We start from the raw sequence: 70,642 nt of genomic DNA on the forward strand, positions 1-70,642 counted from the left end.
CTCCCATTGTTGCTAGGAGGGGCACCAGTTCCTCAGTGGCTTTTGGCAGGAGGCTTAGTTCTTTGCTATGTGGATTTCTGCCTAGGCCTCATTGAATATCCTCTGGCATCAGCCAGCTTCTAGAGAGAGAAGGAGAATGAGGGTGCTTTCTATGACTTGGTCTCTGAAATTTGTAGCATCACTTCTGCCACGTATTTTATTCTGTGGAAATGAGTCACTAAGTACAGTACACTCTCAAGGATGGGGAATTAGGCTCCACCTTTTAAAGGAAGGAGTATCCAAGAACTTAGGAAAAACATTGTAAACCAGCACAAACACACCAGGCCCCCTTGATCTCCCCATCTGCTTGTACATGTGAAATCAACCTCTGGGCCTCTCCCTGTGCTATTCCTCGACAGAATGTTCCATATGCTTCCATTTGATGTCTTTCAGTGAGTATTAGCCTGGGTTCCTGTGTCCCTTCTCATGATCCCAAATATACTTACCTGCCTCCAGGCCCCAGATGACGAACATGGCCATTCTGGAGTGCTCTCAGAAGATGTGGTGTGTTTGAAGGCCAAGCAGGAATCGATAGCCATCCAGCTTCAGTCTGTGGTGACTCAGTTCAAAGGTGAATCTTTAGATCCCCACAGATTTGGAGAACAAGGTAAGGATTTTGAGGGGTCCACTCGGTGTTTCTGGTGGCTCTGCAGATAATAATAGTTAAGGCTGTGGATTCCGGGGTCAGTTTGCCTGGGTTAGAACTTTCTACTTCTCTGTAGCTCTGACAACAGGCCGGTCAGGTAAACTTCCCTGTCCTTCAGTTTATGTGACTGTAGGATGGACGTAATCACAGTTCCTTAATCTTAGAGTTGTGTGGACATTTAGTAAGTTAATACAGGTAAAACAGGTAGATCAGTGCCTGCTTGCACACCTTTCTGGCCCCTCACCCTCCAGCCGTGTTAGCAGGGCTGCTCACCCTGCTCTGGTCTCAGTATCCTCATTGATCCCTGTTGTACTTCCCACCGCCCTTTTTGCATTCTGAGAACATGTGTGTTTTGATAGGGACTTCCTGTGCCCATCTTGGTACTCTTTTATAAAGGGAGAAGGATGACATTATCTGGTGCATTTATATCCCAGGTGGTGAAACTGTACCGGAAAGCCAGGAGTCAGGATTGAAGGAAGAAGTCTTGAAAGAAATGGAACATTTTGGAAATGGCAGACTCCAAAGAGATGCTCCTCTAGATTCTAAGTACGGAGAAATTTGTAAGCAGGAGAGCAGAGTAGAAGAGTGGAGGGGACAGGCCACTGGAGAGAGACGACACAGGTGCAGTGAGTGTGGGAAAGGCTTTACTCAGAGTTCGGTCCTCATTCAGCACCAGAGAACCCACACGGGGGAGAAGCCATATGAGTGTGAGGAGTGTGGGAAAGCCTTCAGCCAGAGATCAGGCCTGATGGAACACCAGCGGAGCCACACTGGAGAGAAGCCCTATCAGTGTAAGGAGTGCGGGAAGGCCTTCAGTGCCAGCAATGGTCTCATTAGACACAGGAGAATCCACACCGGGGAGAAGCCCTATGAGTGTGAGGCATGTGGGAAAGCCTTCCGCCTGAGCTCATACCTCGTTCAGCATCAGAGGATACACACTGGGGAGAAACGCTACCGGTGTCACGAGTGTGGGAAGGCCTTCAGTCAGAACGCAGGGCTTTTCCAGCACCTGCGCATCCACACAGGGGAGAAGCCCTATCCGTGTAGCCAGTGCGGGAAGCGCTTTAGCAGGCGAACACTCCTCATCAAGCACCAGAGAAGCCACACCGGGGAGAGGCCGTATGAGTGTGAGGAGTGTGGGAAGGCCTTCAGTCACCACTGCAACCTTATGAGGCATTTTAGAATCCATACTGTTGCCAAACTAGACTCATTCCACGAACTCCCAGACCCTTAAATCGGGCCATCTTGGATAGTAAGATTTTTAAGTGGCTTATTTTGTTTTTACCAAGTGTATTCTGCTCTGGAATGCATAGCTTTGTCTGCAGACTGGGTGCTGGTGTCTTCTGGGTGAATGGCTGTTGGCACAGGTTACCTGGCAGCGTCTTCCTTCTCTGTCCCTTGGTTCATTTCTGATCATTTCCCTAAAAAGAGACCAAAAGTTACCTGGAAATAAGTTGGTATGGAGGGCTGTTCTTGAGTAACACTGAATGCCAAGCAACTCAAAAAGACTAGCATCTGTGTATACTTTTTTTTTTTTTTTTAATTTTTATTCATGAGAGGCAGGGGAGGGGAGGGGAGGGCAGAGACATAGGCAGAGGGAGAAGCAGGCACCATGCAGGGAGTCTGATGTTGGACTCAATCCTGGGACTCAGTATCACGCCCTGAGCTGAAGGCAGACGCTTAGAGGCTGAGCCGCCCAGGCATCCCTTTGTGTATACTTTTTAAAGATGGGCAGACTAAAAGGATATTTAGATGTGAAGGTTCCCCCCATCCCCGTAAAAGTACATTTTAAACACACTGAAGGTTTTGGGAATAAGAATCCTTGCCATTCGCATATGCAGTCGTCACCATAGTCTGGGGAAAGAGGTAGATGATCTCCTTGGTGCTTTCATCAGAACGAGCAGCGTGCTCACCAACTATGCTGCATGACACTTGCAGTCACGGCATTTAGGGGCCCCATGCCTTTGATACCTACATGCAGGTTGATACCATATTTAAAGTCTCCATTTTGTTATCAGTAATAAGGGGTGCTTGAAAGTGTACACACTATACTCTTCCTGTCAGCATCACTGCCCTGCCCCTGCCCTTTGGAGGTTAGTCGGGTGCCTTAGCAGACAGCATCACCGAAGCTCTGTAAAGAGGACCCACAGCCCTCAGGCCGCCTGCTCTTAGCTGGGGAGACCAGCTTGCCCAGGCCACTTACTGTCAGAGTAACACACCAGCTCTGGCACCAGATGTCTGGGCTCCAATCCTGCCCATCTGGTTGGGAGCCTTGTGATCTTGGGTAACTTAGTCGAATGACCTGATGCTATGGTCTCCCCATCTGTAATAAGGGGTGATTAATGTGCCCTTCTAACAGGGCACACAGGATTAAATTAATGCAAACTTTAAAACACTTAAGACAGCTCTCAAAAAATGTGCATTAGGATTTATAAAAGAAATAATATTGTCTAATGAGTGCAGGTGGAGTTTTAAGTATGGTGGAACTAAGGATATTAAATGCCTCTGCTGGTATTCTCATTATACTTTTCCCAAAGGTCAAAATCAGAAGCTGAACTTCCAAAGAGAGGAAATAAAAGTTCAGCTTAAAAGTATGCTGTACTAAATCTTTGTCTTTGAAGTTTATAAAAAGCTAAGGATGTGTGTATATATATTTGGTTTTCCTTAGAACTTGGGGACCATAGCAAAAGAAAAACTCTTTAAAATTCCTGGACTGTTTTATCTGTGAATAGAACAATTAGTTAAAATCTGATTATCTGGAACAATGCTAACCAATTTTTAGAGTATCTACAAATCACCTGGGATCTTCTTAAAATACAGACTAAAAAATTCAGAATGGAAGCTAGAATCAGCATTTTCAGCAAGCTTCCTGTGCTGCTGCTGCTGCTGCTGCTGCTGCTGCTGCTGGTTCCCAGAGCACACTCACTGCCGCCACCAGCCCTGAATACTGGTGTGGTCCTTCAGATACGCGAAGGGTGCCAAGCAGATCTGCTCTCCTTCCCATGCCTCTTTCCCCTGTAGCCTCCATGGACAGCAGTGTGTAACTCCTGAACTGGGCTCCCCGCAGGCAATTGCAGCCTGATCTTCACCCGGCGGTGTTTGCCTAGAGGAGGCTGCTCCTCATCCTTCCTCCATACACACCCTAAGAGAGAGGGCAGAGCAGCTGTCCAGTGCTTGTGAGCATGCTGTAGACCTGCCGGTCCTCACCCTTGGCCCTCTCATGGGCTTTCTGGGCATTCGGGACACAAGAGCCAGGTCTCCACTGAGATGTCCTTACCTGTGGTGCTACCACATGCCACCCTGAACTTTCCCAGTTCTCAGCCCCTTCCCTTCTCAGATACTCACAACAGCAAAGGAAAGCTTACAGGGGAGAGCAGCCACAAGAGGCCAGGGGGTAAAGGAGAAAAGGAGAGGCCTCCCAATGGGTGTGTGGGGAGATAGAGGAGAAAGGCCTGAAAGGGCAAGCCTGCTGCAAGGGGAAAATTGAAGGGGGAATTTGGGAATGTTTTGTTTATTTCAGATCCTGTTTCAATGACCTGGTCCAAATGGTGCCCAGTGGCCTAGGGAGACACTGGGCCCTGGGGTCGCAACCCAGCCATCCCAAGGATGTCACCAAAGGCTCTGGGTCTCATCACAACAAAGAATTCAAGCACAGATGCAGCACAGTGGATGAGTGACACAAGGAGGTTTTTTTTTGTTTTGTTTTGTGTGTGTGTGTGTTTTTTAAGATTTTATTTATTTGTGCAAGTGGGGAGAGGGAGAAGCAGGCTCCCAAGCAGGGAGCCCACATGACAGGGCTTGATCACAAGACCCTGAGATTAGGACCCTAGCTGAGGGCACACACTTAACTACCCAGGCACCCAAACAGGAAAGTTTATTAAAGCCAAAGCACACTTGAGATGTGAGAGCAGGGCAGTTCAAGAGAGTGCTGCATTCCTGGGGTTTGGCTTTCTACCTTTTATTAATAGCTCTTAACAAGGGGATGGGATATTCATTGTTTGAGATGGGAATTTCTTAGTAGCAAAATTTTGTGCTTTTTCCTTATTTTACCAGGGGTTCCTGTCATGGCACTGCCATCTGGGGCTGTCTGGTGTGTGTCCGGCTCCTTGTGGAGTGTTGCCAGGAAGGCCTGGACCTTCCCCATGGCTGGCCACAGCCTCCTTGCTGGCCTCTGGGCATCCCGTTTGAGCCCCTCACTAACTGCCTACTCGACAGGTTCACTAATATTTGTGTAGAAAACATTAAAGACTCAATTTCCAAATAATCCCCCCCTTTTTTAAAAACTAATCGTAAGATAACATAATTTCTGAATCTATTAGTTATTTTCCAGTTAAAAATGGCCTTTTTGGTACAAAGATACCAAAAACTACAGCAGCAAACCAGTCAGATGAAGTGGGATCCTTGGGTGGCTCAGCATTTTAGTGCCTGCCTTCGGTCCAGGGCATAATACTGGAGACCCGGGATCGAGTCCCACGTCGGGCTCCCAGCATGGAGCCTGCTTCTCCCTCTGCCTGTGTCTCTGCCTCTCTCTCTCTCTCTGTGATAAATAAATAAATAAAATCTTAAAAAAAAAAAATCAGATGAAGTCCGGAGTGTCTGTGAGTGTTGGTTCCACCCAAAAGTTGGGGGCTTTACTGACAACCAAATGGCTTCCGGGTTTGTGATGGCTTAGTTTTACAACTGGCTTTTGCTAATGGTACACACAAGAAATATTCAGACACGTCAAAAGAGCTCCAGTTGGGCCATCTGGCTCAGGTTGTCCTTATATTTTCTCATTAGTAACTACTTGCAAGTAGAAGCTAACATGTATTGTTCATATACATATATTCCTGTTGGAGTTCTCTGGTTGGTGGTGGGTTTTCCAGGGGTCTTGAAACATGGTTCCCTGGTCCTTTTAGTTTCAGTTGTATTTGTAGATGAAGGTTGGGAAAAGATCCAAGGATATTAAATGTGGACGGAGAGGGTGCTGCATGTGTCACTTCTGTTCTGTGTCTTTGGTTTCTCCTAGCAAAGTCTAAGACCACTGATGGTGCTCAGAGCACTGGATGACCAGTCCTTAGGTGTGCATCCCTGGACAAGCCAATCATTAGCCACTTTAGGAGACAGGAAATTCCTATGGGAGCTCCACATCTTAAGAACTATCCTCATACACGTCTGGTGGGAGCAAGTGCCCCTTCTCTTTGGAGCTGAATGATTCGGTCTCATTTTTCTAACCAGAAAACTTGATTCAAGCCTTCTATTATGTCTATTAATTTAATGCCAAATCAAGCAATCCATAAGCTCCCCTCTGGGTTATTCCCACCTGGAGAACATTATCAGTAACCCTCAACAGCTCAAGTAGAATCAGATCTGTCCACTCATATTGAGGTCTGGCAATTGGGAGAATTCAGCAGGTACACCTGTGAAGGGCTGAGGAGTTGGGGCTCCTGCTGGCACTAAGCGCCTGTTTCCAGAGGACCCACCCAGGTGTTTTTAGGCAAGTTGCTCTGAGATCCTACAGTGATGAGAAAAAATGTTGATGCAAAATGAACAAACCTTTTAGAATTTTTTTTTTTTTAAGGAAGAGTTTTTTTTAATTCAAGCCCAAGTTAGGACAGCTACCAAGGATACAGTCTTCACAGAGAGTAGTCTGGTAAGGGAACATTTGGTGTCGGGCTGTATACATTTATTACATGAAGTTACGAACTATCAGACAAGGCATTTCAGAAGGTTGTAGGGCTTATGTTACTTTTCCAGTATCTGCAGGGCTGTAGGACTCATGACCTTTTGGTTCAGAAGACTCCTTTTTGGTTATTTTCATTAGGAAGCACATGCACAAAGTGTGCTGGGGTCGAAACGAGTCTCGTGAGGTTTTTCAGTCATTCTAACTTTGGTGAAGGTCCTGAGAGCCCAGGAGCAGGGCGAACACAGGAAAACTTGAAGATTTCCTTCATCCCGGGAGGTGAAGGGGTCCGAAATCTCGGAGGAGGGTGCGCCCTCCCCCCGGAAGTAATCAGCCTGGGCAAAGGCCCAAAGGATGGGGTGAAAATGGCTTTCCGCTGGGTTTGTGGCATGACCCTTACGGTCGCCCTAAAAGAGGAAGAGCGGGCATTTACCACTGCGTCTGGGTGGACTCCTGTGTCCTGGGAGGTGCCTGGGGATAGTGTCGGCCTCCTGCTCCGGAGCTGCTGGGTGGGGGTGGGGGTGCTGGGAAGCTCCTGCGCTCCTGGTGTCTGCGCCACGGTGGAAAGGCCGAAGGCGGGCGAGCGAGCGGGGCACCCGGCTCACCAAAGGAAGCTCGTTCGCAGGGGAGGTGAGGAGTGGGGTGCGGTCGGGACCTGGAAGGCAAGAGCCAGGCTCGTCTCCAACACAAGTCGCGGGGTGGGGGCGGGGGCGGCGGGTCCTTAGCCGTCAAGGGGCCGCCAGCGGGGAGGCCAAAGCGCCCAAACAGCCTTCGCCTAGAGACGCGGACGTGCTCCAGCTGCGCCGGGAGAGGGTCGGCTCGCTCGCTGACGCGCCCGGCGTCCCAGGGTGCCCTCGGCCAGGTGGATGCCAGGTGGATGCGGGCCTGGGTTCCGAAGTGACCGCGCGGAGCTGGGGTCGGGTGGGGTGGGCGTGTGGGACCCGGGAAATTTAACAAAAACCCCTACCCCTGGACAAGCAGAGCAGGACTGACTCCATTTAGTGCTGCCCCCGCCACCCCCCCCAGGACCCCCACTTGACCTGCTTATGGCTTAAGGCGCTGCCCCGCCCTAGTCGGGCACACTAGTCGGAACACACCCTAGTCGGAAATCGGCCGCTAACAACGTGCCCTGCTTCGCGCCCGCCGAAACCGCGCGCGATTCTGGCCACAGGGACAGGCCCGCTCCAGGGGATCCTATGGGGTAAGGGGTGATTCCGCGGCCGCCTGCGTGTGGACCGACGCGACTGTGCAACTTTCTGCGGGTCCCACGGGCCACTGGCCCCTGTGAAGCTGCGACGCCTCTTAGTCTCGGGGCCAAGTCCCTGCTCCGCTGTGTCGGGGCCCTTGGACCCAAGCTCCAGCTCGTGTGTTTGCGTCGGTGCCGGCTCCTCGGCGGTTTCTCGGATTCGCGACCTTGGGCACAACACAGGAACCCCGGGAAGGGGAGCACCCGCACCTCGGGCGTGGTCACGCCACCACTGCAGCGGGGGGCCCTGAGCCCATTTCCAGGAGAGGAGGGGGGCTTCCTGAGGCGGCCGGCCGCGCCCTGTAGCACGGGCGTTGAGGTCGTGCCCAGCGTCGGTGGAGGCTTGGGGGCTGGGGGGCGGTCCTGGACGGGATTGGGATCCCCCCTCCACCCCCGCGGCCGTTACTCTGAAGCCCAACCGGGCACGCTGTTTGTCCTGTGGCTGGCCGGCGGCGCGCAGCATCCTAACGCTCTGGCAGGTGCTTTGGCAGGTGCACCTCATTATGGTGCTTCTCCATGAAGGAGTTGTCGCTCCACTGTGTTCTTCGCTGTGCCCGAGCCCTTGACTTCCGTGGAGTCCCAGGGGTTTATTTTGTTTCCCCTGCCTCCAGCGGTACCCAGAGATACTTTGCTACGGGCGTCAGAGACATGAAGGCTTGCGCTCTCCTCCAGGATTTTAGGTCCTTCATTTATTTGGGTTTTATTTTTGCCTGTGGTCAACAAGGTAGTCAGGATTCATTCTTTTACGTGTGCCGTCCAGTTTTCCCAACACCATTTGTGAAGAGACCTTTTCCCACTAGATAGTCTTGCCTCCTTTGTCAAACTTCAACTGACCATGTAATTGTGAGTTTATTTTCTGGGATCTCGATTCCTGTTCTAGTGACTTGTGTATTTTTGTGCCAGTACCATACTATTTTAATTACTACAGTTATGAAGTATAGTTTGAAATCTGAGATTGTGACCTCCAGGTTTGTTCTTTTTCAAGATTGCTTTAGCTATTCAGGAACTTCTGTGCTTCCACACAAATTTCAGGACCATTTGTTCTAGTTCTGTGAAAAATACTGTTGGTGTTTTCACAGCGGTTGCATTATTTTTTTCTTAAGACTGTATTTGAGGGAGAGAGTGAGGTGGGAGAAGGAGCAAAGGGAGAGGGAGAAGCAGGCTCCTGGTTGAGCAGGGAGCCTGGTGTCAGAAAGTCAGAAAGCTGGGATCATGTCCTGAGCAAAGGCGGGCCCTTAACCGATTGAGCCACCCAGGCACCCCAATAGGAATTACATTAAATCGGTACGTCGTATTCATTTTAAAAGTAATTGTTCTCCCATTCCACCAGCATGGAATGTTTGGTTGTGTCATCATCAGTTTCTTTCACCAGCGTTTTATAGTTTTCACAGTATAGGTCTCACACCTCCTTGATTGTTACTAGGTATGTATTTTTGATTCAGTTGTATGTAAATGGGACAGTTTTCTTAATTTCTCTTTGCTACTTCATTATAGAAATACAGCGGTTTCTGTGTATTGATTTTTACTTTCTTGTATAGACTTTACTGAATTATCAGTTCTCATGGTTTTCTGGTTTCTCCTGGTGTCTTTAGAGTTTTCTCTATGTAGTGTCATATCATCTGCAAATACTGCAAGTTTCCTTCTTCCTTACTAGTTTCAGTGCTTTTATTTCGTTTTCTGTTCTGATTGCTGAGGCTAGGATTTCTAGTATTATGTTGAATAAAAGTGGTGAGAGTGGACATCATTGTCTTGTTCGTGATCTGAGGAGAAAAGCTTGTTTTTTGCTACTGAGTGTGATGTTGCCTGTGGATTTTTCATATTAGGCCTTAATTATGTTGAGATATGTTCCTTCTAGATCTATTTTGCAAAGGGTTTTTATCATGAATGGGTGTTGTACTTTGTCAGATGCTTTTTCTGCATCTACTGAAATTATCATATGGCTTTTATCCTTTCTCATTGATATGCGAGATCACATTGTTTTGTGAATATTGAACCACCTTGCATCCAGGGAATTAATCCACTTGATAGTAGTTATGATTTTTTTGATATACTATTTCAGTTTGCTAATATTTCATTGAGGATTTTCCATCTGTATTCATCACAACCTATTTATCCTACACAAAGGGAGCTTACTAGGACTTCCCTCTCCTACTGAGTTCCCATGAGATATGGCCCAAGATCTTGTGAGATTTGGGCTGAAATCTTCTGAGATTTGCCCCAAGATTAAGTGAGATCTGGCAATGGAAAGAGATGGCTTGTTTTTGGGGGTGTGAATCACAGACTGCCCTGAAGTCGACAGCCTGGGAGAGCACTCAGGCAGCCTGCCTGTGTTCTCAAATGCGCCAGCTCTCATGCACGTTGTTCTATCCTACACCTACTGCCCTCCAGTTTCTGTCACCTACTTTAGTGTGGCTAAGGGGCCACAAGGCCCATTCGTCCCTATTTCTGTGCTGTAGCCTGCAGTTTTGTTTTTGTTTTTGTTTTTTGTGGTGTCTTTATCTGGTTTTGGTATCACAGAATGATTGGCAAGTTTTCCTTGAGAAAAATAGGTATTAACTCTTCTTTAAATGTTTCATAGAATTCCCCTGAATCCATCTGGTCTCAGACTTTGTTGGGAGATTTTTGATTACTGATTCAATTTTTTTGCTGGTTATAGGTCTGTTCAGGTTTTCTATTTCTTCCTGATTCAGTTTTGGTAGTTAATGTGTTTCTAGGAATTTACCTATTTCTTCTAGGCTGTTCAGTTTGTTAGCATACAGGTTTTTCTCCCTGGGCTTTATGTCAGCTTCACCCTACTGCTGACTTTTCCTTTCTTCTGCTGATGCCACTGTTACCCGATTTGCTGCCTATTTCCTCAGTTTTCTTTATTCTTAGCTGCTTCTGCCAACTCCCACAGTCCCAACAAGATACACCTTTCATTTCAGTATTCAGAGGCACTACTTTACTTCCAAATTCTCCTTTATAGTACTCTCCTTCAGCATCCCTGCCTGGCCCTTCCCTCCTACACACTATCTGATTCAGTTTTATACCAATGCTGAGGTCTTTAGCCTCCTATCACCTCAGGGTTTTTTTTTTAGATCATCCTTATGTCATGGACTCTGCCTCAATTTTTAACTGTAGATTCAGCCACCATTCTATGGTTACTATGACAGTGCATGCATTTAAAAAAAAATCTCCACAAAAAAATTAGAGGCACAATTTCATTCTATGTACAAATTAATCAATTCAACGAATGACTTCCCACATCTTACACCAAAAATTAGTCATAGAAAAAGGTAGCACTCAAGTTCAACATTGTAATTTAAAAAAAATTTTTTTTAGTTCCTTGTTATAATAGTCTTTGAAACTCTTTTTTTTTAAATTTTTTATTTATTCATGATAGTCACAGAGAGAGAGAGAGAGAGAGAGAGAGAGAGGCAGAGAGAGAAGCAGGCTCCATGCACTGGGAGCCCGACGTGGGATTCGATCCCGGGTCTCCAGGATCGCACCCTGGGCCAAAGGCAGGTGCCAAACCACTGCGCCACCCAGGGATCCCCAGTCTTTGAAACTCTATATAGATGTTTGACTTTTGAAAATATAAATTACTTAATAATTTCATCACATACACCAGGTTTGCTTTGGAAGGGTAAAGTCTGATTTGTACCTGTAATTTGTCTTAATATTGGCACCATGTTCATTATATCTGCCTTAATCTGATGGATTAGCATTGTGCTCCAAGTAGAAATGTGCAACATATTTCCGAAAATCCAGGAGGTCTAGAGAAGTACCTGGGTTACAGGTTCTGTGTAGCTGCCATGCATTGTTCATGGCTACATCAATTATGTAGCTCACCAAAACTGAGTACCATTTCTTGTTTCTTACTCTTACCCTGTATTTGGAAATGATTTGATCCATTTTAGATACACCTTCCCTGCATTCACCATACAATTTCACTATAGATGGTTGAGCTATCTGATGGATCTCTTCCTCATCAGAACAGCTTAGCTCACTGGCTGGTTCTATGCCCACAGCATTGGAGCACAGACTGATAATGCCATCACCATGCCAGCGACACAGAATTACCTCCTCATTTTCTTCGACTCGGAAATCGAAATACCCCTTCTTCATTTTTCGCATATGTTCTACATTCATGAGGGGACATTTTTCAGTCCTGTTTTCACGAATTGTTCCTGTGGCCCTCACTCCTTTCTTCTTCAAGGCTGATACCAATTTGATGCTTGTAAAGAAGCTATCAAAACACAGGTGATAGGGATATTGGCCTCTCTCTAAAAGAACATCAGCAAAATGCATCACTAGATTTCCACCTAAACCAAGATCAAGATCCTTATCCACCGTCACCATTGATTCTTCTTGATAGGGCTCAAACCACACCAGATAACCCTGTGTGGTTGTGCCACACCAAATTTTATAGCCAATTCTAATAGGTTTCCCATTCAGGAATTGGTCACTATCAAAACATTCACACATTGTCTTATCAAAATAATAGTATTCTTCCAGGGGAGCATACAGGAGGAAATTTCTATTCATTTGCTTTATGAGAGGCCTCAATTTTGTAAACTTATCTTTTTGATCTAGGTGGCTATTATCTGCAAAATGTAGGTATGAGAAAATCAATTCAAATCTGTCCCTTCTAATTGCATCTCTAACCAGGTTCTGGTCAGCATCAGAGATTTCCCAATACATTCCCCTTCTGGGACGCCTCACAAATCCACTCAAAAGCAAGATACCAAACACACACCTTACTTCCTGAACTGTGACTTCCAAGTTTACATTTTTCTGAGATGCATAATTATTGGTTTCATTGACAATCAAGTTGAATACTTCATCATCAAAAAACAATTCAAAGAGTTCTACTGGGTTCAGCTTCTCATTCTTGAGATTCAAAAGTCCAGAATCTAGTGCTAACCAGCTTGGGAAGTTAGGTTTAATGTCTCTTTTGGTCCAATTCTTCTCTGGCACATTTGACAGCCTTAGCTTTTTTTGAGCATGGTAGGCCTCAAGCTTATTATCTTCTTCCACATCTGAGTCACCAGAAAATGCAAGGCCTTGGAGCAGTTCACTCACTCGAGCTTTGTCCTTTTTTCTCCCTTTTCGCATCATGTCTCCTGCAGCATATTCCAAGGAGGAGATGTGCATTTGGGCCCACAAGTCACCCGGGTGACGGTCCTTCAGGGTGTTCAAATGTGGAACTGTCTTGTCGGTGTGGACAGAAGTACAACAAGGTGGCTGGGGCACACAATCTCTAGGAATGAAAAACAACAACATACTATAAAAATCCTCAGTCTTACTACAACATGAATCTGATGACACCTAAGTATTCTTGGGTGAGATTAACCACTTCTCACTCCTAGGACTTTGGCCAGACCTAACACTTCTGGCCTCTCCCTACCTTGGTCTCACTGGTCAAGACCGTGAGTTGTTAGCCTGAAAGAAAGAACTGGGCATCTTAGTACAGTGCCTCCCTCCTCTTCAGGAGCAAGTGGCAGATATCCCATGTACCTTTTGGCCCCAGGTTCTATTGGGCAGGCCTGTGCAAGGGGAGGTCTGTTCTCTTTCTGCTCTAGAGCTCCTTTTCTAGCTGAGCTTCCATCAGTAATGAAGCCAAGGTTTCCACAATCATCTGTTTTACTCCTGTATCTCCATCGATTGGTTCTAAACTTGGACAAGGAAGAGGGTTGTTATTGACTGAGCTCCCTCACACCTCTCTCAGAATTTCTGAACATGGAAAGATTTAGCCTCTCCTAGCTCTACAATGATCTGGAGGACAAACTGCTCTGGGAAGAAACTTAAGAGAAACTCAAACTTCCTGCTGTTGAACTGATTTTTATGGTGTTTACAAGGAAGGAAGATAAAGTTACCAAAGTGAAAAGTATTATACACAAGCTTCTCTCTTAACATGAGAAATTTGCATTTCACTTACTAAAGTCTCACTGGTAAATAGCCTAGTTGCAGAAGACATAAGGGGGAAAAAGCAGTGAAAAGAGTATGCTACAATTTATAGTACATGCATTTACTTATTTGCTTAAAGCATTTATAATCCTGGGTGCCTCCAGTGTGTGCATACAGCCCATTCAACAATTCCCTAACGTTCTCAACTGCAGGGACCCTGCTCTGATGCCACCATCATGCTGAATCTTTTCAGTCTAGCCTGCTCATGCCTCTGCTCTCCCATCGCACAGACTCCTCCCTTCCCTCCTGCTTCCACTGCCCTTCCTACTCCATTAACCGACCCCAAAACCCATCACCTGCCAGGATCATCAACCACCTGCCCCATTGTCCTTCTGTAGCATCATACTAGCCAAACTTCAGTACCTGGTAGAGCCCGTGGTTGGGTCTTCTCCAGTCCTCATGCCAGAGTGAGCGGCGCCACAGTACCCACACTACCGGGGAGACCGACACTGCTAAAAGTGCTGGTCTCCAAGATGCAGCTGGTCACTCACCCTGCCCAGGAGTCCTCCTTCCCCCTCACCTTTCCTCCCAGTTCCCCACATTTCACATCTTCATCATTCTTCTAAAAGCTTCGATCCCACAACTTCTTTTCCTACTCCAAAGAGAACCTAGAATTTCTCAGGCAGCAACGTGCTTGTTGAAAACAGTCTGCCTTCGATGGCTCCTATGATTCCTCTCCCAGTTCATCTCCAATCCTCTCCAGGCACTGGCATATTCACTTCTCTGCCCCTCTCCTTTCCACCTCCTCTGTCCAACAAACTCCCACCTCATCTCCCTGAGTCTTGTTTTAGGTGTCACCTCCTTCACAGGTACTTCTTTCTGCTGCACTGCAGCACCATCCCCTCTGCTGTGCCCTCATGGCACCTACTGAGGGTGGGGTCGTGGTAGCCATGGGATTCTGCATAAGAGAGAAAAAATACTTCCTAAATAGGTGGATGACAGGAAAAAAAGTATGAAAACTGGAACTTAAAAAAATGTGCCTGGAAGTCTTTTCAACAAAACCCTCTCTTGGTCTCTTATCAGTTCATCACTGATTCTCCAAACCTGACTCTTGATCCATACTTCTGTCTAGTTCATCTTGGCCAATGACACTCTGAGAAAGTTTCCCTAATTATCTTCTCAGTGAGGGTGGCAGACTCAGTGACTTTCCTGCCAACACTCCTTGCTCTCCCTTTTAGCCAGTGAGAAGCCCAGTTCTACTGGTGGCAGCAGTGTGTCCAGATAAAGGCCATGAATTGGTCTAAGCCAGTCCCAAAATCCCATTCCCCTTTCTAGATACTCTGTTCCCCTAGCCTCTCTTATAGCCAGAGTTGTTCCTATGAGTCGGTTTCAGCCAGTGAGAAAGAGGGAAGACTGCTGAGGCTTTCTGGGAAGACATCTGTTTTCTTGGTGCCAGGAACCAACACTGGTAGAGGTACCCTTCTACCCCCTTTCTGCTGTAACAGATTTAGTACTTGGAGTTGAAGGGATCATCCTGTGGTCATGGGTTGATAAACAAGTCCTGGTTCCTTGAATGAGAAAACTGAATAATGACAAATCCTGGTGAGTATGAACCTTTTAAAACTGATCTGCGAGTACAGATGGTGCATTCTTTTCAGAAGCCAATTTAGCAGTACTGAGTTAAATTTAGTAAAAACACACCCTAAGGCCCAGCAGTTCTGTTTGTAGGTATTAGTCCCAAAGAAATTTTCCCACAAGGGGTAGGTAGAGACTGCTCACAGTAGCAGTGTTCCTGCTGATGGGAGACCCAGAGGCAACAGCGTGACCACCTTTGGGGAAGCTGATGGGCAGGCCATGAGAGATGAGCCCGCAGATATGATGTAGCAGCTCTGAGTAAAGGGATAAATGTTTACTCAGAAATACAGATAGGCCTTGAAACATTATACTGATAAGAATATTCAAAATACTATTTAAATAACTTAAAGCACTCACATAAAGCAAAAGTGCATATTTTACACAAACAGATATTGATAGTGGATACACATCATGGCCCAAAATGGTGGGAAGAAAGGGGAGTGAGTGGGGGAAAAGGAGGTAAAGAAACTGTGGGGCAGCTCTGGTGGCCCAGCGGTTTAGCGCCACCTTCAGCCCAGGCCGTGATCCTGGAGATCGGGGATGGAGTCCCATGTCGCATGGAGCCTGCTTCTCCCTCTGCCTGTGTCTCTGCCTCTCTATCTGTGTCTGTCAGGAATAAATAAATCTTAAAAAAAAAAAAAAAAAAGGAAAGAAAGAAAAAGAAAAGAAAAGAAAAGAAAAAAAGAAACTGTGTGGCAAGGCTGTGGCGGGGTGAAGACGGAGTCAGATTTTTGGTCACTAAGGTTAAATGTGCCTGACAGGCACACCACCAGATTCCTATTTTGCAGTTACAATTACGTCACAAAATATTTCCTTTGGCTCAGACCTCCGGGGCTTTGAGACATTTCCATTTTCACAAAGAATTTAGCCCTAATTCCCTGCCCTAAACATATGTCCCCTCTGCTACCCTGCATTGTCAAGCTAATTATTTTATACTGTTTCCTTTCTCACCTCCAAAGACTTAAGGGACTCACCCAAACCCACCCTCTGCCTGTAAGCAGGTTCCTCCCATTATGCTTTAGGAGGATCTGTGCTACATATCCATTCATTCATTCTCACAACCAACACTCAGTAAGTACCTATTACTATCTTTAATTTCTGTCTCATCAGCTACTTTCCTTTCTTGTTCAGGATTTTCCTATGCTATTTCTTTCTTGTTGCCATGACAGCCCTCACTCTCATCTAAATTCTCTGCCTTGGGGGCAGCCCGGGTGGCTCAGCGGTTTAGCACCCCCTTCAGCCCAAGGTTTAATCCTGGAGACCCGGGATTGAGTCCCACATCGGGCTCCCTGCATGGAGCCTGCTTCTCCCTCTGCCTGTGTCTCTGCCTCTCGTTCTCTCTCTGTGTCTCTCATGAATACATAAATAAATAAAATATTTAAAAAATAAATAAATAAAAATAAATTCTCTGCCTTTTCTGGTTTCTCTTATCTGTAGCTCCACAAAGATATAAGGATGCTCAGGGAAGGGTGACCAGGCAGGGTAAACAGAGTCAGAATAGGATTCTTGGAAGCAGCTGTACACCAACTGAAAGTTTTGTGCAATGAGGATATTAGTAGGTCACCAAGGCATGGGGCCTCCTATGATTACAGAATTGAGATCAGCACTCTTACTACATTATTCCAGAGAAGCAGCTTTGGTCCACCTGGTTTCTCTGGTTCCATTCCAATTTGTTCTTACAGCTGCAGGATTTAGTGATCAAAAATTCTTTCAGTTTCTGGTTGTTCTGGAAGCTTTTTTATCTCTCCTATTTTGAACAAGATCCTAGCTGGATAAAGTATTCTTGGCTGGATATTTTTTTCATTTAGGAACTTGAATATATCATGCCAGTCCTTTCTGGCCTGCCAGGTATCTGGATAGGTCTGCTGCTAGTCTAATGTTTCTACCCTTTTAGGTTACAGACCTCTTGTCCCAAGTTGCCTTCAGGATTTTCTCTCTGTTTCTGGGATTTGTAAGTTTCACTATTATATGTCAGGGTGTTGACCTATTTTTATTGGTTTTGAGGGAGGGGTTCTCTTTGCCTCTTGGACTTGGATGCCTGTTTTCTTCCACCAGATTACAGGAGTTCTCTGCTTTAATTTGCTCTATAAGGTATACCTTCTGCCCCCCTCCTTTCCTTTTCTTCTGGGATCCCAATTATTCTAATATTGTTTTGCTTTACAGTACCACTTACCTTTCGAATTCTCCCCCCGCTGATCAAGTAGTTGTTTATCTCTCTTTTTCTCAGCTTCTTTATTCTCCATCATTTTGTCTTCTATATCACTAATTCTCTCTTCTGCCTCATTTGTCCTAGCAGTTAGAGCCTCCATTTTTTATTGCATCTCATTAAAAGCCTTTTTTATTTCAACTTGATTAGATTTTAGTTCTTTTATTTCTACAGAAAGGGATTCTCTAGTGTCTTCTATGCTTGTTTCAAGCCCACCTAGTATCTTTATAATCATTATTCTGAACTCTAGTTCTGACATTTTACTTATATCTATACTGATTAGGTCCCTCACAGTCAGTACTACTTCCTATCCTCTCTCTTTTTTTAAAGACTTTATTTATCCATTCATGAGAGACACAGAGAGAGAGGCAGACACACAGGCAGAGGGAGAAGCTGGCTCCACACAGGGAGCCCGATGTGGGACTCGATCCCAGGACCCCAGGATCACACCCTAAGCCAAAGGCAGATGCCCAACTACTGAGCACCCAGGTGTCCCGTTCTCTTTTTTGAGTGAGTTTTTGTTTTGTCATGCTACCCAGAAGAATAGATGGACAAGGGAACAAAATACTAAAATGTCAACAACCACCCCAGAGAAATATACACTAATCAGAAGAGACCCAAAACCAAAGAGAGAGAGAGAGATAGAGAGAGAGACTGACTATAATTAAAAGGTGAACAGACCAATACACTGGATCCTGTATTTTGACCCGTTTGTTAGAAAACTTAGTCCCAAAACTGTAACAAAAGAAAAACTTAGTGTATTTCAATTTTTTTGTGGATAAAAGGATAGAAAGGATAGAATGTATCTAAAAGGATAGAATGTAACTGCAAAAATGAAAATTAAGTTTTTTAAAAAAAGGACTACAAACAGAAAGGTGAACAGAACACACCAATACACTATATCCTGAGTGTATTTTGGTCTATTACTAAAAACTACATCTCAAAATTGTATGGAAAGAAAAATACATATATATGCAAAAACTAAATATATTGAATAGACAGAATGTAACTGTAGAGATGAAAATTTTTAAAAAGGCTTTAACAGAAAAAAAAGTATGATCAGACAAGTGAGGAGAACAGAGCCATACACTAGATTCTGGGTGTATTTTGCTCTGTTAGAAGAAACTGCATCCCAAAGTTGTAAAAAAAAAAAAAAAAAAAGATAGACATATATAGAAGATAAAATTAAATATAATGAAAGAGTAGAATATAACAGTAAAAATGAAAATTAAAAAAGATTTAGAAAAAAGTTGATAAAATAAGAATTTGGTTGAAAAAGAAAGAGAAAAAAATTAATATTAAAAAAAACTAAAGAATCACGGGGGGAGGCGGAGGGACCCAAACCATGATTTCTATATGCTATGTTCCCCTAGCACTGGAGTTTTGCAGTTCTCAATGCTTGGTAGTCTTGGACTTAGCTGCATGATCTTACTGATCTTCTGGGAGAGGGGCCTTTTGTGTTGATTGTCAAGTGTCTTTGTCCTGGGGCAGAGCTGCACCACCCTCACCAGGGGGCTAGGCTAAGTAACTTCCAGATTGCTCAATGTGGCTTTTGCTCCCTGAAGGCTTTCCATGCCACTCTAGAAGATGAGAGTGAAAATGGTAGCCTCCCAATTTCCAGCCTCAGAGCTGAAAGCTCAGGGCCCTACTCCTCAGTGCACCCTCAGGGAAAAGCAGTCAATCACTCTGTCTCCCTGGTCTCTGTCCACATTCTGTGCTCACCCAGCCTGTGACTGAATGTCTTTATCTCAGACACGAGACCCCCGTTTCAAGTCCCCTAACCCTGCAGACTCTTGTGGCCCACTCCCACACCACTCCTCCCTGAGGAGAAGGGGGGGTCTCAGGTTCTGCCGCTCGCTGGGGCCCTGATTGGAGAGCAGTCGCGCCGACTGTGCCCCAGTTCATGGTTTATGGCCACCCTGAGCTGGGAGCCCACTCCCAGACCTGCTGATTGCAGCCAGCTTCCCCTCTTCTAAATCCTGGGAATTCTGTCACACTCAGGCACCCCCAAGCTTCCTGTGGCCCTGAGGATCCTGAGACCACACTGCCCACCTAGGATTCTGCCCTGTTTTATCACCTGAGTGCCTTTCATCCCTTCACATTCCCTGAACTCTTCACCTAAGCAGACTTCTAAAAGTTCTTATTTTGTGCTGCACTGCTCTGTCACTTTCTGGTAGCTGGAGGCTGGAGGCTCCCACCTTCCGTGGTCTAGCTTCCCATATATCACCTCGGATTCACTTCTCTGCATACCTTGCGGAAAGTGGTTGCTTTTCCATTTGTAGAGTTGCAGCTATTTTTTCAGATCTCTGGTTGAGTTTGCCGGTGTTCAGAACGATTTGATAGCTGTCTAACTGAATTCCTGGGATCAGATGAAACTAAGGTCTCCTACTCCTCTGCCATCTTGGACTCCTCCCAGCTGCAAGATTTGATTACATACAAGCATGGACACTCACCTGCTGGGTATTCCTGAGACGTCAGCACTGTGCTGCAGTTCTTCAGAAGTTTCTTGCTTTGCATTAAATAATGCATATTTAGTTACAACTTCTTCAGCTAAAATGATACAATAATTTAAATGTCATTTGTTGCCTGAATTGAGAAAGAAGAAAAAAAATCTCCAGAGTAGGGAGGGAATAGGATTTTTTTCAGTGAGCTCTATGCCCAATATGGGGCTCAAATTGACAAGATTCCGAGATCGAGTTGTATGCTCTACTGACTGAGCCAGCCAGGTGATTTAATAGGGGAATAGGATTTTCAAATTAAAATAATCATCAGGTGTCCCAGGAGTGCTGTCACAACAGTCCTACAAAATGTGGTATAGTATGGGAAGATAATAAAGGTCAGTGAGATGGGGAGAAGGTCTAACAAGGCAAAGCACATTTAACGAAAATTATACATGGATAATAATTTTCTCAGAGCATGGATAATAATTTTCTCATCTGAGATAAAGAAGTGTGTGGGTCTTCCAGACATGAAGAGATGTCTGAACATGACAATTACATGGAAATTTTACAGGGAAGAAGATGGGAAGCAAAGGAGTGGTGAGGGGTTCAGGGAATATGGAGGGATGATCAGAGAAGATAACAAGAATCACTAAGCTGAGTGATCTGTGACCAGGAGGGATGCGAAAAGGTAAGGGCTGAGAGAAGTCAGCAGGCAGAGGGCAGAGAAGGGGAGGGAGGGCGATGGTGGATAGGGAATGTTGCCTCACAAGGGCCACATCAGAGTTGATGATGGGAAAAGGTGCTCATACACATGGGACCTGCCAGAGGCCATCCTCACCCACTGGACTGGTGTTTGTAACCTTCTCTTGAGCTGAGTTTCCACAGGGGCTCCTGTGAGCCAGACTCCAAGGCGGCCGTTCCTCTGTGACAAGGGCCTGGATGGCTTCTTCCTCCATCTTCAATGATATCTGAAAAGGCAAAAAGAGGCTCTTAGTCTTCACTGTGGTAAGGATAGGGGCTCCGGTTGAAGGGTATGGACTACCCCACCTTCAGTAAAGCAGTGGTACCAGCCCTTTGGCATGGCCTTGCTCTGTCTAGAGGTCTTTGGGAGGATCATCCTCACCGTTCTCCTGGCTGGTGGTGGTTGGCAAGGATCAGTGTTCTCTGGCTTATAGATGTGTCACTTCAATCTCTCCCTCTGCCTTCACACAGCCTTCTCATAAGACACCACTTACCAGATCTGGGGCCCACGCAGATCCAGGATAATCTCACCTTCATTACATCTACAGAGTTTCTTTCAAAATAAGATTGCATTCACAGGTACCTGGAATGTTAGGGCCTCAATATATCTTTCAGGGGGACACAGTTCAAACCACATCATCAACTATATTGTTCTAAAAACACGTACAGGTAACTTTTATTCTCTGTACAACTATTTTCATAAAGATAAAATATTTGTGAAAAATAGAAAGCACTAGGTCTGACAGAATTAAGAACAAATTAGAAGCCAGAAAAAAACACCAAGTAATGAGAGGACTCCACAAGGACCATGTTTTGAGGAAAACTGATTTAGAAACACAGGACTTAATGGAAGATTCAATTATTTTTTAACTAAATGACTAGGAAAATGACTAAACCACTGAGAAATTGAGGGGGAAAACAAAATCCATTTGTGGTGATGTCAAGTTTTGCCCTGAATACACAGAATTAACATTACCATCATAAATGTCAGGTCTGTGCAAGAACACTAAGAATATAAAGCAAGAATCCGGGAGGTCAGGCTCGGGAGACAAAGCAGAGGCCCTCAAAGAGAAAACATGAGGCACTAAGCCTCAAATGAGTGGAGGTACTTTCTGAAAAGAAGGGTCTAACTGCCCCTTCCCTGTCCTACTTAAGATGTGGATGTGCCTCTTAAGCTTGGCCCACAATGAGGCAACAGCACGTCATCCACACGAGCGCCTTGCATGAGGCATCCTTGATCTGACACCTGTTACAAGGTGAAGGTAGAAGGGCAGAGGTGCCTAAAAAGCTCCCACAGGTGAGAAGGGCAAGGAGGAGGTGGCCAGAAGGAGGGCTGCTACCTGCCACATTCCCATGAGCTGGGCACCTTGCTCTCCTGGGACCCAGCTGAGTCCTTGCCTCTAGCTGGTCCCTAGGGGAGCAGGCCTTGTGGGGGCACAGCCTGCATAACCTCTGATGTATATGAAACAGGCATGCCTCTGACTGACATGGGACACCACAACTGTCCCCATTCTGTCAGGAATCCTACAGTTCTAAAACTTTAGGGTCTATTCACAACTATTCACAAACTCGACTATTCACAAACTCTTCAAGTGCTTTACGGTGATGCACTTTCACATACAGCAAATTTTAAAGTCATAGATGAAAATAAGGAGGAGAAAGAAGCTTGTGCTATAGGAAAACTTAAGCAAAGAGTAGAGCTACTCAACAAAGGGGAGACAGGAAAAAAGAAACGAAACAGGAGTTGACAGAGGAGGTGGCTGTGTGTGGATGAGTGCAAGGTGCTTTCTGGGAAATGAAGACACACACACCCCCACACATACCCATACACACACAAACAAAAAGAAGCGACCTGAAGTGGAAATGCTGGGAATCTATCATATTGGAAGCTGCTGATTCCAAAAGGACCCACAATAATCGAAACAGGAACAATGACTGAGTGCATGCAACTCTTGATCTCAGAAGTTGTCAGTTTGAGCCCCATACTGGGCATAGAGCTCACTGAAAAAAAATCCTATTCCCTCCCTTACTCTGGAGATTTTTCTTCTTCTTTTCTCAATTCAGGCAACAAATGACAAAAAGTCTGCTTAGGTGGAGTTCAGGGAATGTGAAGGGATGAAAGGCACTCAGGTGATAAAACAGGGCAGAATCCTAGGTGGGCAGTGTGGTCTCAGGATCCTCAGGGCCACAGGAAGCTTGGGGGTGCCTGAGTGTGACAGAATTCCCAGGATTTAGAAGAGGGGAAGCTGGCTGCAATCAGCAGGTCTGGGAGTGGGCTCCCAGCTCAGGGTGGCCATAAACCATGAACTGGGGCACAGTCGGCGCGACTGCTCTCCAATCAGGGCCCCAGCGAGCGGCAGAACCTGAGACCCCCCCCTTCTCCTCAGGGAGGAGTGGTGTGGGAGTGGGCCACAAGAGTCTGCAGGGTTAGGGGACTTGAAACGGGGGTCTCGTGTCTGAGATAAAGACATTCAGTCACAGGCTGGGTGAGCACAGAATGTGGACAGAGACCAGGGAGACAGAGTGATTGACTGCTTTTCCCTGAGGGTGCACTGAGGAGTAGGGCCCTGAGCTTTCAGCTCTGAGGCTGGAAATTGGGAGGCTACCATTTTCACTCTCATCTTCTAGAGTGGCACGGAAAGCCTTCAGGGAGCAAAAGCCACATTGAGCAATCTGGAAGTTACTTAGCCTAGCCCCCTGGTGAGGGTGGTGCAGCTCTGCCCCAGGACAAAGACACTTGACAATCAACACAAAAGGCCCCTCTCCCAGAAGATCAGTAAGATCATGCAGCTAAGTCCAAGACTACCAAGCATTGAGAACTGCAAAACTCCAGTGCTAGGGGAACATAGCATATAGAAATCATGGTTTGGGTCCCTCCGCCTCCCTCCGTGATTCTTTAGTTTTTTTTAATATTAATTTTTTTTTCTCTTTCTTTTCAACCAAATTCTTATTTTATCAACTTTTTTTCTGGACAGATCATCCAAATAGAAAATCAACAATAAAACAATAACTTTGAATGTCACACTAGATCAGATGGATCTAACAGATATTCAAAACATTTCATACTGGAATGTCTGGGTGGCTCAGCTGTTGGGCGTCTGCCTTCAGCTCAGGGCATGATCCTTGAGTGCCAGGATGGAGTCCCACATCAGGCTCCCTGCATGGAGCCTGCTTCTCCCCCTGCCCGTGTCTCTGCCTCTCTCTCTCTCTCTCTCTCTCTCTCTCTCTCATGAATAAATATTTTTTAAAAATTCATACTAAAACAGCAGAATACACATTCTTTTCAAGTGCACACAAAACATTGTCCAGAATGAATAACTTTTTGGGCCACAAAACAAGTCTTACAAATTCAGAAGACTAAAGCCACTGTCATTTCAATAGATGCAGAAAAAATATTTGACAAAGTACAACATTCATTCATGATACAAACCCCCAACAAAGAAGGTTTATGAAGAGGGAACATACCTCAACCTAATGCTGTATACAAAAAAAAAATCAAAGCCAACATCACTTCTTGAAGATTGCTTTGGCTATTTGGGAACCTTTGTTGTACCATACAAATTTTAGGATTATTCTCGTTCTGTGAAAAATACTGTTGGTGTTTTGATAGGGATTACATTAAATCTGTAGGTTTCTTTGCATAGTAGGGATATTTTAATAAAAATCTTCCCCCACTACATGAGGAGTGATGAAAACCTGAGAGCTTTTCCCCTAAGATCAGGAAAAAGACACGAATTTCTACTCTCACCACTTGTATTCAACATAGTACTAGAAATACAAGCCACAGCAATCAGGACAGAAAATAAAAGGCATCTAAACTCACTATTTGCAGATGACAACACACTATACAGAGTCTAAAGACTGCCAGAAACCTATGAGAACTGATAAATGAATTCAGTAAAGCCACTACGGATGCCTGGGTGGCTCAGTGGTTGAGCATCTGCGTTTGGCTCACGGGGTGATCCTGGATTCCTGGGATCAGAGTCCCACATGGGGCTTGCATGGAGCCTGCTTCTCCTTCCTCTGCCTGTGTTGTGTCTCTGTCTCTTTCTGCGTCTCTCATGAATAAATAAAATCTTTAAAAAATAAAAATAAAGCCACAAGATACAAAATCCATAAACAAAAATCCACTGCATTTCTATACATGCACTTACAACAAAGCAGCAAAAAGAGAAATTAAGAAAACAGTCCCATTTTACAACTACATCAAAAATAATGAAATACCTGGGAGCAAACTAAACTTAACAAAGGAACTGAAAGACCTGTACTCTGAAAATTATAAAACATGAGGGAAAGAAATTGACAATGACACAATCAGAAAGATACTCATCCTCCTCATGTAGTGGGGGAAGATTATTATTAAAATATCCCTACTATGCAAAGAAACCTACAGATTTAATGTAATCCCTATCAAAACACCAACAGTATTTTTCACAGAACGAGAATAATCCTAAAATTTGTATGGTACAACAAAGGTTCCCAAATAGCCAAAGCAATCTTCAAGAAGAACAACAAAACTGAAGGTGTGACAATCTCAGATTTCAAGCTACACTCGGTAACTGTAGTTATTAAAACAGTATGGCATGGGCACAAAAATAATAGACACATAGATCATTAGAACAGACTAGAGATCCCATAAATAAACCCACGATCATATGGTCAATTAATCTTCAACAAAGTAGGAAGAACATGCAATAGAAAAAAGACAGTCTCCTCACAAATGGTGTTGGGAAAACTGTACAGCCACATGGAAAAGAACAAAACTTCAACACTTTCTTATGCCATACAGAAAAATCAACTCCAAATGGATTAGAAACGTTAATGTGAGACCTGACAGCATAAAAATCCTAGATAAGAATATAAAAAATAGTGAAAGGGAATATAAAGGAAGGGAAAAGAAATGTTGGGAAATACCAGGAAGGGAGACAGAACATAAAGACTCCTAACTCTGGGAAACGAACTAGGGGTGGTGGATGGGGAGGAAGGCGGGGGGTGGAGGGGAATGGGTGACGGGCACTGAGGCGGACACTTGACGGGATGAGCACTGGGTGTTTTTCTGTATGTTGGTAAATTGAACACCAATAAAAATTAATTTAAAAAAAATCCTAGATAAGAGAACAGGCAGTAATTTCTCTGACATCCATCCATACCATTTTTCTAGAAGTGTCTCCTGAGGCAAGGTCCAAAGGCAAAAATAAACTAAAATAAAAAAATAAAAATAAAAAAAGCTTCTGCACAGCAAAGGAAACAACAAGGTTAAAAGAAAACCTACTGGGGGCGACTGAGTGGCTCAGTAGGTTAAGTGTCTGCCTTTGACTCAGGACATAATCCTGGGCTCCTGGGATCCAGCCCCACATGGGGCTCCTGCTCAGCGGGGAGTCTGCTTCTCCCCCTCCCTCTGCCCTTTCCCCTGCCCCCTTGCCGGTGCTATCTCTCTCTAATAAATAAAATCTTAAAAAAAAAAAAAAAGACAACTCTAAAGAACAAACTGGTGGTTATAGAAAGGAGGTAGGTGGGGGGATGGGTGAAACAGGTGAAGGGAATTAGGAGTACCCTTATCATAATGAACACTGAGTAATATATAGAATCATTGAATCACTATATTGGACCCATGAAACTAATATAACATTGCACGTTGACTATACTAGAGATAAAATTAAACTTTTTAAAGGCACATAAAGTCAGAGGTGCCTGGCTGGTTCAGTTAGTAGAGCATGTAACTTTTTTTTTTAAAGATTTTATTTATTCATGAGAGATGCAGAGACATAGACAGAGGGAGAAGCAGGTTCCCTGTGGGGATCCTGAAGCAGGACTCAATCTGGGGACCCTGGGACCACCACCTGAGCCAAAGGCAGATGCTCAACCACTGAGCCACCCAGGCACCCTCATGCAACTTTTAATCTCAAGGTTGTGAGTTCAGACATCATGTTGGGCATGGAGCCTCCTTAAAATAAAAATTTTAAAAATAATAAATAGATAAATAAAGGCACATAAAGTTAAACAGACATTTGTTGAGTGACTGGACCCTAGGATCACAAACTGAGCCAAAGGCAGATGCTCAACACTGAGCCACCCAGGTGGTGGCTTACCTGGGTGAGCTCACCTGGTGACCACCAACTTTAAAAAAGGCAAGAGAAGAAAAGATCTGAGAAAATCTAAAGAAACCATTAAAAGGGTAAAAAATGGCAATATATATCTATCAATAATTACTTTGAATGTAAATGGACTAAATAAATCCAATCAAAAGACATAGGGTAAGAGGATGGATTAAAAAAACAATATCCATCTATATGCTGCCTACAAGAGACTCATTTCAGACCTAAAGACATCTGCAGATTGAAAGTGAGGTGATGGAGGAACACTTATCATGCAAATAGATGTCAAAGGAAAGCCAGGGTAGCAATACTTATATTGGACAAAGTAGACTTTAAAACACAGACTGTAACAAGCAACAAAGAGGGGCACTATATAATCAAAAAGAGGAAACTTCAACAAGAAGACATAACATTCATTTATGGATGAATAAAATATTTTAAAAAGAAAGAAAAAAACTATTTGTCAACAAATAAGACAACTTGGAACAAATGTATTCATTCCTAGAAACATACAAACTACCAAAACAGAATCAAGAAGAAATAGAAAATTTGAACAGACTGATTAACAGCAAGATTAAATAAAGAATCAAGAAACTCCCAACAAATGAAAGTCCAAAACCACATGGCTTCAAAGGCAAATTCTACTGAACATTTATTTTTTTAAAGATTTTATTTATTTATTTATTCATGAGAGACAGAGGCAGAGACTAAGTAGAGGGAGAAGCAGACCATGCAGACAGCCCAATGCAGTACTCAATACTGGGACTCCAGGATCACACCCTGAGCCGAAGGCAGACACTCAACCGCTGAGCCACCCACCCAGGCGTCCCTCTACTGAACATTTAAAGAAGAGTTAGGGGACGCCTGGGTGGCTCAGTGGTTGAGTGCCTGCCTTCAGCCCAGGGTGTGATCCTGGAGACTGGGGATCGAGTCCTGCATTGGGCTATCTACATGGAGCCTGCTTCTCCCTCTGCCTATGTCTCTGCCTCTGTGTGTATGTCTCTTATGAATAAATAAATAAATCTTTAAAAAATAAAAATTTTTAAAAAAGAAGAGTTAGCACCTCTTCTCAAATGATTCCAAAAGGTAGAACAAGGCTTCCAAATTCGTTCTATGAGGACAGCATTACCCTGATACCAAAACCAAATAAAGACACTACCAAAAAAGAGAGCTCTAGGGAAATATCTCTGATGAGCACAGATGCAAAAATCTTCAACAAAATATTAGCAAACCAAAGCCAACAATACAGTTTTAAAAATCATGCACCATAATCAGGTGGGATTTATTCCCAGGATGCAAGAGTGGTTCAGTATTCACAAATCCATCAGTGTGATATATCATATCAATAAGAGAAAGAATAAAAACCATATGATCATTTCAATAGAGGCAGAAAAAAATATCTGACAAAGTACAACATCCATTCATGATATAAACCCTTGACAACGAAGGTTGAGAGAACATACCTCAACATAATAAGGGCCGTATATGAAAAACTCACAGCTAACATCAGACTCAATGTGGAAAAACAGAGCTTTTCCACTCAGGTGAGGAATAGGACTAGGATGTCTACTCTCACTTTTGTTTGTTTGTTTGTTTCAAAAGAGACTGAGGGGAGGGGAGGAAAGGGGCACAGAGAGGAAGAGAATCTTAAGCAGGCTCCACTGTGGAGCCTGAATGCAGGGCTCAGTCTCACAACCCTAAGAGAGAGATCATGACCTAAGCCACAATCAGGAGTCAGACATTTAACTGACTGAACCACCCAGGCAACCCTACTCTCACCACTTTTATTTAACATAATACTGGACGTCCTAGCCATAGCAATCAGACAAGAAAAAGGAATAAAGGATATCCAAACTGCTTAGGAAGCAGTAAAACATTCATATTTGCAGATGACACAATACTATATAGAGAAAACCCTAAAGACTCCACTAAGAAACTACTAAAACTGATAAATGAATTCAGTAAGGTCACAGGATACAAAATCAATATGCAAAAATCCACTGCATTCCTGTAAACTAATGATGAAGCAGCAGAAAGAGAAATTAGGAAAACAATCCCTGGGCACTTGGGTGGCTCAGCCCATTAAGCAGCAACCCTCCAAGCTCAGCAGGGAGTCTGCCTGAGGATTCTCTCTCCTTCTCTCTCTGCAGCCTCCCCCTGCTTGCACACACGTGTGCTCTCTCTCTCTAAAATAAATTAATAAATCTTTTAAAAATCCCATTTAGAATTCCACCAAAAAAAGAAAAAAAATGAAGTATCTAATAAACTTAACCAAGGAGGTGAAAGACCTGTACTCTGAAAATCATAAAACACTGATGAAAGAAACTGAAGACAACACAAATGAATGACTTCCATGCTCATAGGTTGGAAGAACAAATATAATTGAAATGTCTATACTATCCATAGCAATCTACAGATTTAATGCAATCCCTATCAAAATACCAACAGCATTTTCCACAGAACTAGAACAAATAATTCTAAAATATGTATGGAACCATAAAAGACCCCCACATAGCAAAATCAGTCTTGAAAAAGAAAAAGTGGGAGGTATCACAATTCCAGATTTCAAGTTATATTACAAAGCTATAGTAATTAAAACATTATGATACTGGCACAATCAATGGAATAGAATAGAAAGCCCAGAAATAAATGAATGGTCATTTATGAATGGTCATTTATTAATATGGTCAATTAATCATTGACCAAAGAGTAAAAAATATGCAATGGGAAAAAGTATCTTCAACAAATGGTGTTGGGAAAACTGGACAGCAATATGCAAACGAGTGAAACACAACTTTCTTTTTTTTTTTTTTTTTAAACATTTTTTTATTATTTATTTATGATAGTCACACAGAGAGAGAGAGGCAGAGACACAGGCACAGGAGAAGCAGGCTCCATGCACCGGGAGCCCGACGTGGGACTCGATCCTGGGTCTCCAGGATCGCGCCCTGGGCCAAAGGCAGGCGCCAAACCGCTGCGCCACCTAGGGATCCCAAACCACAACTTTCTTATACCACACACAAAAATAAACTCAAAATGGATTAAATGGGAGACCTGAAATCATAACATTCTAGACAAGAGCACCAGCAGTAATTTCTCTGACATTGGCCATAGCAAAATCTTTCTGGATAGGTCTCCTGAGGTAAAGGGAAAAAAACAAAACAAAAATAAACTATTACAACTACACCAAGATAAAAGCTTCTGCACAACAAAGGAAACAGTCAACTAAAAAAAAAACCTACTGAGTGGGAGAACCCATTTGTAAATGGCATATCTGATAAAGGATTAATATCCAAAATATATAAAGAACTTATGTAGCTCAACACTAACAAATAATTCAATTTTAAAAATGGGTAGAAAACACGAACAGACATTTACACATGGCCAACAGACACACAAAAAGATGCTCAACATCACTTATCATCAGGGAAAAACACATCAAAACCTCAATGACATATCACCTCAGATCTGTCAGAATGGCTAAACTTAAAAACACAAGAAACAAGTATTGGTAAGGATGTGGAGAAAAAGGAATCTTCCTACACTGTTGGTGGAGATGCAAACTGATGCAGCTACTATGAAAAATAGTATGGCAGTTCCTCAAAAAAAAAAAAAAAAAAGAATTACCATATGATTCAGCAATCGCGCTATTATTTACCCAAAGAAAGTGAAAACACGGACTTGAAAGGATATATGTACCCCTGTGTTTATAGCAGTATTATTTATAATAGTCAAACTAGGGAAACAGTCCAAGTGTCCAGTGATAGATGACTGGATAAAGATGTGGTAGACACACACGCACAATGTAGTATCACTCAGCCATGGAAAGGATGAAATCTTGCCATTTGCAATAACATGTATAATGCTAAGTGAAATAAGAGAAAGACAAACACCATATGATTCCACTTATACGTAGAATTTTAAAAACAAAAGGGAAAACAGAGACAAACCAAAACAGACTCTTAACTACATAGAACAGACAGATGGTTAGTAGAGGGGAAGTGGATTGGGGGTGATGGGTGAAATAGGTGAACAGGATTAAAAGTACACTTATCTTGGTGAACACTGACTCAGTGTTCAATATAGGAAACTGCTGAATCACTATTATATACCTCAAACGAATAGAATAATGTTAACTACATTGGAATTAAAAGAAAATATAAAGAACTGACTTACTGGTGAAGCTGTGTGATCTTGGGCCTGCCAGTCTTGCTAAGCCTCCAATTCCTTATCTGTGCAATGGGGAGAACATAGTCCCTTTACAGAGTTCATGAAGATCCAATGAGATAATGAACACAAAAGCCCTCTATAAACTGCAAGACCCCCCATGAGGTAATGTATTATTATATTTTAAGATTGGCTTAATACAAGATACACAAAATTACTAAAATGAAGAGGATTTGATCATTCTAACGCAAAATATATCCAAGACTATGGCATCACTTTTTTTTTTTCCTCCAGACACAATGGATCCTCATAGAACTTTTTTGTTTCTGTTATTTGGGATCTAGAGAAACCAGAGTTTGCTGGAAAAAGAGACTTGTCCCTGATTAACTATTACTGACTGACCTCCCCCAGAACACATACATGCCAACCCTCTCACTTGAAAAATTACAATGTAAAACAGACCTGCTGACAGAGAAAGGGCTGAGTTGAGAATGGGGAGGATGGGACAGAAAATGGAAGCAGGAAAAGATAAAATGCAAGGAAAGAGCAAACACAGTGGAAGATGTGAGACTGCAAAGGTCAGATCAGACTTTGTGTCTGCTTATCATCTTCCTGAGGTGGAAGAGCATTAAGGTTAAGCCTGAGAAAGAGGCAGAAGAATGTTTTCACATATAGGAAAGTTCATTACAAACACCACACTGATCTACTGCTCTACATCTCTGTTAAAGACACAACAGGAGTACTGAATACAGGGTTATGTTGCAATTCAGATGATATCTTAAGGTCCCTTCTACTTCTCCATCAACATATCCAAACACTCAACAATGTGTCTGACTATAAAATTCTATCAAAACCGAGCAATAAGAAACTGGGAAAAATAAAGTTCTCAAGAGTTTTCATTTAAATCTAGTGTTCTATGACAGGTAAGAATGCCCCTCCACAAACACACCCAAATGTGTGCATGTGCACACACATGCTATAACTGCTGTAAATCCTATTTTTGATTAAAAATAAGGCTTCAATGGCACCCAACTATTTTTTTTAAGATTTTATTTATTTATTTGAGAAAGAGAGAGAGTGAGAGTATGAACAGAGGGAGAAGCAGACTCTTCACGGAGCAGGGAGCCTGACTTGGGCTCAATCCCAGGACCCCAGGATCATGACGTGAGCTGAAGGTCACCTGCTGCTCAACTGACTGAGCCACCCAGGTACCCCACCCAACTTTTTTAAGGTTGTTTTTTTTTTTTTTTTTTTTTTTTTGAGAGGGAGAGAGAGAAAGCATAAGGTGGGGGGTTTGCGGGTGGAGAGATGCAGACTGCCTGCTGAGCAGTGAGCCTGACTCGGGCTCAGCAGAGGCCTGAGATCATGGCCTGAACCAAAAGAAGACACTCAACCAACTGAGCCACCCAGGCATCCAGCACCCAACTTTTTTTTTTTTAAGATTTTATTTATTTATTCATGAGAGACACAGAGAGAGAGGGGCACAGACACAGGCAGAGGGAGAAGCAGGCCCCATGCAGGGAGCCTGATGTGGGACTCCACCCCGAGTCTTCAGGATCACACCCTGGGCTGAAGGCGGCGCTAAACCGATGAGCCACCCAGGCTGCCCCAGCACCCAACTTTTTAGCAAGAGTCCAAACTTTAACAACCTTGCAAGATGTTTCCATGTAATCTCCCTATTTCTTCCCACACTCTTCGCCAAACAAACCCTACTCTTTAGCCATGCTGGTTGACTTGCTATTCCTTAAAAATACCAGCATAGGAGGGATACCAATAGCCTGGGAAATTGGTCTTTAGTTCATGTGGTCTCAGGTAACCTGGATAAATGTGCTGAGATTATAAGTGGTAGGTAGATCTTTAGCTAGAGTCTAAAGGTCTAAATCCTAGCTAAAAGGATATACTTTAAAAAAAAAAAAAAAAGCCCTTGAAAATGACAAGACCTGCTTCCTGAGGGCCCAGAGAGCATTCTCATCCTGTTCACACACTTCACAGCAGTGGTGCCTCCCTGTGAGGACACGGAAAACCGCAAGAGGCCGTCACTCTGCCCAGAATGCCCCTGGGGTCCAGTTCTATGAGCCATCTCACACAGCTTTTAAGCATTCACTTAACATGAGAGAATCTTACCTCTTATGACCACTGCTATCTTTTAGTCAATTATCATCCTCCCCATTCTGACAACTGCCTACCTCCATTCATTACCTCTTTCCCATCTCCAGTCAAAATGAAATGAAATCACTTGGAGCAGATGAGTGCTCATCGTCTCATAGGTAAGTAGGAATGTCTGCCCACTGTGGGGCTCCCTACCTCCTCTCAACTTCTTCACATAAACAATTCTGGGGCTTTATGTAATGCTGGCTTTTCATAGCTGAAGAAATAGGATAGAACCATTAGCCATGTCAGTAGGGAAATATCAAGTCCTATTTATGCTACATTATATGGGTAAACACCATAAGTAATGCAAGCCCTATACATTTTATCTCACTCTAGTGATTTTATTACATGAATCATTTATTCTCCACTTATTGTCAAAATATCAATATTCACAGATTACCAATGTGGTAACTGATAAACCATGAATGACTGGGGTATATCATGAACCCTCTGAAATCATACACATAATTTTGAATGTACCCACATTTTCCAGGGAAAAGAGTCAAGTTTTCAACAACTTCTGGGGAAAAACCTGTAGCACCTCTCACCAGAGGTTAAAAAACACCACACTGTGGAGTTCTAAGTTCTTCTCTTTGAACTTTCTGTGTACTTTTTCTGTTCTCAATCCATCTGCAGACCACAGATTTTGTATTCACTGCATGGCTTATCCCATTGCCAGAGGCCGGCACAGAGCTGAACAATAACCAATAACCACCAGCAGGGGTGGTTTACCTGGAGGTAAAGACTGGAGATGGAAAGTGGGGAGCTCTGCACATAGGAGACTGCACTCGAAACAGAAAAGAGAGAACCTGCTTAAGCCCAAAGCTGCACTTAAAATGGTCCAAGAGGGGATCCCTGGGTGGCTCAGCGGTTTGGCGCCTGTCTTTGGCCCAGGGCACAATCCTGGAGACCCTGGATCGCATCCCACATCAGGCTCCTGGCATGGAGCCTGATTCTCCCTCTGCCTGTCTCTCTCTCTCTCTCTCTCTCTCTCTCATGAATAAATAAAACTTAAAAAAATAAATAAAATAAAATGGTCCAAGATTAAAGGCAGGGAGGATACTGAAGAAATGTTACTAAGGGAAAAAGGTAAATCTGTGGAAAGCTACCATCCAAACAGGTATAGAATTAGATATGTAGAGCAGAGGTATATAGCAGAGACACTTCCGGTCAGAAGGTCAGGTGACATGAATTCTAGATGTTGCTATGTCTGTTGAACCTGGACAACTCATTAAACAACCTGAGTTTGGTTTTCCCAACTATTGGGAAGGGTATCGGACAAGATTTTAGGATTCCAACATTTTACAATTCCAAATATCCTTAGAAGCTTGCTTAGATACAGGGTTAGACTAAAATATACATATAAAAACTCGAGGACACAGATAAACAAACACCAGTCAGCGTCTGCTCCCAACATCCACACTAAACACTGACTGGCGCTCACCACTTACTTCTTCGGGGTTTTCTTGGCAGAGTTCAGGAAGTTCACACTTCAAGGGGGGTTTCCTGGGCAGGAGCTGGAGACTCTGACACTCCAAAGAGGCTCCTTGATATTCTGTCACCAGTGGGTACAGGCCCTGTCCCTGAGTATACATAGACGCCGAGAGACAAAAGATTCGAATACCTTGAAAAGGCACCCTGATAGGACCCAGACTGAACAGCACTTAGGGACAACTCCCAGGGAACACCAGACGAGCACCATTTAATCTTTGAGAGAAGCAGCAAGTAAGACAGAGGAGCAACACAGAGAAATTCATCCATTTGATAAACAAGGACTGAACACCTACTAAGACTCAGACTTTGTGCTACATTCTGAGGATATCGTGGCAAACAAGAAACAAGGCAAAGAATCCCTGCCCAGAAAACAGAACAAACACAAGTGGGTGCTTACACTAGTAGTGGATGGTACTTTAATGAGGACCAGGGCGTGTTACACTATCTCAAAACATCTCCCAAGAATTACTTGTTAATTAGAAAGGGAAAACAGTAACTTTATAATACAGAAATCCAAGAGATACCACCTTAACCTCATCAGTAACAGGACAACCCATCACCATGTGCCTCCTGATGTGATGCATTTATCATGACAAAATAAAGACAAACCCAAATTTATGGGCATTCTGTAAAAAAACTGGTTTTGTATTCTTCAAAAATATCAATCTTATGACAGACAAAGAAAGACCAAGAACTGTTCCAGATTCAAGGAAACTAAAGAAGAGGCAACTAAAATGCAACATGTGAGGCTGGACTGTATCCTGGATCAGGGTAAAATTGGCATAAAAACACTGCTGGGATGATACGGCAAAATGTGAACAAGGACTACTGTGTATATGATAGTATCATAACAATTTTAATTTCCTAAAATGAAATCTTTGTATTCTGGTTATACAAAAGAATGCCCTTGTTCCTCAGAGGGGGCACATCAGGATACAATGGTTACAACTTGTGAATCTGGGTGAAGAGGATACAGGAGTTCTCTATAAGATACTTCTGTAAGTTATAAATTATTTAAAAATAGTAACTTAAAAATTAACAGACAAATGTTCCCCAACCTGCTGTTCTGGGTCTCCTGTGTCTTTCTGTAGATTCTCCAGCATAGTCACGACATCCTTCCTGCTCTCCAGATGACAGGCCTGCACCCGGGCCTGGAGCTCTTCGGGCAGGATGGTCAGGAACTGCTCCAACACGAGCAGCTCCAGGATTTCCTCCTTGCTGTGGGTCTCAGGCCGCAGCCACTGATGGCAAAGTTCTTGGAGTTGGGCCAGAGCCTCTCGGGGTCCTGTTACCTCCTGGTAGCAGAACTGCCGGAAGCGCAGGCGGCTAAGTTCCCGAGTGTCGCAGCTGCTCTCCTGGAAGCTGCACATCTGCTCCCAGGTGGGGTCTTCCTCCTTCACTTTCACAAGGCTGTCTCCATTTTCAGAGGTGGGGCCTGGCAAAGCTTCATCCATGCTGAGCTTTAAGGCTTCAAGGAAAAGGCTCATTTAGCCCACGTTTGCACTTCAGAAATGTTTTTCCAAATGTACATCTAAGAAATAAGAATGGATAGTAACATGTAAGTTACAAGAGCTTCAAAATTCTATGAAACCTATTTTTGTTCCTATTGTACTTTTGTTCCTATTGTACGTCTCACTTGTACTTTTGTTCCTATTGTACGTCTCACTCAGAGCCGGCTTGCCTATGTTACCAGTGAGATTAATCAGAAATATATCTTGAATCCTAAAGGGGTTGAGCCAGGAGGTGATGGATGTAAGTAAAGGATGTGAGGGAAACACGGTTAACAGTAAGAATGCCTGAGCAGCCTACACTTCAGCTGGAGAGAAATAATTGTATTCAGTGCAGAGCTATAACATACTCTTTCACCTGTGTACTTCTCACAGAATATTCCACCTTAAAAGCAGGGAAGGTTTCCAGTCTCCTGTCCCCTAAAAGTTCTTATGATGAGATTTCATCACTCCTTTCATCAAGAGGTGGAGTCTATTTCTCCTTCCCTTGAATCTGTGCTGGCCTATGACTTGCTTTAGCCAAGAAAATATGGCAGAAATGGCTCTGCAAGAGGAAGTGAACACTGCTATGAGCCTGCCATGCTGGGAGAAAGCCCAAGCTGGCCATGCAGAGGTCATGTGGATTGGAATCCAGGTGCCCCAACTGAAATCCAGCAGCATCTAACTCCCAGCTGATAGCAACCATAGGTAACTCCAGCAGTAGAAATCCTCAGTCAACCAACAGAATCATGAAAAATAATTTCAGTATGTTTTACAGCACTAAGTTTGGGGTTTCAATTTATTACATTTTTAATGTAAGAATAGGTAATTGAAATACATGCTTCATGTTCTTTTTCTCTCCCTCCTTACTATCTCCTTTTGTGTTCTCATTAATCACAATTTCAGTATATCTCTATTCCAAGAACGCTCAAATCTGGCTGACTCCAGCTAACCTTTACATTCCTGACTCAGATCTCAAAATGCCAGTAGGATGCCTTCCAGTTTCCAGCTTCTCCTGGTCATAATTTCAACACATCCCAAACTGAAATCCAAGTCCCTCAAAGCTGTACTCACTGCTCTCCCCATTCCATTGGCATCACCTCCATCCCCCCAGGCTGAAAACCAGTCTCTACACATTGAGTCCAGCCGATCCTTCCTCGGAAACACCTCGTGCTGCCACTCCCTCCCCTTTCATTCTCCTATTACATTGACTTACATTCACGACTACATAATGTTCTGTATGGTATCCCTGTCTCACAGTTCACTGTCATCACTGGGTTAGTATTTCCTAAAGCACCATTCGGACCACGTTCAACACATCTGCCCCACTGAAACGCCGCGGAGCCCGACCCGCCGGCAGCCGAGCGGGGCTTTCCTAGGAACGCGGTCGGGCCTCTCCCCAGTGCGTCAGGACCGGCGCCGCCACCGCCCCGCGCAGGCGCGTCGCGAAGACCAGAACGCGCCGCTCATCTCCTTTCAACTGCTCTTCGGTGAACTGGATTCAAACTCCCCAGGATCTGACCTTCGCCGGGTTTTTACTGGTTTGTCTGCCACTCGGTAAACATTTGAGCACGTCATTATTTTCCTGGCAAAACGCTAATCCCGGAATAAAAGACAGTCTCTACCTCCTGGAAAGCCATGGTCTTCGCAAACTCCTCAAGTCACTGCCATGCGGACTGCTCCGGTTCTCCCTAGCCACCTTGTCCCCACGGCCAGGACTGCCCTTCTAGGAAGGCACATTTCCCAAGTCACAGTGCATACGCCATCCCACAACTCATGTTCACCCTACATCTCATGTCCGGACGAAGGAAACTGCTTTGTCCTCCGGACTATTCGTGGGAGAGCGAGCCCGACCCTCAGCAGCCACCGGGTCCTCCTCGGCTCTCGCCGCCCGCCCCCCGCGCCCACCCAGGGCAGAGGCCCCGCCCCCACCTGGTGTCCCCGCAGCATGGCTGTCCAAGTCACGGAGGGGCACCTGCGCCTCCGAGGCACCGCGAGGCACCCCGCAGGCGCCGGATACGAGCACGTCCTCCTGCTATTCAGCGAAGGAAAAAGCTCAAGGATGTTGCTCAGCAAAGACGCGGCTCTCCCGACCGCACAGGTTCCCAAAGCCGCGGAGCCCGACCCGCCGGCAGCCGAGTGGGGCTTTTCTAGGAACGCGGTCCGGCCTCTCTAGGATCGCCGCCGCTCTTCTCTCCAGTGCGTGGGAGGACCCGCGCCGCCGCCACCCCGCGCAGGCGCGTCGCGAAGACCAGAACGCGCCGCTCATCTCCGTGAGTCCTTTCCATCGGAAACAGGATGGCAAAGCCGAGACCCTTTTGTGAGGCTCCTCTCGGGCTTCTGGTTAGACGATGAAGGAGCAAGTACAATATAGCAAGCAGCACAAATTCCTAAAATTTAAATATGCAGGTGATATATTCCCAATAAAAATTCAGTTTGCAGAGACCATAAAATGAAGAATGCCCCATCCCTAAAGTTAATCATTGTTAATATTTTGTACGGGTTTCCCAGCACACTATCAGCCACATAGTAGCACCCAATCAATCAACATTTGTTTACTGAACATTTATGGGATCACAACATGAATTTGCATCTCAGCCTTTTCTGTTACCTTGGAGATCTTTCCATATGAATTTATTTAACAGCCTAATAGTTTTCCATTGTATGGATGCACCACAGTTTACTCAACTATCCTACTGTTTTATAGTACACGTGTACACATATATATGTGTATATGCGTACATATATATATATATATATACACACATACACTAAGTAATGCTGCAGAGAACATTTAATAGCTTTACATGCTCTTATAACTCCAAGTTAACTACTACACATTAGAATTGATCTGTCAAAGAGCATGTGCATTTAAAATTTTATATACAGAACCCCTATTTTTAAGGGCAGTGCTGTTTAAAAGCAGAAGAATCTAAGAGAAAAACCCAGAAAAAAAATGTACGTATGGCTGTTCACAAAATCAGAATTATAAATGACCAATTAACATCCAAGAGACCAACGTTGACAGCAAAAATATTCTTTAAAAACCGCTTAAAATACTTATTTTGTATGCACCAGAATGTCATATATGCAAAAGGATAATTCCCAGGTTTGATGTAGGCATGGAAAAAATGGGCATTTTTCAGACTAACAGAAGGTACAGATTAGTATAACCATTCTGGAGGGCAATCTGGAAAATGAATCAAAAAGCCTTAGAAAATGTGCCTACCTCTTTGTCTCATTAATTTTAGTTACAGGAATTGAATGAAGGAAAATTCTACAAAGTGAGCAAAGCTGTATGTCCAAGGATGTTCACTGAAATACTGTTTATGGTGACAAACTATAAACTAAAATGACTAATGGTAGAAACATGTACCACAGAATATTGAGCGACCTTTCTTAGAAATTGTCTTCAATGAAGACTTTTAGTTATCTGGGTGTCTTAATCAGGGACTTCTTTTATTTGCTGGCAAGGAAACAAGGGCATTTCTTGGACTCCCAGGACCCACTGGGAATATGGTGGACCTCAGGAGAGGAGGGTCGGAGTCACTTCTCCAGAGTCTCTGAGTCTTCATTCTTTTACTTCTCACTGGGCTGGTTTGTTTCTATTGGGTTTTCATAAGACCACAAAAATGGTTCCAGCTCTAGATTAGTTTCTTGTTCAAATGCCTAACAAAGACCAAACAGAATCTGTGATCCAGTATGAAACTTCTGGGGGTACCCAAATGACCAAGCCTAAGAGGTCCCCCACCCTGGTCTAATCCTCAGTGGTCAGAGAAGGGTCACATGGCAAGCTGCCCACTCAGGATCGTGGCAGAAATGATAGAATGGACTGGGCAGGTAGGCAAATTGTCCTTTTCTTTTACAAATCAAAACTGTTAATGATATGAAGTCCAGTGAGAAAAGTGAAGTGTTTCTATGCATAAAAAAGATCAGTATCTCAGAATACATTAAGAGATTATGTCTAGACCATGCAGCAGGATGATTTAGTTTTTTTTTTTACATGTTTTCAGGTCTTTACAAAGTATATGAATTTCTATAATAAATATAACGGGCAATTATATATTAAAATTAAGCAGAAATTATCAGTACGAATCACAATTCATTTGATTGTCATATATATACATGTATACACAAATGTATATATGTGTGTATATGCATATACATACATACACTAAACAATGATTATTTTTGACAGGTGAAAATTAGGATGCTTTATTTTTTCCTTTCCTGTTTCTCCATACTACATGAATTAACGGCACATTTACTAATAACTGTATCAGTTTTTTAAACAGGAGTGAGCAGGAAATGTTCTTTTTTGAACATTACAGGGTACTATCCCAACAGAAAAGCTGATCAGTAGAAGATACTTCATAATACAGTTCATCCTTTCTGGGCTGCTATCCTCTGAATAGACTTACAGCTTTCCTTTTAGGGCACCTAACAAGTGTTGCATTGCAAGCAAAACCTTCAAGATGTTATAACATTTGCCCTTTGTTCAATGTTTCTATAATCTTTGAGAAATAGAGAAGAAAAGCACATTATCAAAATATACCTATATCCAAAAAAATATATATATACCTATATCCAGGGGTGCCTGGTTGGCTGTGGGTTAAGAGCCCGGCTCCTAGTTTTGGCTCAGGTGATGATCTCAGGGTTCTGGAATCCAACCCTGAGTTGGGCTTTGCGCTGGGTGTGGGGCCTGCTTGAGATTCTCTTCTCCCTCTCCCTTTACCCCTCCCTGCCCCCATGCTCTCTCTCAAAAAAAAATTAAAATATTCCTGTATCCAACATATATGTTCAAGTGGTTATGAGTGCGCCCCCAGGGCACCGATGAGAAGACAATTTCCTTTGGGACTGTGAGAGGGAGTAGGCTAGTTAAGGTCTCCATGAATTTAGAACACTTATAATGTGTGTACTATAGAATCATCACAAAGAAAGCTAAATTTTCCAGTTACTGAAGGGTATATCATTCTTCATACTTTGACTCTTGTCATTGTCATTTATTTTTCATGAGAATAATAAAGACATTCTGTTCTTTCCTTCTTAAATGGAACAGAATCAAACAGATTTAAACTATGACTCAGAGCTGAATGATAGGTACTGACCTCAGCACAGCCATCAAAACACTTGGGGGAAAATCTTCAATACCAACTTAATTTTATCCATCAAGGCACAATAAAAGAAACACAGCTTTATGACCCCCTAAGGAATGGATTATGACTGTTCCATGAAATTCTTTAGTGTCTCAAAAAGTTGCTCTGCCTCTACAGATTTGGTCCTCCTCCAGGAAACAGTATTAACTGTGGCACCTGGTCAGCCTGCACGCAGCCATACGCAGGTGGAACGAAATGGATCAAAGACTGCAAAGTGGCTGTTCCAGCCTTCATGCTCCCCTTTCTTCTTAGTGACAGAAGCTTAGTTTTCAGCACTTCACTCTGCAAACCAGAACAAGACACTCTCCAGACTCCCTTTCCTAAGTTTTGGCCTGCAATCTATGCTGAAGTGACTTCTGGGAGGCTGTTCACAGAGGGCTGGCTGAACTTGGAGGACTCTTTGTCCTTATGCGTCTGTCTTTTTGCATGTAATGGCTGGAGCTTCAGCAGCCACCAAGGATCATGTGATGTCAGGACTGATGGTGTGCACCAGGATGATGGAGCAGAAGAGCCAAAGGCAGGATCCCTAGCGGTATCACAGAACCACTTTATCAGTCCTGGACTGCTTGTCTCCAGATTTTTCTATCTGAGAGAAAAACAAGCTTTTGTGAAGTCACTCTTAGTTTGTTTCTAAACTATATGTAGCTGAACCAAATCCTCACCAATACACAAGTGTTCATTCCCATGGCAGACTAAGACGCTGTTTCCAGACATAATACCCTATGCAGCTACAGCCAAACAGCAAGCAATGAGGATTCAGGAGTGCACCCCCCTAAGCTCAATATTCTTCATCATTACCACAACATTTTAGTATTCACAGTATAAAATCATGATCTCCTCTCAATTGACTTTATTGACCTCCAAGGACTTCCAGAACAAGCAATATTTTTAAATTACATTATGGCATCTGGGGGACTCAGTCGGCTAAACATCAGACTCTTGATTTTGGCTCAGGTCATAATCTCAAGAGTCCTGGGATTGAGCCCCATGTCGGGCTCTGTGCTCAGCAGTCTGCTTCTATCCCTCTGCCTTTCCCCTACTCATGCTCTCTCTTTCTCAAATAAATACATAAAATCTTTTAAAAATAAATAAAAAATAAAATAAATTTCATTATCAGTATTAAAGGAAAAAAGTCTAATTTCTTTCCCCAGTTACTAAACAGTGTCTATGCAGGAGCCACTCTCCTGTCACTGGAGTTATCAAGTAAGACAGCTGCTACCTGGAATAATTCAGCACTATTCACTCATATGACTTATGAAATCTCTTCTGTACTTCAAATAAAACCTTGATTTCTAACTTCAATCAGTGAAGTATTGTAGCAAGAATGGGGTGGGAAGTGGTCAAATTAAATTTTCTTTCCCTTCCAAAATGCTTCTGCTGGCTGGGGGTGGGGGAGAGCAGGCAGATGCCAGTAGGGGGTGGTTAGTAAAACCATGGAAGAAATGCCCACCATTAACCTGCACTTTAAGACACTTTTGAAAGTGCTATATTTTCAAACATCATTAGTTTTATTTTACAGTTGTTTCTGTAGCAGATGCAAAAATATTGACCTCCTCTTGTTCTGTTGAGCCTATAAATCCATAGATACTTGAATCACTGCTGACTTCAAAGCCCTAACTCAATCAGGAGGCTCTCTGCTACTTGAAGTACGCAGTCATGTGTTTACCACGGTCAAGGCTCAGAGAAGTCCTGTAGTGAAGCATGCTGGTTAGCTGGTTCTCACAGTCCCATCATGGGTCAAATCATTGTGGCCCAAAGGCTGAGCACAAGTGGAGGTGGAAAGTCTCCTGCTCGGCTCCCTAGAGTTCTCTGAGGCTAGAATCGGCTGCAGTGACTCTTCCTAAAGTGCTGCTTGCTCGTCAACATAGCCTCTGTGATATTCCTTACGGAGATGATGCCCCATCAAGCCAGACTGTCTTTATGGTGATATCTCTGATGCTGAAAAAGACCCGACCTCTGCCTGAAGGCTTCACCACATTTGTTACACTGATAGGGTTTTTCTTCATTGTGGATCCGCACATGCTGAGCCAGGTGGGAGTTCAGTCGGAATGCTTTCTGACATATGTCACACTTGAACGGCTTCTCTCCAGTGTGAATCCTGTGATGTCGAATCAGGTCTGAGGTCAAATTGAAGGCTTTTCCACACTCATTACAGCGATGGCTTCTGGAGTGGCTATGGATTCGCTGGTGGTGAGTGAGAAAAAGGGCCCGACTGAAGGTTTTTCCACACTCCTTACACTCACAGGGCTCCTCCTGACTATGGACTCTCTGGTGTCGGTTGAGGTGGGAGCTGCGCCTGAAGTTCTTCCCACAATGGATACATAGGTAAGGCTTCTCTCCAGTATGGATCCTGAGGTGTTCCAAAAGGCCTGCATTCTGGCTAAAGACCCTTCCACACTCTTTGCACTGATAGGGCTTCTCACCAAGATGGATTTTCTGGTGTCTAACAAGGTGTGAACTTCTCTGAAAGGCTTTCCCACACTCGTGACACTGATGACCTTTCTCTCTAGAGCGAATTTGCTGATGTCCAGTGGGACTCGAAGTCTGACACACCGCAGATTCATAGAGCTTTCCTTGTATGTGTGTACCTTCATGCTTAATCAGGTCTGAGTGCTGGATGAACCCCTTTCCACATTCTGAGCATTTATACTCAGTCTTTGCCTTGAGCTTGACCTGCTGCCTTACCAAGTTAGGGTCCTCATAACGAGGCTCTAAGGATTCAGATACTTTCCTAGATGATTCCACTTCTCCACAAGAGTCTGTCTCTACAACCATCTTCTCATTCTCAGTCCTTGTCTCCTCACCTGAAACATTAAATATATACCACCAATTATTTGTTTTTTGATGCTTTGGAAAGGGAATCTGCATTTGGGAGGAATAAATCTAAATCAAGCCATGTGTGCCAAGTGGAAATGCTGTGAATGCTTGTGTTTGCACAAAATATATAAGACAATGGTTCATGAGAACTTGTCAACAGCGGCTACTCAAGGGAGGATGGGTATTGTGGTAGGAGGCAGCTTATCTTAAATGGTTTGAATTTTATCCTGTGACATGCAGCACACATTCTGCAAGCAAACTGGCTCAAAGGGCTTAGCTGTACATTCTTGAAAATGGTTTGTCAGCCACAGTATAAAAAAGAAAAGTCAACTGATGGCCCTGAGGCCAATAAGAAAGAAAAAGCACTGGAGATGAAGAAATCCAGACAGAATGCCCATTTTATCACTGATTAGCTATGTAATCTAAGACAGGTAATTTAAACCCTCTGGGCTCAGCATCCTCACCAATAAATCAAAACCACTGGACCACAAGACCTTGATATAACATGAAGTTCACAAAAATGTCTTGGACTTTCCTGATCTCCTTGGACAGCAGCAGCTGCTCCCCTGTGTGGCTCAACAGGGACAGGGCATCTCAGTGCTGTAATAATTTGCTCATAGGTCTGGTACATAAAAGACCATAAGAAATGTCTTCTGAATAAAATCTAAGAGCAGACACATGGGCACAAGTGGGCAAGTCGAACAGGCCTTCCCAGGCTAGGAACCTGAACGAGGACACGAGAAAGCAGGAGAGAGAGGTCCTCAGTAGCATTAATGACAAGTTAGTACGAGTTTATCAGTGTGAGCCAGATTAAAGCAGCAGATCAACTGCAAAGTGAGAGCACATGAGCGCCAAAGGTAACAGTGGAGGACTGGCCATAAGACTCCAGAGACAGTGAGTCCTGTGTGGGGCAAGCCACATGTGTGTCCTCTTGCAGCCATCCATGGGGGAGGGAGAGCGGGCTTGAAGGAAGAGAAGAGCAATCCTTCTCCAGCAACGATCTAATGACATAAGCAACTAAAAAGAAGGAGTGGCTCTAAAACCAGAAAACAACCTAAACTTTGAGTGTAAAATAGAATTTTCAGGGCAAGGAACAGTGTCAAGGATCTACTGTGACTACATTTATTTGTCATATTGAAAATACATGCGCATCATGGACGACATGGGGTAAATTCATTTCTACAAGACTATTTACAAAAGGCAGGCCCCCTCACTAGAACTCATATAAAAATTTGAAAACAAAAAAACAAAACAAAACAAAAAGGCAGGCCTCCTCTCTTTCAGCTACTTTGCACAGCAAGCTTCCAGAAGATGAGGACCTTTGAAGCAGACTCAGAAATTAAACAGGGGAATCAGATAGTAGGTAACAGAAGCTTTAGAATCACAATCAGTCATTCATCAAACATTTATTGAGGATCTGCTCGAGGCCAGGAGCCATGAGAGATTCAGGAAACAAAACAAAGCCCTGCTTTTTACCAGCAGGAGAAAGACATACACCAGCAATGATATTACAATATGATCCATTCTCTGATGGGAGACATCTTGGAGCTCTAGGAGCCTAGGTGGGGAAGTCAGTCAGATTAGGAGGACTTAGGGAAGAATGGAGGCAGGGAGGTCTAAGACAAATCCTGAAGGGTGAGTAGGAATAGTCAGGGAAAGCAAGGAAAAATTAGTGTAGACAGAAGAAACATGGCAGGAAGAGGCTCAGAGGAGAGAAGCAGCAAGGAACAAGCAGGAGTCAAAACACAGAAAGATGGGAACCCGCAGCATGATGAGGACATAGGTGACTGACTGTCCTGATCTGTCTGGGACTGAAGGGTTTCCCAGGATGTGGAGCCAACAGGGCCAAAAGTCTCAAGCAAACTGGCACAAAGTTCATGCTTATGGATATGTGGCTGAGAAGCCAGCAGACACAACATTCAGGGGAGGCCTCTGTTACTGGCTGTCAGGGATTTCTGCAGGTCGTGGGGTTTTTTTCTTGTTTTTATTTTTTTCCTTTTTATAATGGAATTTTTCAAATATTAAAAAATATATATATGTAGAAAGAATAGCATTACTCAGCTCACTGAAGGGCTTTACGGACGGGAGCAGCATGAATGAATTTGTGTATAAATGATGGAGGATCAACAGGAGGTAAGAGACCCAACAGAAGCACCAGGAGGACAGTGAAGGACACAAGAAGAAGCAGGCCTACAAGACAGCCACATGGCTTCTGGCAGCCTGCAGAGAGGAGAAAAACATAAGCGACAGAAGGAGTGCCTGGGGGTACTCAGTTGGTGAGGTGTCTGCCTTTGGCTCAGGTTATGATGCCGGGGTCCTGGGATGGAGCCCCGCATCAGGCTCTTTGCTCAGTGGGGAGTCTGCCTCTCCCTCCCCACACCTCCCTCCCACCCCTGCGCTCGCTTGTGCTCTCTGTCACAAATAAATCTTAAAAAAAAAAAAATGGAAGCAACAGAAACAAGAAAGAGGGATTTCAATGACAAATACAATATAGAAAAAAACTAATCTAGGTGACATTTAGAAACAAAAGACAGTAAAAATACTAAAATAATTTGAAGGAAACAAGAGAATAATGAGTAATAGAGCACTTGGCTGGGATTCTTTGCCTGAGATGAGAAACCACAAATCCTTTTTCATTGACTGCTACGGCGAAAGGAAGAAGATGGTGAAGGGCAGCCAGGAGAAGCCTCTGGTTTCAGCTGAACAGAAACATCAAGGAAAGGATGGGAGGAAATGTTTAGTGTGACAAGAATCTTCTAGATCCTGACTGTAGTGGTGATCAGATGACTGAGTTTTATCACATTTGTGAAAACTCACTGACCCAGACACATACAGAGTGAAGTCCACCTGGTGTAGATTATTCCTCGATAAACCTGACTCAAAGCAAACACAAATGTCAAGCCTCTGGAGGGACCGCCAAGCCCGTCTGTCACACGTCAGAAGCCACAGCTGTTTCTCACCCTTCTCTCGTTCTGGCTCCAGAACTTCACCCTCAGCCTGGACCCACGGCTCCTGCACTGCTTCCATGGCAGCTGCCTCCTCCACAAGCACCTCCCGCTTCTTTGCCTGGTCTGGGTTCTAGGGGCAAGTATAGACACATAGGGACGGTTAGGGACATGTGGCTTAGCAGAACACTGCTCAGAAAACACTGCCATGTAAGAAAAGAGTAAAGAGAAACCCCAGGGAGGAGGCAAAGTGGAAAGAGACCAAACCAAAGCTTAACAGGTCTGCTGCTCAGCTCACACCCGCCTCTCTGGCCCAAGGTCTTAATCCCTGCTTTTCTGTACAAGAGCACATCTGGTCCTTAACCACCTGCTGTTGGGGCTTGTCCAGCTCCCTCTCCAGGTCCTTCAGCATGGCCACCACCTCGTCCCCGCTTTCGGGGTGCTGCTTCCGCACCCAGGCCTGGAGCTCCTCAGGCAGGATGGTCAGGAACTGCTCCAGCACCAGCAGCTCCAGGATCTGCTCCTTGCTGCGGGTCTCAGGGCGCAGCCAGCGTCGACACAGCTCCCGGAGCCAGGTGAGGGCCTCACGGGGTCCTGTGGTCTCTTCATAGCGCAACTGCCTAAACTGTTTGCACAGCGGTTCTTGTTCAAGGCCTGTGCTATATCCTGGCAGCTTGACTACCTGTTCCCAAGTAGAGCAGGGATCCTTCACTCTCCAAAGCCCCTTCTTCAGATTCAGAGGAGCCTGGGAATGGGCATTCACCAGTGCAGTCGCCATCCCCAGTGTCAGCCTGTGCTCTCTCTGCTCAAAAACTTCCTTGGACTGTCTCCTGAAAATGTGAAAACAAGAATCACAGAAACAGGGGCACCTGGGTGGCTCAGTCAGTTGAGTGTCTGCTTTCAGCTCAGATCACGAGCCCTGCATCCCTGCATCGGGCTCCCTGCTCAATAGAGTTTACTTCTCTCTTTCTCTCTCTCCCTCTGCCCCTCCCCCAGCTTGTGTGCTTTCTCTCTTTCTCTCTCATACTCAAATAAATAAATCATGGGGAAAAAAAAAAGAACCACAGAAAGGGTAGCAGTAGTAGTAACAACAGCAGCAGTACTCCTTTGTTGGGTTCATACATTTCCAATAATTACTATCAATTTTTTTCTCTCTGAAACAACCATTTCTAAAAACAGAACACACATACAAAATGAGAAAACTGTTCTATACAAGACTGCCAGCTGAAGGAGCACAAATAACAAATCTGAAAAATCACCATTTTGCATCTTGATGAAATAACTGATTGAATCAATTGCCACAAATGGGTGAAGCCACTGGGCAAAAAGACACTCTCACAGTCTCAAAGAATCACCATGTTGATTGCTTATTAATTACAAAAGAAACAATGGAGATATCTGGCAGACACAAACTCAATCGAATGATCAAGCCCAACAACACCAACAGTGAGACAAGTGACCTTGTGCCGTATCACTTATGCAGCATTTTTACTAAATGGTTAACATGAATCTAATAATGAGGAGACTTTTAGATAAATCCTGAATGCAGCTCATCTACAGCAATTTCACAGAGACAAAAAGAGGTATTCCTCTAGAATACCTAGTTCTCATCTAAATGAATTGTGAAAATCGGCTCCTGGGTTTGTTTGCTTTTTTAAAAAATATTTTATTTATTTATTCATGATAGAGAGAGAGAGAGAGGCAGAGACACAGGAGGAGGGAAGAGCAGGCTCCATGCAGGGAGCCCAACGAGGGACTCGATCCCGGGACTCAATCCCGGGACTCCAGGATTGCACACCTGGGTGGAAGGCAGGAGCCAAACCGCTGAGCCACCCAGGGATCCCCTCAGCTCCTGGGTTTAAAAAACAGTATAAAACCTAGTTAGGGTCTAAATACTGCTTGCTGCTACTATATAGTCCTGGATGTATGTGTACATGGTAACTCCCAGCTGATATATGTTTTATAGGAGATGTTATATATATGAGATGTCAAATATACGTTAAAAAATAGACTTAAAATTTAAAAAGTCAAATCCTACTGTTCTTAATAGAAGTGAAAAAGTCTAAGAAAGTGATGATCATTAGTCAGAAATAAAAGTTTGAGGGCAGCCCCGGTGGCCCAGGGTTTAGCACTGCCTTCAGCCTGGGGTGTGATCCTGGACACCCGGGATCGAGTCCCACGTCAGGCTCCCCGCGCGGAGCCTGCCTCTCCCTCTGCCTCTCTCTCTCTCTCTCTCTCTGTCATGGATAAATAAAGAAAATCTTTTAAAAAAATAAATAAAAATTTGGTATTGTGATGGTTAACTTTATGTGAAAACCTGACTGGACCATGATATGCCTAGATATTTGGTCAAACATTATTTTGAGTGCTTCTGTGAGAGTGTTTTTGGATGCAAGTAACATTTAAATCAGTAGAGTAAAACAGATACCCTTTATAATGTAGGTGGGCTTTATCCAATCGGTTGAAGGTCTCAATAGAACAAAAACGCTGACTCTCCCTCAGGTAAGAGAATTCTCCCTGCTTGACTGCCTTCACACAGGAACATCAGCTTTTTTCCTGCCTTCAGATTCAAATGGAAACATCAGCTCTTTCTGAATCTCGAACCTGCTGGCCTTCCTACTTCCTACTGTAACTGTACCATCAGATCACCCAGTTCTCAGGCCTTTGGACTCAGAATGGAACTAAGCCATCGGCTTTCCCAGTCTCTGTCACTGACTCATCCTGAAGATCTTGGGGACTTGACAATCTCTGTAACTTCAGGATCCAATTCCTTATAATAAATCTGTCTCTACGTGTCTATGTCTGTGTATTTCCTATTGGTTCTGCTTCTCTGGAGAATTCTAATACAGATGTATAGCATAGGTTGCTGAATTAGTGGTGGTCATTTCTATAATGTGATTAAACACATCAAATACAATATATAATAAATAATATGATAAACTGACCCTTCCATTCTCCTATCATATCTTGTATATCAGATCAATCAAGATCTACTGATTCTGCCTACCAAACCTATCCTCTCCTCTTCATCCCCTTGACACCATCTTCTATCCAGACTACTGTGACTGGCCTTTCTGACCATCAATCTATTTCCCACACTGTGAACAGTTATATTTCTAAAAAGGAAAAAGATTGTGTCTCTGCTGTGCATTTACTGCATTTAGTGGTTCATCACTATCTTTAGAATTAAGTAAAAGACATCTAATATGGCTTAAAAATTTCTTATGATCTAATGAACTTTCAGTTCCTCAAATTTCCGATACTCTTTCCTGTTCCTGGGTCCTTCCCCATCTTATTCCTTCTGCCTGGAAGGAGTAATTCTCCAATTTTTTTCTCATTAGCGCCCATATACCCTTCATGCCTCAGCATAATAAAACAGTAAGCCAGCACAATAGGTACTTAACGAGTACTAATGCATTTTATCCTCACACAAAGGTATCAAGACACAATTGCCAACTTCATTTCACAAAGAAGGATCCTGAGACATGGAGAGTTTATAATAACTTACACAAGGTCCCCAAGCTCAACCTCAGATCTTTCCCTCAAGAGCTCTAAACCCTTGACTTGACTTTGCCTTCTCTCTCGCATAATCCACGTGTGATCCAACAGCAAAGCCTGCTGGCTCCATTTCCAGGAAGATCATTAATCTGGCCACTAACCACGTCTACCGAAGTTCAAGATATCCTCATCTCCTACATGAAGTACTTGTGATAGTTTTCCTGATTCCATCCTCGCGCCCCTATGGTCTAATCTCATCGTAGTTCTCAGCTACAGATGCTTTAAAACATGAGTCAGATCATGTTTTTCCTCTGCTCAAAACCCTTCAAACACTCTTCACACCAAAAAACGGCCAAATTACTTAAACAGTACAGGGCACAGCTCTTGCACACAGCTCCTCGCAGTCCCAGGCCTCTGGATACCGTTGTCTACAGCTCGGCCCCCGTTCGCTGCCCTCCTGGTCCCCCTGTGATTCCTGAGTGTGGCAAGCAGGCTTGGAGGCCTCTGAATTTGCTGTTCAGATGCCTGAAAGCTCGTGCCCCTAGAGGCCACACAGGTCTTTTCAGGTCCTTAAGGTTTCTGCTTAGGCACTACCCTGTAAGGCTTACCTTCAACATATGTTGAAAACTGCGGTCAGCGGATGACACAGGCGAAGCCTACGCTGTGCCCAGTTCAGCAGACGCGCAGCTGCGGGACCCCCCCGCCCGGCCCTCGCCCTGGCCCGCGGGCCCTCGGTCGCAGAAGGCTCCCTGCACCCAGGGAGCAGCGGCTCCCCAGCCCCGGGCTGCAGGGCCTTCCTCGCCAGAGCGCACACACCGAGCACCCCAGCACCTGGCTGCAGGAATAGCCAGACAGTCCCTGCACCTACTTGGCTCCTAGTCCAGCGGCAACGCCCACTCGCCCGCGCCCCGTCGCCTCCGCTCTAGGCGGGCGAGAGGACCGCAGCTCAATGGTGCCTGGTTCCGGCGCGCGGCAGGGAGCGCGGGAGCTCCGCCCGGCCGCAGCGCCCCCCGCGGCGTGCAGGGGCGAGCACCGGCAGTTCTCGCCTGCAAACAATGTGTGTTACATTCAAGCTACAGGCCGGCTCAGTTTAATGTTACCGCGAAGAGCCAGCATTTCTACTTTGCGCACTCACAAATTTAACAGAGACACATACTTTTCCATTTCTCCCCAATTAAAAAAATCAAACACAATGGCAAAAATAAATGTCAGCGTAGGGGGATTTTTTTTTTTCATAGCAGCAAAGAATTGATTAAATTGAACAGTGAAAACATCTTTGGATTGAAAGATTTAAGGTAATGAAAACTTAAGTATATTACTGTAAAAGTATAATTAGCAATACTTTGCAGTGAATGTAGGTTTCAGAGGAAAAAACATCAGATACCACTTTAGCAAAATAATTCTGCAGAAGAAAACAGAAATATTCCCTCTTGTTCATCTGACCAAAAACGTTTTTATACTCTTTCAATAAATTAAATACTTTTAAAAATCTAAACAAATTTCTGTTTAATGATAGTTTTGAAAAATCATTAAATATACTAATCATTGTTTTATGACAGGTAATTTATTCAGTGTTTTCAGCATTGAAATTATCACAACAAAAGGAGAAAACGTTTCATTATGACAAGGAGAAAACCTTTCCTTCTTGGGTGCCAGAAGCTTGGAAGTATCTTTTAAAAGTTAATTAAATACTGAATTAAATAATTTAATAATAACAAATATAATATATATTATAAATAATAATTATATTCACCTTAAAACTTCTCTAGGCAATCAATGCAAGTATTTTACTAATTAGAAGCTAACATTTTTTCTTTAACGAAAAACTCATGTCTGATTTTCTTTCTAAAGAAGGGCTTATATATTTTTCAAAAATTATATAAGGAATAAACAAAATTTAATTTTATTTATTTATTCATGAAAGACACGGAGAGAGAGATGTAGAGACACACACAGAGGGAGAAGCAGGCTACGTGCAGGAGGCCTGGTGTGGGACTCAATCCTGCAACTCCAGGATCATGCCCTGGGCTGAAGGCAGATGCTCAACCACTGAGCCACCCAGGCATCCCAACAAAATTTAATTTTAAAAGGAAGTAAATATATCTTAATTCATTTACTGCCCGTTTTAAATTCCCTACCATGGATGGCTCCTTAAACATCATTCATCAGCTTAGATTATTGGCAGTGTGTTGGCTATCCCATGAAAATCAAAACCGTTACTATAGCTTAACAAAGCAGAGTTTTAAAAACTCTGTTAAAAAATTCAAAGTTTGAATTTCTTATTTAGTAGTTTATATCTTTTGGAAGGGGTAAGGGACAAATGAGAATAAATAAAAATACTATCTTTATGGGATAGACTACATGTGCTAATTTTTAAAAATCAATTTTCAAAATTGAGATTTTTTCATTTTCTAGGATTATCCTTATTTTTGTAAATAAAATGGTGGTTCATATGTTTCCATCAGGTCCATTCTTAAGATATTCAAAATAAAAGCCTTCTGTAGGATCTATAGAGGGACTATTGCATTGTGAGTCATGCTACCATGCTATAGCATAAGAGAGCAGTGCTAATCTTTTTGTAATGATGTTTTCTGCTTTTCTCTCTGCTTCCATGCATCTCTCAAGATATTATTCATTGTGCTGAATTTTAAATAGAAAATTAATTGACCAGTGATTGTTCCAAACAATCAAAAACCTACAAATGAAAAAAAAACCTATAAATGAGTCCAATAAACTTAACCCATGGTTTAATATTATGAACCCTATAACTTTAAACCATCATATTAATAGGCTAATAACGAAAAATCCTAGGGGTGTCTGAGTGACTTATTTGGTTAAGCATCCAACCCTTGATTTTGGCTCCGGTTGTAATCTCAGGTTCATAAGATCGAGCCCCATGTTGGTCTGTGCACTCAGTGGGGAGTCTCAGTGGGGCTTAAGATTGTCTCTCCCTCAAAACTGGACAGTCACATGCAGAAGAATGAAACTGGACCATTTCCTCACATCATACATGAAAACAGGCTCAAAATGGATGCAAGACCTAAATGTGAGACAGGAATCCATCAAAATCCTAGAGTAGAACACAGGCAACAACCTCTTTGACCTTGGCCATAGCAACTTCTTGCTAAATACATCTCTAAAAGCAGGGAAACAAAGGCAGAAATGAATTATTGGGACTTCATCAAGATAAAAAGCTTTTGCACAGCAAAGTAAACAGTTGATAAAACCAAAAGGCAACCTAGAGAATGGGAGAAGATATTTGCAAATGTCTTGTTAGATAAAGGGTTAATATCCAAAATCTATAAAGAACTTATCAAACCCAACCCCCAAGAAACAAATAATCCAATCAAGAAATGGGCAGAAGACATGAACAGACATTTCTCCAAAGAAGACGTATAAATGGCCAACAGACACATGAAAAAAATGCTCCATATCACTTGTCAGGGAAATACAAACCAAAACTATGAGCTATCACCTCACACCAGTCCACCACACACACACACAATGGACTATTTTTTCATCAGAAAAAAAATGAAATCTTGTCATTTGCAATGCCATGGATGGAACTAGAGAATATTATGCTAAGTGAAATAAGCCAGTCAGAGAAAGACAATTATATGATCTCACTCATATGTGGAATTTAAGAAACAAAACAGAGAATCATAGCAGAAGAGAGGGAAAAAAACATGACAAAATCAGAGAGGGAGACAAACCATAAGACACCCTTAAGCATAAGAAACAAACTGAGGACCACTGGAGGGGAGGGAGGTAGTAGGATGGGGTACCTGGGGGATGAACATTTAGGGAGGGCATGTGATGTAATGAGCACTGGGTATAAGACTGATGAATCATTGACCTCTACCTCTTAAACCAATTATACATTATATGTTAATTGAGCGTATTTTTTTGAGATTTTATTTATTCATGACACAGAGATGTGGAGACACAGGCAGAGGGAGAAGCAGGCTCTTCTGCAAGGAGCCCAATATGGGACTCAATCCCCAACCCCAGGATCATGTCCTGAGCCGAAGACAGACACTCAACCACTGAGCCATCAGGTATCCCTGTTAATTGATTTTAAATAAAATTAAACAAAAGACTGTCTCTCCTTCTCCCTCTGCCTGTTCCCTAACCTCTCTCTCGTTCTCTTAAAAAAAAAAAAAGAAATGAAATGCCATTTTTCATTTATTAGATTGGCAAAGATCAAGATTTAAAAGTACAATATTGTTGGTGATGTAGATGTGTAAACTGGTACATCTTGTTTGCAAAATGTTACAGTATCTATTAAAATGTAAAAGCACATAGAACTTATATGTGACATTCTTAGGCATTTCCTGACCACCCTCAAACATATCCCCCTATTATTGTCTCTGGTCCCTTATTTTCTTCATAGAATGCTGCAATTAATAGATATTTTTCTGTTTTTAAAGGTCTGTCTCCTCCGTAGAATATAAAATTCTGGGATCCCCGGGTGGTGCAGCAGTTTAGCGCCTGCCTTTGGCCCAGGGCGTGATCCTGGAGACCCAGAATCAAATCCCACGTCGGGCTCCCGGTGCATTGAGACTGCTTCTCCCTCTGCCTGTGTCTCTGCCCCTCTCTCTCTCTCTGTGTGTGACTATTATAAATAAAAATTTTTAAAAATTTCTTTAGAATATAAAATTCTGTGATGGCAAGTATCAAACTTAACTTGCTCTCTGATTTATAACCAGTACCTGCCATAGTACCTAGCACATAAAAAGCACCTGTTAATAAATTTTCCTTTTGATCTGAGAACTCCACCTCAAGGTGGCCATTTTTAGATGATCCTGAGGATTCTTTTTGACCCAATAATGCTATTTCTAGATGAGGATGCTACAGATAATACTGTCACATATCCACGAAGATTTTCAATTCAGTACTATGTAATTATAAAATATAGGAAACATTTTAAACATCCAATAAAATATGGTCCTTTCGTTCAATAGAAATGTTATAAAGTCAATAAAAAGAATAAAGTACTGGGTGACGGGCACTGAGGGGGCACTTGATAGGATGAGCACTGGGTGTTATTCTCTATGTTGGCAAATTGAACACCAATAAAAAATAAATTTATTTTTAAAAAAGAATAAAGTAGATTTATATGCATTGATTAAAAAATCTCCAAGAGGGCAGCCTGGGAGGCTCAGTGGTTTAGCGCCGCCTTCACCCCAGGGCATGATCCTGGAGACCCAGGATCGAGTCCCACGTCGGGCTCCCTGCATGGAGCCTGCTTCTCCGCCTCTCTCTCTGTGTGTGTGTCTCTCATGAATAAATAAATAAAAATCTTTAAAAAAAAATCTCCAAGATGTATTAAGTGAAAAAAAAAAAAAAGGTCTAAGCCCATGCTGTAATGTGGTATGGCTTGTTTCTAAAGACAGAAATACACATATGTATCATTGACCTATACCAGTGTTCCCCAACACTCTGGGGAAATTCTCAAGGTATGTGGTCCAGTGGCAATCAAGTCATCTAATAGGATGAAGGTGCCCTTCCACATCATGCTGCCCTGTGAAATTCTAGAACCCTACTTTTTCACCTTCAACTCTGTGGGGCTTAGTAGGGTCTTGAGTCCTGAAAAGGTGACCCCTTTTCAAATGAGATAGTTTGCTTAGTGATGAAATGAAGTCTTAGGATTCGGGCAGATGTCACTAGATGACAATGAACACTTTATCATAAACCAAGAGTGGAGCTCATTCTAAAGTCTTCTGTGACACTGGTGCTCTCAATTTTGTTGTCCGTGAAGTTCTTCCTGATCGGATCTTTTCCTGAAATCCACCAACTGCATTCTTCTTTGTACCTTCTCATTATTTTCTTTCTCCTTTCAGTCTAAGGTGGCATCTAATCTACTCTTCGGAAGACCCAAGCATCATGGACCTTTATCTTTTAGATCACATTAATGGATAAACCCAATGTCCCCTTCAACCAGATGTTCCTTTTCTAATAGTCAAAACCAAGCATCAAGAATATTTGGGCTTTCAGCACATGTACTGTTTTTTAAGAAATCAAACTTATAGTGGGTGCCTACACACCTTCCTAACATTACCCTGATTTTCATTCAGGTATCCACTTCTTCTCCAAGTAGCCTATAAATTGACTATACCCACATCTCCAGGAGCAGGCCTATTTTCATGGCAATAGAACCTTTTTTGAGAGTGGACATGTGACCTAAGCTAATCCAATTAGGATCCATCTCAGGATTCTTGTTTGGAATGCCAAGACAGAAACATTCTTTAGCTCTTCAGAGTGGACCAAGAAGTACATAACCAAACTCAGGATGTTTGGCGATCGTTTTGTTATTTAAAGGAAACCAGGCTAAGGAGGAAAATGACCCATGGAGAACAAAAAAGCCAAAGTCCCGTAAAACCTCAGGAAACTCATTCTCCTGCAGTACTTTTCAGTTACATGAACCAATAAATCTCCCTTATTTTTTAACTCAGTTAACTGCAACCAGAAGTATACACTCAGTTGAATCCTTAGTTATTTCTGGATTCTGTTCCTCCTAGGGGCAAATGAAGGGCTCCATGAGACCCTTCACAAGAGAGAAAAGTCAGGGCAACAGGGAAAATAACGTTCACGTTAATAGCTCCAACATTTATCCTGCAACATTCTTGTATATACACAAAACTTGTGAATAGATCTAAAATACATAAAAACAGATTTCTTTGGGGAGAAGAGACAAGGACTAGGATGACTAGGACTAGGATGACAGACCTTTTATTAACTCTCCAACTGTAGTACTTAAATATCTGCTAAACCATGTGCACATTTTAAGTTAAAAATAAAGAGGCCTCAGCAGCTTTTTTCTTGAAGGACTTTCTAATGTAGTCAGTATAGTAGCACCATAAAGTCTTTTCATACTATTTTGGTCATATAAAATTGTTGTTAAAAGTCCTGCTGAAAGATAAAAAGTCCTTACTTGTCATCTTTCCCTTTTGTCTTCCTGTACACCATCTCTCGGAAACTGGCTAGAATCTTATTCTCTCTCTTCCGCCTCTCTTCCTGGTTAAAGGATGCAAGCGCTCTCTTCTCATCAGCACTGTAGATCTGGTTCTCTTTACGCAGTCGCACAGCCTCCATCCTACGATGCCTGCTACCACTCATAACATAACCTGAGCATTCAAATGAAGCAATCTCTTCACTTGTCAGCCCAATTTCACCTCTTCGTGGGATTCGCTTTCCAGCTTTTACGTACTCAGCCATTGCTGCACCTTCACCTGGGAGCAGAGCATGGCCATAGTTCAAAGGTTTCTCCTCTTGAGACGTGTGTATTATGGGTGCTTCTGGACCTATCAGATCCATGGTATCTGCAATCTTTGACTGCTTAATCCAAATATCTTCCAGCAACTCCCCTTCTGAATCTTTAAAGCTTGAGTCACTGGATTCTTTTTTAGTCTTCTTCTTTTTCTTGTTTTTTCTTGCCCTGTGTTTCTTTTTCTTCTCCTTCTTCTTGGCTTTTTTGGCTCTCTTTTTATCATCATCAGAGCTAGAATCCATGTCGGAGTCTGAATTACCATCACTATCATTAGAGTATTTCCTGTGTTTCTTTTTGGACTTTTTCTTTCTCTTTTTCTTGCTTTTTGAACGACTGGCCTTTTTCCTCTTTCCCTCAGAGCTGGATTCTGAACTGGTGGTCTTCTGAGCCTTCGCCTGGTCATCCTCCACGGGGGTGTGCTCATCAGAATCCAGCTCAGGAAACTTGGGAGACAGCCCCCACACCTCAGGGGCGCCCAACTCCCCAATCCTTTCTCTCTCCTTCAGCCTCCTCTGACGATAGCTCTCCTCCTCCTTCTGGTACTCCTCCGCCCACGGCCGGTCCCTCGGGGAGTGGTGGTGATGGTAGTGGTACCCGCTGCCGTAATAGACGGAGGACGACGAGAACGCATAGTGGCGGGGCCCCGGCGGTGGTTCTCGAAACTCAGAGCGGCCGAGCGGGTAAGGGGCGCCAACGCCCGACCCCCCCCACGGAGGTCTGAGGGCCTCGCGGCCACAGGAGTAAGAACGGACAAGGCCTCCCCACGGGGAGCGTCTGGCCTGCGCCAAAGGCGGGCTCCCCGACGAGCGGCGTCGCCACCTCCGAGAGCCCACAGCTTCCTTGGGGTAGCGGGACCGGGACACCGGGGCCATGAGAGACGCCTTCACCGGGTACCGAAGGGCCAACGCCAGTCAGTTCATACAGAGATTGTAGTACCAGCCCTTCCTGCCCACGCAGGCACGTCAGCAACGGTCCGCTCGTGACTTCCGCTTCCGGCGGGTTGGTAGGCGCGGGCGGAAAGCGCGCCCTGAAGGCTCCTCGCGGCCGCGGATGGGGGAGGCGAGCGGCTCTAGTCTGTGATCTGTGCGTTGAGCCCTCGGGAACACAAGAGGACTGTGCAGTGACACCCTCTATTCCTCCCACGTCTTCTACGCTGCTTGGCTATTCGCCTTCAACCATCTTGACACCCTTCGCTCCCCCTTGGTCCCTTCCACCCTTACCATTTCCCTTTGGTGGAGGTTCCCTACTTTCCTTTGGTCCTTTCGTTGATCCCCTAGAAAGAACCTGTCCGTTTCTTCATGGTGGAAATACTTTTAATAATGAATTGCAAACCACCCCCGCCCCCGCCCTTGTGCCTACTGGAAGCAAGAACCAGAACTTCTTTTGGAATTGAAGTTTAAAGTCAGCCTCTGAGCCAAGTGAAGGCCCGAGTCGTGATTTTAATTCTTAAAATCACACTTTTCTACCCCTGAAACACAGGGTAACATCCTACTCAGTCTTGTAGATATTTCCTAATCTGGTTAATTTTCACCAGAAATTTTGTGATTAGGAGCCACTTTCTGTACACACTTTTTTCACTGTCTGAAATGGCCAGTATTTCATGCAAGATCATTTTCTTTTGATCTTAAAATGTATGTAGGTAACACCATCATCTTAGTTCTCTATACTTAAGTTCACCTGTTCAGTTATTTGACAAACTCATAAAATGACAGGAAAGCTAAGTCAACGGGATCCCTGGGTGGCTCAGGGGTTTAGCGCCTGCCTTCCACCCAGGGTGAAATCCTGGAGTCCAGGGATCCAGTTCCATATCACACTCCCTGCATGGAGTCTTCTCCCTCTGCCTGTGTCTCCGCCTCTCTGTGTGTCTCTTATGAATAAATAAATAAAATCTTAAAAAAAAAAAAAAAGCTAAGTCAGAATTTAGAAATAATGCTTTCCTGATTTTAAATAGTATAGTAGAGTGGGGAAATTAAATTGAAGAGGATCAAATTAGATTTTTAGATGACATTTACCAGCAATATGAGATGCTCAGCATGGAAGTCAGCAACCTGCAAACCTCAAATTTGTTATCAGCATTCCCATGTCCTATCATTTCCTGTGCAGATATGCTAGATATCTCCATGCAGCATGAAGACATTCACCTTGTCCCACTTCATCCCTGAGATGACTGCGGAGCTAAGAATATATCCAGGAAAGGGCTTCCAAGCTAGCTCTGACTCCTTCCTCCTGGCCCTCTACATGAAGAAGTTCAGACACTGGGCTCCTACCCTGGAGTATTACAGTGGCTACAAGACCTCTGATCTTCACCCGTGGGCAAGCAGTTGAATATCCCACTGTTTTTGCATCTTTGCAGTAGGCTCAAGACTGTGCATTCCAAATATTCTCACAAGGTCTTCTCTGAACTCACCAAAATCTCTCCCTGGGAAATGTGAAGCTGGAGGAGATTTTGAACTACTACTAACTCTGAGGATTAGAATTAGCACTCTGGCAGCAGCCACCAGGGCCGGGCAGGCTATATTTATTGTCTATAAATTTGTCTTTTGATCACTTTGCTCCATTTTTAATCTGTCTTCCCAAACTGATAATGTTATAAACACTTAATTTTTTAATGAAAGAAAATAAATTATTATAGTATTTGATTAGAAATATAATTTAAAAACTATTTTTAAAGGTATGTAATAATACATTTTTTTGTAATACAGGTCTTCTAATGGGAAGAATAAAAAAATTGAGGGGGGATGCCTGGGTGGCTCAGTGGTTGAGTGTCTGCCTTTGGCTCAGGGCGGGATCCTGGAGTCCCAGGACTGAATCCCAAATTGGGCTTCCTGCATGGAGCCTGCTTGTCCCTCTGCCTGTGTCTCTGCCTCTCTCTCTTTCTCTCTCTCTCTCTGTTTCTCATGAATGAATAAATAAAACTTTTTTAAAAAATTGAGGAATAGCATTTGCTTAATTAAGATTCTACCATTGTAAGGCAAATGCAGCCATAGATAATATGTAAGTAAATGAATGTGTTGTAATAAAACTATTTATAGACATTGAAATGTGAAAGTCTGTAATTTTCATGTCACAAACTTTTATTATTCTGATTTTTCAACAATTAAAAAATATAAAGTAGTTTCTTGTTCTTGCCACACAAAAACCGACAGTGGGCCAATTTTGGTCTGTAGTTTGTTGACCTTGACTTAGTAGAGAAAGCAGTGGTATAAAAAATATGCTGATAAAATAAAAAATAAATGCCTACCATACCTTTTTCAGGGGAGAGGCTTTATTTTCTTAATTTTATTTATAGGTGAGCAAATATTCATTCAGATAGAGCACAAAAATGTATTTGAAGATCTGTAAGAAAAATGGTAGTTTTGGGGGCACCTGGGTGGCTCAGTTGGTTAGGTGGCTGACTCTTGATTTCTGCTCAGGTAGTGATCTCAGAGTCCTGGGATCAAACCCTGCATGGCGGGGGGGGGGGGGACAGGGGGGTAGTCCCTGCTCAGCTGCTTGAAGATTCTCTCTGTTCCTCTGCCCCTACCCCTACTTGTGCACACACACACACTCTCTCTCTCTTTCTCAAATAAATATATAAATAAATCTTGAAAAAGAAAAAATAGGTAGTTTTTGAAATAGCAATACATTCTAATCATTAAGAAAAGCACCAGATGTTGAAAGCTCAGCTAAAATGAAATTGCCCTCACAGGTATTATTTTACTATCTTTCTCAAAATTGTTTTCCATAAATTTCCCCAAAATTTTTGTTTTAAAAGATTTCAGACCTACAGAAAAGTTAAACACTTGTATGTTTTTTTTTTATTTTTTTTTAATTTATGATAGTCACAGAGAGAGAGAGAGAGAGAGAGAGAGGCAGAGGGAGAAGCAGGCTCCATGCACCGGGAGCCCGATGTGGGATTTGATCCCGGGTCTCCAGGATCGTGCCCTGGGCCAAAGGCAGGCACCAAACCGCTGCGCCACCCAGGGATCCCAACACTTGTATGTTTAACTTGTGTGTCCTTTACCTAGATTCACTAATTGTCAAGATTGTATTTCTTACTCGATTGAAGGAAAATTAGAAATTATGAATATTACTGAATACTTTAGTAATCAACATCTAAGGAAAGGGACATTCTCCTTCGCAACCATAATGCCATCTTTACTCTTAAGAACCTTAATATTAGGGATCCCTAGGTGGCTGAGCAGTTTGGCATGTGCCTTTGGCCCAGGGCATGATCCTGGAGTCCCGGGATTGAGTCCTGCGTTGGGCTCCCTACATGGAGCCTGCTTCTCCCTCTGCCTGTGTCTCTGCCTCTCTCTCTCAGTCTGTGTCTCTCATGAATAAATAAAATATTTTTTAAAAAGTAACTTTAATATTATTATTAAATATTAGGTGGTGTTATCTAACATGCAGGATATGTTCAAAATTCTTCAATTGTTCCAATAATGTCCTTAAAATGGGATTAAAAATCCAATCAAGTTTCTTGCATTTGATTGTGATTACTCTCTAGTCTGTTGAATGTAGAATGGTTTCTCTGCCTACACTCCCACCTACACTTTTAAAAAATTATTTGACACAGTTTTGCAGGGTCTGGGGTGATGTTTTGTAAAATGTCTGGCAGGTTGAATTTATCTGATAATTTTCTCCTGATTAGATTTAGGGTAATTCTGTTTGGCAAGACCACACAGGTCTTCTTGTGGTACCTCCTCAGGAAGCACAGAACATTAGTTTGTTACAATCTATATTTATTACTAAGAAATTCCTAACAAGCCAGTTCTATAGAGCTCTGAGGACAAGCTGGAATTAAACATCCCTCCAAATTACTTCATATTTGCTGTCTTCACAATATTTAGTGATTTTTACCCACCAAGCAACAACAAACGCACTCACTAATGAGACTTACACCACCTGATAGTGCCCTCCTGCTGCTCACCTACCCTCCTGCACACAGTGCTCTGATTGACACTTTACACAGTATTTCTACAAGGCTTAGCTCACTGGATATGCCCATGGTTGCCTAAATATATGTTGGGAAGAGGAAACAAATACTTGTGTTATGACTACAACCTATGTTTCTTACCACCACCCCCTAATAAAAGCAGATACAATGGGACTAAATTAAAATGTTGATCTTTGTGTAACATGTGTTTGAACTGTACGAGTCCACCCATATGCCCCTTTTTTTATTTTTAAGAGTTGACGGCTTTTGCTGTCAAGCAAAAGCCTCAAGGCATTTATTGACAACTGCATAACCCAGTCTCCATGGGTCGCCTGCTGCCCTCTGAGTACCTTGGCAGCCCCCAGAGCCCCGGGATGGGGCAGGACAGCAAGTCTCTGCGTGTACTCACCAGGTGGTCCCGTCCAGGCTGGGGACTAGCAGACAGAGGCTGGGCTGAGGCAGAGGACTTGTTTAGACCGTAGGGACCGCGCTGGGCCAGGATCCCAGGCCCAGCCCGTAGCCTTAGGGCGGCAGAGGCAGCCCGAGCCCAGGCGCCCCCTCGGGTTAGTCATGGACTCCTCCCCAAGTGGGCGTCCAACCCCGCAGCCGTCCGAGGTGGCGCTCGCACAGTGGCTACAGCTGCCCCAGTGGCGCGTCGGTGCACCTGCTGGCCAGTGCAATGGCTGCTGCGCCCAAGCCTCCAGGCGGGGGAAGGCCACTCAAGAAGAGCAATGACCACACTTTGGGGCACCTATACATGAAGGTTTTATGTTGATTTGCTTGTTTTTACAATAAATGTACAGGCGGTATTGTAAATGTGTTTTCTCTTCCTTAGGATTTTGTGAAGGCTGGACTGCGCCTGGGCCAGTGCACCTAACCGCAGCGATGTTGAAGGGGCAACCCTACAGCTTAAACACGCAGTTTTTAGGGAAAAGACTGGTAATGGAAGTTAGGAATAGAGTGTGAAGAGACATGAGGGAGACTCCTAGCAATGCCATTTACTCACCACTTCAAGAGTCAGGGGAGTGGAGTAAGTCAATCGGAGAAGGACAGTGTATGTTCTCATTCATTTGGGGAATATAAATAATAGTGAAAGGGAATATAAAGGAAGGGAGAAGAAATGTGTGGGAAATATCAGGAAGGGAGACAGAACATAAAGACTCCTAACTGTGGGAAATGAACTAGGGGTGATGGAAGGGGAGGAGGGCGGGAGGTGGGGGTGAATGGGTGACAGGCACTGAGGGGGGCACTTGACGGGACGAGCACTGGGTGTTATTCTGTATGTTGGTAAATTGAACACCAATACAAATTACTTAAAAAAAAATAAAGCAAGTGCTCAACCAATGGCCAACAACAACAACAACAACAAAAAGTCAGGGGAGATAAATATAAAAATGCTTAATGGGGGCAGCCCCGGTGGCGCAGCGGTTTAGCGCCGCCTGCAGCCCGGGGCTTGATCATGGGGACCCTGGATCGAGTCCCATGTCTGGCTCCCTGCATGGAGCCTGCTTCTCCCTCTGCCTGTGCCTCTACCTCTGTGTGTGTGTGTGTGTGTGTGTGTGTGTGTGTGTGTCTCTATGAATAAATAAATAAAATCTTTAAAATAAATAAATAAAAATGCTTAATGGCCTCTAGCGCTGGGCAGCCTGGGTGGCTCAGCGGTTTAGCGCCGCCTTTAGCCCAGGGCGTGATCCTGGAGACCCAGGATCGAGTCCCACGTCTGGCTCCCTGCATGGAACCTGCTTCTCCCTCTGCCTGTGTCTCTGCTTCTCTCTCTGTGTGTGTCTCATTAATAAGTAAACAAAATCTTTTTTTAAAATGGCCTCTAGCTCTGTATCAATACAGAGCCAGGATGAGGGTGAGATAGGCACTGAGGGCCCAAATTTAAGGATGCATCCACACTCTTTAAATTCTGTGACCTAAGTGCCTCACTCTCCTCACCCTACTCCCAGTTCTATAAACATTAGATGTAGACAAAGGAGCATCTCATTTTTCTTCACGAAACATATAGAAGAAATTCTTTGGAATTCTCTATGGTCTTATACAGAGGATACAGAATTAGGAAAAATGCTGTATAATTTTGGAACTATATACAGTTCATGTTGTAACAGTTTGGTGAGAATCCATATAATTGATTCTCTTAATACATAGGATGACAAAATACTTAAGATATGGGCATTTTTAAGGTTTCTGTGCAGATTGGAGAATTGTTTCTTCTTAATTGTTCTGAAGATTTCTATATTTTGATGCCTAGAAGGGTCAGATCTGCCTCTAACACTTATAGCAACATCTCAACTGTTACTTAGACAGTTAATTTTATCTTAATCTTACCATTAAGGTGTGTCAGGATTAAGTTTTTATATCTTTAAGCAATAATCAAGAAGAAACATACCATTTGAGGGACTTTTAGAGACCTCAGAGTTAAATCAAAGATAACCTACTTATAGTTTTCAACATAATGAATATAATGGGAAAATAGAACATATGTAAATGGGGAAAAATACAGAAACAAAGAATGAGAAGCTATGGGGAAAAGTAGAGAAATGTATATCCCTAATCTATTTAAGGATTAAGCACCAACATTGAACAATTCGCTCCCTTGCTGTCTTAATTATGGGAGGAAACAGGGTTTCTAGAAACGTTGATTCCCCACTGCCTCAGTGATATGGTAGCCCGTTCCCTTGCCAACTTCTTAAAGGGAGTAGGGATCATAGGACTAGAGGTAAAATTTCAGGAATTCCTAAACTGCTTGGAGACATAATAACCCCTTCTTGCCAATTTCCTGCCCAAGAAGATCTACAATGTCCTAAGAGTAATTAAGAACATTTAGACTCAAAAGGTCATCACTATGGGAATATGAGTACACTGAGGACCCACAGTGTCCCTCTTTTTTTTTTTTTTTTTGAAAGGGTCTGAGAACTAAATAAAGTCAATAACCACTGCTCTTGGGGTGGTGGAATGACAAGATGGAAAGGAAGAGACAACAGGATTGGTGGAGTCTATTCAGAATCACTTTCTCCCTCCCTCCCTTCCTCTCTGTCTCGCACACACACACATACTCCCACATCAATCTTTCACTTACTCTCCCTGATCAGCCCACTCTCTCCAGAACCTTCTGCACAGTCACCAAGTTGTTCCATATTCTGGATGATGTTCTCACACTCAAACCAGTTGTTGGTCATCCTGCCCTTGAACAGTTCACAAGATGATATCCAATGCAGCAGAGCTCAGAGCTTCATGAGTACTTCCAAGGTATAGAAATAACTGTTCAAGACAAAGGAATTAATATCAGATGAACTTAGGTGAAAACTGTAGCCCAGAGAGTCTCCAAAGCTCATGTATGAAGAAGTTAACCCAGAACTCAACCCAAAATTTGGGAAATACTAGATATCTTCTATATTCTATTTACCTTTAGGAACCTTTTTCTTGGTTCACTTACTCATAAATAAAATGCAAGCATCTAGGACAGTGTCTCCAGGTCGTCTCTACCTCCTTGGGCAAGGTGAGAAAATGGAGAAAAAGGAGTATACTAGGCTTCTCTCTAAGGTCACATCAAAGGCTGGTTTTCATCATTTTCATGTTGTAGCCTTCACAGTGGAAGTACAGATCCAAGCACTTGTTGTCATGTATGTCTCTCCAGTGTTCTCAAATTCCATTTTCTACTGCCCTGAATCTGCTTCCTCAGGTATGACTGAGATTCCAATCTTATTCAGGGGACTCTACATTCCCCAAACCAGGAGAGTCTTCCTTGTTACCATCACTACAGTGACTGAAGAATGGTATAAATGAGGGGTGTTATTCATGAATTCATGAGAAACAATAGCGGGTAAAAGTTTCACTGGATAACTGAAGTTCTGAACAACAAAGCTTCTAGTACTAACATTGCTACCAGTTAGATGTGGAACTTGAGAAGCCCTGAAATTTCTCTGTGCTCAGTGGAGAAGTGAGTCTTATAGCTTCTAGCGGTCTTTAAAAGCTGATCGTATTGGGGAACCTGGCTGGCTCAGTCAGGGGATCATGGGACTCTTGGCCTTGGGACTAGGAGTTTAATCCCCATGTTGGGTGTAGAGATTACTTTTAAAAAAAACTTTAAAAAAAGTTGATCATATTTTTAAAAGGCCATATAGCCATACTAACATGCTTTCGTTTTCTCTGGCTGCAAGGTAACTGCTCCTCAACAGGTAAAAGCAGTGCAGGAGTTAAAATATATCTACAGTGAATAGTGACCTACTATACCTATGTATCTATATATCTTGGGAGGATGAGAATTATTTTTTAAGGATTTTATCTATTTATTTGAGAGAGAGCACAGCAGGGGGGCAGAGGGAGAGGAAGAAGCAGACTCCCCTCTGATCAGGGAGCCCCATGAAGTGGGACTCAATCCCAAGATCCTGAGATCATGACTTGAGCCAAAGTAGACGCTTAACCAACTGAGCCACCCACGCACCCTGGGAATGGAAAGTCTTAAAAAATAGTTATGCATGCAAAGCATTATCACCATAATACTGAAAGGGAATATATAAGTGGAAGGAAAATTTATAAGTAATGCCCCAGATCATGAGATATATGTGTATGCATAACCAGAGTCATAGCCCCAAGAACTAACAAGACCAAAAGGGGAATCAACAAGACTGGTGGATGTATTTTCTCAGAGTTTTGGGGCCTGGACTTTGATTTTATTCTACTAGCAAGCTAATTAACTTAGCTTGTCATTGTTTCAAGAAATTCAGCATGAAATATGAGTTTCCTGCGTCAGAAAACTTGAATGGGGTCTTTAGGAAGAGATGGTAGTAATGGATCAGTGTTGGTTTTCTGGGGCCATAGCTCCCTCCCCCACGCCTATGAACAACCTCCTCACTCCACATGGGCTCCAAACTCAATCCAAGCTGGGCTGCTGCCTCCTCTACCACTTCCCCTGGCACCACCTAAAGATTTTTGGACTGAATAATTCAAGAAAGAGGGGAGGACTTTGTTTAATTAAAAAGCAAATTTCTATGGAAAATTTCAAATATGTATAAGCATAAAAAGTATATTACAGTGAATCCAATGCCTCTTCCCCAACTTCAGCAGTCATTGTGGTACCTTTCTTTGTGTGTTTTCTTTAGTTCTGAGCATTTTATTTATCTATTTATTTATTTATTTATTTAAGTAGGCTCCATGCCCAGTGTGGAGCCCAACGCTGGGCACAAACTCACAACCCTGAGATCAAGATCTGAGCCGATAGGCAGCCCAGGTGGCTCAGTGGTTTAGCACTGCCTTCAGCCCAGGGCCTGATCCTCAAGACCAGGGATCAAGTCCCATGTCGGGCTCCCTGCATGGAGCCTGCTTCTCCCTCTGCCTGTGTCTTTGCCTCTCTCTCTCTCTCTGTGTGTGTCTCTCATGAATAAATAAAATCTTAAAAAAAAAAAAAAAGATCTGAGGTCAAGAGTCTGAGGCTCAGTTGAGCTGCCCAGATGCCCCTAGTTCTGAGTATTCAAAAGCAAATCTAGACATTGTATCAGTTCACCTATAAGTACTTCAGTATAAATTTCTAATAAAAGATACTTTTTTCTTTAACATAACCAAAGTATCATTAGGACAACTAAATTGATAGTAACTCCTTAATATCATAGCATTTTATTTTCCCAGCTGTCCCAAATGTTTTTTACAGCTGTTTTCTTCTGATCAGTTATCAAATAATGTTTACCATTGCATTTGGCTGATATATTTATTCAGTTTCTTTTAATCATAGACATTTCCTACTTTTTCCTCTACCTTTTCAAGAAATACCATTTATTTGTTGAGGATCGAGGTTCTTCTGTCCTATTGAATATCCCACATTCTGAATTTTATTTATTGCTTCTTTTAAGTATCATTTAACTAATTAACTCTCAAATGTACCTGCATATCACAATCACCTAGGAAAATTCTATAGTTATGCATACCTGAGTTCCATTCTTCGACATTCTGATTTAATTGGTCTTGTTTACAGCCAAGATATCAGGATGTTTTAAAGCTCCTCAATAATTCTAATGTGCCACACAGTGTGAAAACTGCTAACTTGTTTTTGAATCCCACCTATATGCAACTATTAGGAACTAGAAAGTTAATTAGATTCAGGTTCGCTTATTTTGCCAACAATACTTCATAGTAGTGCCTTGCACCTCTTGTGGCACCTTATCAAGAGGAAAATATTTTCTAGTGGTTTTCATTTGTAACAACCTTTGGGATCTCTCATTTTCTTCAATTCTATCCCCTTTTTGCTATCCATTGAATTGCGGAGGGGTAGGCTGAGGAATAAAAACTTAAAAAGGTACCAGCATGGTATTTTTCCACTTAATAAACTTCTACCAAACTTGCATTCCATTGAGTAGAAAGGGGACTTACTGACATCAGTCCAGCAAAATAACTGCTGTCACATCTGGCTTAAATCTAGTCACTTCTGGCTCAAAGAAATGTCAGGTTTTCCTTCCATTTTAGTATAGACCATTATTCTAAGAACTTTACACACACACACAAAACCTCACTACTGCTCACAACAAACCTATCTACTATTAGTATCCCCGAGTTATAGATTGGGAAAGTCAGGCAGAAAGACGTTAAGTGGAAAATCGAGGCCACCCAGCTACTAAGTGGTAAATAAACCAGGATTTTTTAAAAAAGATTTTATTTATTTATTCATGAGACACACACACACACACACACACACACACACAAAGACAGAGAGGCAGAGACACAGGCAGAGGGAGAAGCAGGCTCCATGTGGGGAGGGAGCCCGATGTGGGACTCGATCCTGGGTCTCCAGGACCACGCCCTGAGCCAAAGGCAGGCGCTAAACCGCTGAGCCACCCAGGGATCCCCTAAATCAGGATTTTGGCTTTAGAGTCTGTGGATCTACTCACTGAGCTAGACTGGGAATGGGAACTGGGAAGAAGCAAGAAGAAAGAGAGGAGAGAAGAGGATCCCGGAAGTCAGGGATACCAGAATTCCCAGAAGTACAGAGCAGCATGAACCTGGCTGCTGAGAGGAGGCCCTAGAAAACGGGAAGTGGTAAGCTGTGGGGGAGAGGGGTGATCTCTAGTCAATTTAGTTGGAGGGATGAGAATGCCTTGTTGGCGGCTTGCTGCCTACAATGTGGGAAGGATGAATGGAAGAGGACTAAAACCAAAGTTAGGGAAGTCTTTCTTCCAAGCCATTTGTCCTAAAAGGGAAGGAAAGAGAATGACAGCTAGAGGCGGGCAAGGTCCAAGGGCAGCCACTGCTCTCTCCCAAGCACGAGCCTGGTGACAGTTCTGGCTGGTTCGGCCAGCGGTCCTGCCAGAGCTCTAAGGATGCCGGAAGCCCGTCTTCTGAACGTTAGCGTCCGTTGCCGGCCAACTCCTCGGCCCAGCTTACATCAGAGCCGGGGGATCGGAAGGTGAGGCCTTACTTCCTGAACGCAGCCAGCCGCCCTTAGTCCCTCTTGCCCTGGGTGCGCCCTAGTCCTACGACGGGCCTGACGGCGGAAGGGTTAACTCGGACTGCCGCCGAGAGTCGCGTCCTAGAGAGCCGAGGAAGGGGCGAGAGTCCCCGGCTTCCGGTCCCCGGCTTCCGCTCCCCGGCTTCCGGTGCGGCTCCGGGGCACGTCCGGGGAGGGGACCGCTACCTGTTGAAGTCGGAGGCTGGGACACCGGCTGCGCGCCTTGGTGCGGATCGGGTGCGGGAGCGGAGGACGCAGGGGGCGCCGGGGTGCGGCGGCCGGGAAGGGGGCCGCCTCTCGGCGCGAGGCCCGGGGATGGCCAGAGAGTCGAAGTGCAGCGCCGCCTTGGACGCCCACGCTGCAGAGGAGCGACCAGGGCTCCTGACCGGCGTCCTGACGGTGAAGGTGGAGGAGGAGGACGGCTCCTACCCGGCCGCAGCGGCGGGCGCGCCCTGCAGCCCTGCCCCCGGCACCGAACGCTCCCGCCGGCGCTTCCGGAGCTTCCGCTACCCCGAAGCCGAGGGGCCCCGCGAGGCCCTCACCCGGCTCCGGGAGCTGTGCCGACGCTGGCTGCGCCCCGAGACCCGCAGCAAGGAGCAGATCCTGGAGCTGCTGGTGCTGGAGCAGTTCCTGACCATCCTGCCTGAGGAGCTCCAGGCCTGGGTGCGGGAGCAGCACCCGGAGAGCGGGGACGAGGTGGT

At 43.7% G+C, this 70,642-nt stretch overlaps 5 protein-coding genes across 17 annotated transcripts in view; 2 read left to right on the forward strand and 3 right to left on the reverse strand.

Moving 5' to 3' along the window:
- The window catches only part of ZSCAN31 (zinc finger and SCAN domain containing 31), a 13,065-nt gene extending 8,524 nt beyond the window's left edge, over positions 1 to 4,541 (forward strand). For 4 of the 5 annotated variants that reach the window (XM_025986522.2, XM_025986525.2, XM_025986521.2 and 1 more), the window contains 2 exons: positions 496 to 646; positions 1,120 to 3,279. In XM_025986522.2, coding sequence (XP_025842307.2) covers positions 496 to 646; positions 1,120 to 1,919 — 951 coding nt within the window. In that variant the 3' untranslated portion in view covers positions 1,920 to 3,279. Of the gene's footprint in view, positions 1 to 495; positions 647 to 1,119; positions 3,280 to 4,205 lie in introns of those variants that run through there. The other variant, XM_025986526.2, reaches the window with a different exon arrangement.
- A 6,238-nt stretch (positions 4,542 to 10,779) lies between these two features.
- PGBD1 (piggyBac transposable element derived 1) lies at positions 10,780 to 51,308 on the reverse strand. 4 transcript variants are annotated; one of them, XM_025986506.2, is made up of 5 exons: positions 51,184 to 51,308; positions 35,471 to 35,943; positions 20,603 to 20,732; positions 19,777 to 19,873; positions 10,780 to 12,835 (listed from the first exon to the last, which is right to left on the reverse strand). In XM_025986506.2, the coding sequence occupies exons 2-5, from the start codon at positions 35,897 to 35,899 to the stop codon at positions 11,281 to 11,283; spliced, it is 2,211 nt and encodes a 736-aa protein (XP_025842291.1). In that variant the 5' UTR covers positions 35,900 to 35,943; positions 51,184 to 51,308; the 3' UTR covers positions 10,780 to 11,280. The 4 variants fall into 4 exon arrangements, with proteins under 4 accessions (XP_025842291.1, XP_025842289.1, XP_072584995.1 ...); XM_025986504.2 differs by lacking the exon at positions 51,184 to 51,308 and adding an exon at positions 50,924 to 51,040; XM_072728894.1 differs by lacking the exon at positions 51,184 to 51,308 and adding an exon at positions 37,832 to 37,970.
- Positions 40,085 to 51,311, reverse strand: ZSCAN26 (zinc finger and SCAN domain containing 26). Of its 6 annotated transcripts, none has more exons than XM_072728896.1 (4): positions 51,184 to 51,276; positions 47,185 to 47,647; positions 46,833 to 46,950; positions 40,085 to 43,859 (listed from the first exon to the last, which is right to left on the reverse strand). In XM_072728896.1, the coding sequence occupies exons 2-4, from the start codon at positions 47,593 to 47,595 to the stop codon at positions 42,958 to 42,960; spliced, it is 1,431 nt and encodes a 476-aa protein (XP_072584997.1). In that variant the 5' UTR covers positions 47,596 to 47,647; positions 51,184 to 51,276; the 3' UTR covers positions 40,085 to 42,957. The 6 variants fall into 6 exon arrangements, with proteins under 6 accessions (XP_072584997.1, XP_025842301.1, XP_072584998.1 ...); XM_025986516.2 differs by lacking the exon at positions 51,184 to 51,276 and adding an exon at positions 50,924 to 51,060; XM_072728897.1 differs by lacking the exon at positions 47,185 to 47,647 and having other exon boundaries at positions 51,184 to 51,311.
- A 5,934-nt stretch (positions 51,312 to 57,245) lies between these two features.
- NKAPL (NFKB activating protein like) lies at positions 57,246 to 58,457 on the reverse strand. Its single transcript, XM_025986528.2, has one exon. It carries the CDS (start codon positions 58,455 to 58,457, stop codon positions 57,246 to 57,248), a length of 1,212 nt encoding a protein of 403 aa, XP_025842313.2.
- An 11,657-nt stretch (positions 58,458 to 70,114) lies between these two features.
- LOC112910290 (zinc finger protein with KRAB and SCAN domains 4-like) overlaps positions 70,115 to 70,642 on the forward strand; it is a 6,687-nt gene continuing 6,159 nt past the window's right edge. Inside the window, exon 1 of the mRNA XM_025986532.2 lies at positions 70,115 to 70,642. This exon is cut by the window's right edge and continues 49 nt beyond it. Coding sequence (XP_025842317.2) covers positions 70,257 to 70,642 — 386 coding nt within the window. The 5' untranslated portion in view covers positions 70,115 to 70,256.

Source organism: Vulpes vulpes, chromosome 12 (genome assembly GCF_048418805.1).
Source record: "Vulpes vulpes isolate BD-2025 chromosome 12, VulVul3, whole genome shotgun sequence".
Taxonomy (NCBI): domain Eukaryota; kingdom Metazoa; phylum Chordata; class Mammalia; order Carnivora; family Canidae; genus Vulpes; species Vulpes vulpes.

Excerpts from the sequence above, each read along its gene's own strand:
- PGBD1 (XM_025986506.2), bottom strand. The coding sequence starts at position 35,899 with ATGAGCCTTTTCCTTGAAGCCTTAAAGCTCAGCATGGATGAAGCTTTG. Across the intron at positions 20,733-35,470 it reads CAGGAGACCCAGAACAGCAG|ATATCATTGAAGATGGAGGA; the intron begins GTTGGGGAACAT and ends TTGCCTTTTCAG. Across the intron at positions 19,874-20,602 it reads TACAAACACCAGTCCAGTGG|CTGAAGAAGTTGTAACTAAA; the intron begins GTGAGGATGGCC and ends GTATCATTTTAG.
- ZSCAN26 (XM_072728896.1), bottom strand. The coding sequence starts at position 47,595 with ATGGCGACTGCACTGGTGAATGCCCATTCCCAGGCTCCTCTGAATCTG. Across the intron at positions 46,951-47,184 it reads TGGACAAGCCCCAACAGCAG|AACCCAGACCAGGCAAAGAA; the intron begins GTGGTTAAGGAC and ends ACTTGCCCCTAG. Across the intron at positions 43,860-46,832 it reads GGAGCCAGAACGAGAGAAGG|GTGAGGAGACAAGGACTGAG; the intron begins GTGAGAAACAGC and ends TTAATGTTTCAG.
- NKAPL (XM_025986528.2), bottom strand. The coding sequence starts at position 58,457 with ATGGCCCCGGTGTCCCGGTCCCGCTACCCCAAGGAAGCTGTGGGCTCT.